The sequence below is a fragment of the Emiliania huxleyi genome (genome assembly GCF_000372725.1).
Source record: "Emiliania huxleyi CCMP1516 unplaced genomic scaffold EMIHUscaffold_285, whole genome shotgun sequence".
Lineage (NCBI taxonomy): Eukaryota > Haptophyta > Isochrysidales > Noelaerhabdaceae > Emiliania > Emiliania huxleyi.
The window spans coordinates 76,366-136,612 of NW_005199892.1; the positions used below are offsets into that span (position 1 = coordinate 76,366).

Here is a 60,247-nt window from a genome sequence, read left to right on the forward strand (position 1 = left end):
GTCCACCGTGCTGCGAGCCTGTCGCTGTCCCTTGTCAGGAGCAGGAGAACTAGGAGAGCGCAACCAGTAGGAGGCCCGCGCTTGCCCCCGTGCCGCCGGGTGCAACCTGTCCTATACGAGAGAGGAATCCCTGGGACCCTGTCGTGAGGGTGAACCCTGCCCAGCCCCCCTCCGTGTCGCGATGCGCTCCCCGCTCCCGTTCCCCTGTGTCCCTGATCGTCCTTACAAGATCCTGCTCGTGCAGGTGGGGACCCTGTCCTTCTCCCACCCCTCGTTTGGCGTGTACGTTGTATTTATTCGAGGTGGATATCCTTTGGCCGCGTTGGGTAGCGAGGATTGGTGTAACCCGAGCCACGGAGGCGTGTTTTCTGACGGCCGACCGTCAGTGCACGGAGTTGCCCCTTCTCCGACTGCCCCGGCTAGTTCACGGGTTTCGCGGGAGTGACCCCATGCGTCAAACCCGAGACCTAGCGCGGGTGGGTTGGAGGGGCCTCGGAAAGGCGCGCAAGCACGCCCTACGTCTTCCCCTCCTCCCCATCGGGCCGCATGAGCGGCCACGCCTCGCAGATTCGTTTCCGCGCCTGGGTCAGGCGCGCGGGGCATCCCCCGGGTCGCTCGACCAGCGATCCGAAGAGTGGCCGCTATGCGAAGGAAAGAGTGGGGCCCTCGACGCCTCAGTCCGGCCCTCCGAGGGGGGAAGGGAATTGCGGGGTCCCCTCGGGCGCCTCAGTTCGGCCCTCCCGAGGGGGGGAGGGGAGCAAGGGGGTGGGGGGATCGGGGCGGGGGGGGAGGGGTCTCGGTTTAATGGGTCTAATGCTTGCCTTTCGGGGAGGGGCCTCAGTACAAGCGAGGCAAGCTCAGCTCGACGTCTTCCCCTCCTCCCTCGAGGCAGCGAGTAGGCAGCGAGAGGAGGTCTCGAGCGCCTATATGAAGGTATGTGAGATGGTGATGGGAATGGGTGGTCGGTCGGGCGGGCGGGCGGGCGGGCGGGCGGGCGGGCGGGCGGGCGGGCGGGCGGGCAAGCGGGGAGAGGCGGGCGGGCGGGGCGGAGCGGGCGGGCGGGGTGATCGGGGGAATCGTGTCCACAATCGGCAGCGGCGGAGCAGCAGCAGCAGCAGCAGCTGCTGTAGCAGCAGGCAGCAGCCTGCCGCAGATTCCTGCCGTTGTCTGCGCCGCGATCCGCCGCCGCGCCGCCGCGCCGCCGCCTCCTGCGCTCGCCGTCGCCTCGTAGACGACTCCTCTCGCGCTCGAGGAGCCGCGCAGCGCGCCGCGGGTTGAGGTCAAAGTGTGCAGCAAAGTGGCGGTCATGAAATCATCAAAATTTGAGGTTGCTCGAGAGAGCCTGGAAACGGTCCCGAGCCGTAGCCCCGGTGTCGGCGCACCGCCTCTCGGCCGCGATGGGCCGGTTCCGCCGCGTAGTCGAGCAGCAGGAGCTCTGGCACAACTTTGTCGACAAACTGGTCGAGCCAAAAATTGGCGAGGAAGCGGCACCGGCGGCACGCCGGGACGAATCTGGACCGATTACATTGTTTGGCACCGCGGCGGCGAGCCGCCGCGAGCCCACAGGAGAGCTGGGCACCGCGGCACCAGACCGCGCCGCCAGCGAGGCGAGAGCTGCAGCCGACCGGCCGTGACATGGCAGTTGCAACGGCGGGATCACTCCCGTGTGTCCTTACTTCCACCCATAGGAATCCTACCGCGTTGGTGTCCAGTCCGAGCCTGACTGTTGTTCATCTTTCTACATACATACATACCTACGTGTGGTGGCGGCGTGCCTTCTATCCCTCCTTTGGGCTGTATGTTTTCTTTGTGGGTTGGTGGCGAGCGAGCTAATTCAGAGCATTCCAAATTTGGTCCATGCACATGGACCAGCAGTCAGGGGTTATTAGAGTGTGTATCGCGCGCCTTGCGGGGGGAGGCGCGGAAAAGAGGAACCTCTTAGCGCCATCGCCATGGTGCTGCAAGCAGCGCCGGGCGACGACGACTTACCGCCTCCCGGTCCCCCTCGGCACACCTCCGCTGCTCAATGTTTGACGACTCGAACCCGTGAAGCTTCCCCGTGCGCGGGTTACCCCGCACACGGGTCAGCCTGCCAGCCACGTACCCACGCAAGCGTGGCGAGAAAGAAACCCGCGAGCTCCCGCCGGACGCGCTCGACAAAGCAGGGCTGGCCCGAAGGCGCGCAGCAAACTCGCGGACGCACTCCCTGCGCCCAAACGAGTCGCGGGGATCGCGAAGGGGGAAAGGGTTGCCCCAGGGAGACGAAGCGCACTGCGCGCCCAGGTCAAACCCGGACCTGAGTCGCGGGTGGACGCAGCCCTGGCAGCCGCCGCATCGCATAACGCTCCGCCACTCGCCGCCGCCTCGCGGCCCCGCCCGCCGCAGCTCGCTCTGGTTCCCCACCCGCCGAAGGGCCTCCCGGAGGACAACCACGTCGGCGTCGTCCAGACTGACGCCAAGCACATCGCAGAGCTCCTCCTCGAGAGTGAGAAGGGGCTGGCGAGGAAGCGGGTGGCCAGCGCGGCGGCAGACGTCGCCTCGCAGCAGGTCGCCTGGCAGCTGCTCGCCTCGCAGCTGCTCGCCTCGCAGCTGCTCGCCTCGCAGCTGCTCGCCTCGCAGCTGCTCGCCTCGCAGCTGCTCGCCTCGCAGCTGCTCGCCTCGCAGCTGCTCGCCTCGCAGCTGCTCGCCTCGCGGCGCGCCCGGCGGTCGAGCTGAAGCAGCAGCGCCAGGAGGGGCCTCCAGGTGCTCGCCGCCCCATCGCGGCGGCCGGCCGGCCGAGCTCTGCTGAAGCGTGCCCGGGATGCCTTTTGCATCCAGGCGTCGTTCTGCGGAGCGCGGCCCACCGGCCGGTGGCGCGCATGCCGAGCCAGAGTCCTCGCGACCGGTGCCAGCGGCAGCGGTCGCGCGCGGCTGTAGCCGCGTAGGAGCCCTGGGTCGGCCACCGTGGCCACTGCCCAAGGCAGCGGCCACCATGCAGCGCCGGCGTCTGAAAGAAGAAACAAGAAAAAAAAAAGCGGGGGGCGGGGACACACGATTCCGGAAACGGTTGTGTCCTCGCTCCTCGCTCGCCCGGGCGGAGGGCATGGCCGCGGAGGAGGCGCGTACGTGCTGCCAGGCCTTCCGCAGACAGCCTCTTGGCCAGGCTGAGGGTCGGCTTTGTGTGGCGTGGCCCGTGCGCTGCGCTGCACAAAGCTGCGTAAACTGCGGGAGCATCCTGTGCTTCCTTTGGGAAGTGCGCAACTCCTGCAGCTGGTGGAGGGCCGTGCCGCCGCTCGTCTGCTCCGTGGACAGGGCGGGGAGGCGACGCCGCAGCGCAGCAGCGTCCGCTGCACGCCGGTGCAGCACTCTGCTGCCTGGTGGGCAGCATGCTGGTGCTGTGCGCGACGTTTTCGAGGCTGCAGTGGCGCTGCACCGCAAGCCACGGCGAGTGGCACGCAGCATGCGCGGCGCCGCGCTTGGCCCGGACAGCGCCAGAGAGTGCCCTCGATGGGCCAGCCTGCGCGGCGCGAGCGCCGCACAAGCTGACGCATCGTCTGCCATTCTCTGGTCGACGGCGGTCAATCTCACGATTGTCGATCAAAACCGGCGGGCTTTGTGACGCCGTTTACGCAATCGTTTTTGGCTTCGCTTTCTCTTTTGCTTGTTTTTGTTTTGTTTTTTCTTTTGCGAAGCGACGGAGGGGGGGGGCGGGCGGGCGCTAACTATGGGCAACTACATGTCGAAGGTTCGAGGACGACTACTCGCCGCCTGGGTCGTTTGGGGCGCGCGGCTCCGTCGAGGACCGGGCGCGCCCCTTACCCGGCGCGGCGTAGGTCCCACTCTGACGTATAGAGGGGAGGCACGGACAACGGCCCAATTCATCAATTCCACTCATCTTCTGGTGCCTAGCCCCGTGCAGCGGCGGTCCGGCAGGCTGCCCCCAAGGCCCCCTGGGCCGCTGCGGGTTTTGGAGTTATGCTTTGGCACAGCTTCGGCGATGGCGGCCCCTCTCTGGGGCTTGCATAGGCGGGGAGTCTCCCCCGCTGGTCTCCTCATTCCCTTTTTTCTTTTTCTTTTGAGAGCAGGACGCCGGGTTTGTCTTGTATGTGCATGTCGGGCCTGGGTGTGTGTGAGGGGCAGAGGGGCGGGAGCGTGCGGGGCAGGGGCCCAACGTCGGGAGGCTTGTCGGGGTCCGGAGAATTCGAGGGGGGAACGAGGAGGGGGGAATGGGCGTTGGCCTAAGCACAATATTCTCGAATATCTCCGAGAATATAGATGGTCCCGCGCACTTTCGTATTCGAGAATATTCTCGAGAATATAGATGCCCCGGCGCGGCTTTTTCTCAAGAATCTACGAGATTTCTTCAGCCCTTGACCTTGGTTGACCTCGAGTGTCAAGATATTCTTGAATATTCTCGACGTTACATCGCGGCGTCTATAACGGTCTTGACTACAGCTTCTCGAAGCAGCTCTTTTGCCCCCTCAACAGTAGGTTTTGGGTCGATGCAGACGGAAATCTTTAAGTTTTGGACGTTCCTGAGCGGTTTGGGAGCACAAACCTCTACTTTAGAGCGATTTTTGGCGTCCGCTGACCTCTCGCGTGGGGAAAATATTCTCAATATTCGAGAATATTCTCGAGAATATAGATGGTCTGGCGAGAATATAAGCAAAAGAATATAGATAGTACTTGGCGAGAAAAGCGTGCTTAGGCTAAAATGGGCGGTCGGCGTCGGGGTAGCAGCACCAGGGCGTACGGGGTAGCCGTCACTTTCCTGCCTCACAAGGGCGGGGCTGTCCCGGAAAGTGAGAGACGCCGGGCAGCGTGACGCATTACTGAACCCTCCCATACGTGTTTGGGGTTCCTCCTTTGCTGTCCCATCTCCTCATCTCTTTCCCGCCTGGGCGGGGCAGCGGGTGGGCGCGCGGTGAGGCGTGGCGTGTGAGTGTGTGCGACTGCGACGACGGACCGCTCGCAAGGGACCATTGGGTTTGTACTATTAGGTAGGTAGGTAGAAAGGTGAAGAACAGCCAGGCTCGGACTGGACACCAACGCGGTATGGGTGGACGCAAGACAGATGATGACGACACGCACGAGCGACACACAGACACAAACAAGCTCACAAGACACACAGCCAGCTGGCTGCCACACACCCTGAGTTGGCGTACACATAACTCAGGGCCACATTCCTCCTGTCGCCCCCCCCAGCACTCCAAACAACGAAGGCGCTCTCAAAAGAAAAACAACGCCCATTGCTGTTGTTGCGCGCAGGCACTCGAAGCTCTCCCGGAGGCGTAATGGAGCCGTCTGCTGCGAAGGGCCAGCAGCAGCAGCAGCAGCAGCAGCAGCAGCCCGCGTCGGCCGACGCCGATGCCGAGGCCCGCGGCGTTTTGGACAACGCCAAGGCGCGCATTCCGCACCCGTCTCTTGCCGTCAAAACCGCCGAAACACACACCCGGCAGGGAGCCTGCGCCGGAGCGGCGTGGCGCTGACGCCCGCGCGTGGCCTCTCGCTCCTCTTCCACCCACCTCTCCTCCTCCGGCGCCCCCAGGTTGCCGCCCTCGCCATCGGCCTCGACCAGGCGAGAGCTCTCCGCCCGTTCCCAAACCTCCCGCCTCCCCACACTCCCCGCCCCCTCCTCTCTCTCTCTCTCCAGGCGAGGGCCGGCCTCGGGAAAATCACCATGGAGCTCCAGTCGATCCAGGGCCAGGCGATTCCAACACACCCACACCCACACACACCCACACACACCCACACCCGCACAGCCAGTACGCGCGCCGGCCCTCCGAACCCTCTGCCTCCCTCGCCTGCATCGTCCCTGCACCATCCCTGCACCACCCCCCTCCAGCCCCCTCCTATCCCCCCCCACCCCCCCACCCCCGGCCCCCTCCTCCTCCCCCGCAGATGGCGCAGCTCGGGGCGATGATGTCGCGACAGGCGGCGCACAGCGAGCAGCTCGAGTCGCGCCTCGCTACTTAATAATCAATGACTGATAACTAATTAGGCGGCGCACAGCGAGCAGCTCGAGTCGCGCCTCGCTACTTAATAATCAATGACTGATAACTAATTAGGCGGCGCACAGCGAGCAGCTCGAGTCGCGCCTCGCTACTTAATAATCAATGACTGACAACTAATTAGGCGGCGCACAGCGAGCAGCTCGAGTCGCGCCTCGCTACTTAATAATCAATGACTGATAACTAATTAGGCGGCGCACAGCGAGCAGCTCGAGTCACGCCTCGCCCGCCTCGAGTCTGCTGCAGCGGCGCTTCAGTGGGCCGCCTCCTCGCCAGCTGTTCATTAGGTCTAGTCACCATTAAACATTCACGAACTAGGCGCCGCAGTGGGCCGCCTCATACTCGCAGCAGCAGCTGCCGTGGGGCGCGCCTCTCCCTCCCCACCCACATGCTGGAGGTAGGGGGGGTGTGGACGAGGCGAGCCAGCGTGTTGCTGTTAGGCGCGCTCGCCGCCGACAACCTCCATCAATCAGTCCGCTGAGGAGTCAAGGTGAGTGAGCTCGCTCCTCCTAGGCGGCTCCGCCGTCTACCTGCCGCAGCAGTCGCCGCGCTCTTTCCAGCCGCCGCAGTACTCTCCCCACCCGCAGACTGCGTACGTGATGCAGCCGCAGCCGCTGCAGCCGCAACCCCAGCTCCTCGTGCAGCAAGGAGGCGGGTCGCCAATGTCCACCCGCTGGTTGATTCCCAGTTCTCAATCAGAATGTGTTTCTTAGGAGGCGGGTCGCCGACCTTCCACCGCCCCCCCGCCGCCCCCCCGGCGCACGCTTCCTCGCTGCAGAAGCTACCACTCTACTGGTTGGATCAGTCAGCGACGGCTGCTAGTTCGTCGTAGGTCCCGGCGTTCTCGCCGCCGATGCAGTCGGGCGCCGTCTGCTGTGCCCACCAGCCGGCGATCATGACTTCAAAGTACGAGCTGCATGCCTCGTTGACTCATCAGGCGCCGTCTGCTGTGCCCACCAGCCGGCCAGCGCCCCCCCTACGGCGAGCAGCCGAGGCGGCGCGTACCACGGCGGCATCGTCCAGCCAATTAGTTATTAATTAGTTATCAAAGATTACTTAATTAATTAGGCGGCGCGTACAACGGCGGCATCGTCCAGCCTGTCGCTCTCCCGAGCTCCGCCAGCGCCGTTGTCCCCGGCATCATCGGCCAGCACGCCGAGCCGCGCGTGCAGGGCTCTTTGCCGCCTGATTAGTGAGCTGCTCCTTGAGAATTAATTAGGCCACCACGCGGAGCCGCGCGTGCAGGGTTCGCTGCCGCCGAACCGCGGGCCGTCCTCCAGCAAGCGAGAGCTAGCCGAGATCTAGCCGAGGTGTAGCCGAGGTGTAGCGAGATCTAGCGAGATCTAGCGAGATCTAGCCGCCTTCCAGCTAGCGACCCTCCCCCCGCCCACAGACAGCCCCTTCCTTACGGCGTCTCTTCCCACCTCCCGCCCGTGCACAGGGCTTCCCCCGCAAGCCGCAGCGGCAGCAGCGCGCAGCCCGCAGCAGCGCATATGCCAACCAAGCCGACGATGCCCGCCCAAACGACCCTCGTCGCGCCACTTCCGTCGTCGCCCGTCGCGGCGGCGCCGGGCGCCGCACAGCAGCAGCAGCAGCAGCAGCAGCAGCAGCAGCAGCAGCAGCCGCAATCGGCGGGGGTGCCGCAGCGGGCGGTGTTAGCGTCGTGCTTCCCTCTGAGCCGCTCGTCCGCCTTGTTCGTGTCGCCGTTGCTGAAGGCTGGAGGGGCGGAGGCAGCGGAGGGGCCAGCGGCGCCGCTGCTTGCGGAGGCGGGTGCGCCACTCGCGCCAGCCTCCGCCGCGTCCGAGCCGGCGCCGATGGAGATTTCGTCAACTGAGCCAGCGGCCCCGATGGAGGTGGTGCTTGTGCCGCCACGCGTTGCCGTCCCGGCAGTGACCGCTGGAGCCACAGCGGCAGCGGCGTCGGCGGCCGCCGCGGCGGCGGCGGCGGCAGCGGCAGCGGCAAAACCGGCGGCGGTGCCTCCAGCTCCGCCAAAGTGTGGCGTCCCAATAACCGCAGACGCTGGAGCCACAGCGGCAGCGGCGTCGGCGGCCGCCGCGGCGGCGGCGGCGGCAGCGGCAGCGGCAAAACCGGCGGCGGTGCCTCCAGCTCCGCCAAAGTGTGGCGTCCCAATAACCGCAGACGCTGGAGCCGCAGCGGCAGCGGCGGCGGCGGCGGCGGCGGCAGCGGCGGCGGCGGCGGTTCCGCCACAAAGTGGCGTCCCGATTGCAGACTCTGGAGCCGCGGCGGCGGCGGCGGCGGCGGCGGCGGCGGCGGCGGCGGCGGCGGCGGCGGCGACTGCGACGGTGCGTTCGAGCGTCGGCGTGCTGGCGTCGGCGACATGTCCTCCGCCTGAGACGCGTCCACGACACGTCCCTCAGGCGCGTTCGAGCCTCGACGTGCTGGCGTGCGCGGCGCGCGAGCCGCTCGCCGATTCCTTTAATTATCAGCGAACTAAGAGCGAGTTAAGAGCTAATTAAGAGTACATTAGGCGCGCGAGCCGCTCGCCGATTCATTTCAGAAGTGGCTGTGGAGAGGGGACATCAGACGTGGACTGTGTGTGTCTTTGTCTCTGACAGGCGGGCGAGCCGTCCCCGAAGCGGCAGACGCCAGGAGCGAGACGCGGCGGCAGCGGTGCCGCGGAGCCCGCGATCGGCGCCTCTTGATTGGGGCTGGCTGTGAACAGGAGCGACGCTTGCCAGCGACGACGAGGAGGGGATCTCCGCCGCGCCGACGCACAAGGCGTGCCGGACAGAGCGCGAGGTTGCGACGGCAGCTTGCTACGGCTGGGAGCAAGGCGCGCGCTTCCGCGGCGACGAGTCGTCGACGGGCGACGAGAGCAACGGCGACAGCGCGGCGGGTTGCTGAGCTCTGCTGCAGTCCGCTTGCGTGTGCGGGGCCGGCGGTTCCGTGGCCGCAGCGCCGCGGACTTTCTTTGACCCCGCACATAGGTCTTTTTCCCTTTTTCCCCCAGAGCACCAGAGAGTGGTGAGAACGCTGCGGCCTCGCGCTCGCTGCCATGAGAATCCTCCTTTGAGCATGCGTGGGGTGCTTTGTGGGTGGTTCGTGTTCTATGACCCCACAAATCTAGACTCAACAGTGGACGGGTGTGTCCCAGTATCCGTTTTCATGTACTAATATTTACTTATTTATAACCCGCCGAGCATAGCGCGAGTGCCCCTTTGCTTACACGCGCGGTAGCCGGTACACAGAGCTCGACAGAGCACAACCCCCCGCGCCCCGGCCGCCACAACAAGCGGGTGGCGCGCCCCATGGCGATCGAACGCTCAGTGAGAGAGGCGGAACCGCGGGGGCGGGGGTGGGGGCGGGGGGAGAGGAGTGCGGTTGCGGAAGAGCGCGAGGAGCAGGGGAGCGAGGCCGCCGTGGCAGGGCGGCGAGGCGCGCTCACTCCGCCTTGCGAACCTTTGAGACCACGTTGCCGTCCTTGACCCAGAACCAGTTGCGGTGGAGGAAAGTGTGGATGTCGAGGGCGAAGGAGGGGGTGGAGCGGTGCTTGTACAGGTTGGTGAAGCCCTCCCTCTCGAGCCCCTCGCGCATGCCTAAGGAGTGGCCACTCATGCATCACCCGTCGCGGCTACTCCTGCCCCCTCGCGGGCGCCTCGCGACCTTCACTCAGACTACCGTGTTGCCGCCCTGGCTAGACCGCGGCCGCATCTCGGCCGCATCTCGGCCGCATCTCGGCCGCATCTCGGCCGCATCTCGGCCGCATCTCGCCCTTGGTCGCAGCGATCAGGTGGTAGTGCGGGATCTTCGTGAAGAAGAGATGGTGCCTAAGCGACGACGGGTGACGGATCGCCCACTCTGTCCGGTGGCAGTGCGGCATCGGCGGGAAGACGCGGCGCATGACGTGCCCGTCGGTGATGTTGTGGTGGAAGTCGTCGATGCCGAAGCCGTACCTGTGCACAGCTAGAGGTGTGAAGAGACGCCGTTCACACCGCCCGAATCCTCGATGCCGAGGCCGCACGTCCGATCGATCGTCTCGAAGGCGCCGCGCACGTACGACCACGCGCCGTCGCGGAAGAGCAACATCTCGTCAAAGTGGTGCTGGAAGAAGGTGACTGTGAAGAGCCACCAGCCGTACCACATCCAAGGAAGGCAGTACGCGCGCACCTGAGCATTGCAGAGTGAAAGACCCGTCCATGGCGAACTCGCATCCGCGGCAGGCAGTACGCGCGCACCACGCAGTCGCCGTAGACCTGGTACCACAGGCACATGCTGGCGGCGGAGACGGCGGAGGAGGCGTAGCCGCGCAGGAAGTCGCCGAGAGACGCGTCTTTCCAGAGCCGGCCGTAGAGCGGGAGGAAGTGGCCCCCGTCGGGCTGGCCGACGTACAGGTAGAGGAACCTACCGCCGTCCAGCCAGCGGAGTGTGAGCCACGCGCTGCCAGTCGGGCTGGCCGGCGTGGAGGAAGAGGCGGCCAGTTGACGAGGGGGGTGGCGACGCGGATGGCGTAGTGGAAGGCGAGGTGCGGGATGCGCATGATCTTGTGCTGCTGCGACTCCGTGAACCACATGTGAGAGTAGTCCTCCTGCTCACAGCGGGGAGGGTGTGAAGAGACGCCGCCAACCACCGCCCGGGAGGCAGGAGCCGCGGCAGCAGGCGCTCCTTGATGTGGTTGTGGTAAGAGTGGTGCCTGTCAGGGCGAGGTAGGGGGAGATGGGGGCAGATAGGGGAGATAGGGGGAGATGGGGGGAGATGGGGGCAGATGGGGGAGAGAGGGGGAGTACCCGCGGGTCGGGCGGAGGGGGTACTGGGTGATGGGTCTAGCTCTCCCCTCCATACGACAAGGCCACTTCGAGTGTGCGCAGAGGTGGTCAATGCGAGGGGAGACGTCGGGACAGAGGGGGCTGGAGGCCGCTTTTGTCTGTCGGTTGCCTGTGGTGCGAGCGGCGCCACGGCGCGAAGGGCGTGCACAGCAGCACGGAATGCGAGACCTCGCCCATGATCTCGTTGACGGCGGAGGAGGGGGAGAAGGTCGTGTGGCCGCAGTCGTGCCCGACAACAAACATGCACCACATGAAGAAGCCTACCTCGCAGCGAGGCCTGCGTCAGCAAGGCGGAGCACGGGACCAGAGCCCCGGCCGAGAGGCGAGCCTGAGGCGAACTGCAGCGGCCAGAGGGCAGCGTACTGGACCAGCAGCGGGAGCGCGGCGAAGGCGGCGCTGCGGCAGAGCGCAAGGATGGCGGCCTGGGTGCCGAGGATGCACGATGCGTCGCGCACGAAGTAATACATCGACTTCGCGGTCGACTTCTCGAAGCAGCTGGCCGGGATCCACGCCTTGATCTGGGAGAGCGAGGGGTACTTCTGGTCGATGACGATGTCGGGGAACTTGGCGTCCTTGGGCCACTCTTGCTCGATCGAGAACTTGTCGTCCTGATGCCACTCCGGCGCGCGGCACATGGCTGCGGGCGAAGAGGCCTGCGGAGAGAGCGGGCGGCGCCGGTGAGGCGCGGGGCGGGCCTGGGCGTGAGGCGAGGGCGGAGTGTGCAGCTGTTACGGCAGGTGGCGTCGCGAGTGGGGCTGTGCATCGGCGACCGCCTCGCGATACAGGCGAAGCAGAGAGAATCGGGGAAAAAAGAATTCCCGCGGGAGAATTTTAGTAAAAAGAGAATTTTACAAAGAACTCCCTCGCACGACACTAGGCACGGGACTAGCGCGCACTAAAAAGAGAATTTTAAAAATAAACTCCCTCGCACGACACTAGGCACGGGACTACGACTAGCGCGCACTGGCACTGGAAAAAGAGAATTTTACAACCGGGGCTCTTCGAGACGGCAACACAAACCACCTGCACCATCATACAAAACAACAAAGATTATGGTATGGATGCTATATGTCTCCTCTAGAGTGTGTGCGCTTGCAACACAATCATCTCGTTCGCTCACCCCCTCGGAGGGGGTGAGCAGGCCTGCCCTTCCTTACGGCCGTGCTCTGCGCGTGCCTCACTCTGTGCGCGCCCTGAGCGGGCGCCCGCGCCGGCTCTGTGGATATGCCGGCCGGCCAGTCGCGGCGAGGCTGGGTGCACGTGTGAGGACCTCTCTACCTGGTGAGGACCTCTAGGAGGACCTGCCCGTGAGGGGACCTCTGCTTTGCTCTAGGACATGATTCACGGCGACAAAAGCCAATACGCCCCTGCGGAAGCAGGAGGGCATCACTCTCAGGAGGAGAGGTCCTCATCAGTCAGGTCCTCACGGAGAGGTCCTCACGGGACCCGCTGGTGACGCTGTGTTGCCCTTGAGCTAGTCCTTCCCCGGTCGCCTAGCCTCTGCGCTGTCTAGCGAACGCCTGTATGCCATGCGCGCGGACCACGCTTGCGTGGATGCGTGGCTGGCAGGCTGACTCGTGTGCGGGGTAACCCGCGCACGGGGAAGCTTCACGGGTTCGAGTCGGAGCGGCCGCACATTGCTCGGTACCCCCCCTGCACATCTAAAGTCATCGCTGCTGCTAGGGGGGGGGGGGTCTGACCCCCCCAGCAGCAGAGCGCTGCTGCTGGGGGTGGGGTCCCGACCCCCCCAGCAGCAGAGCGCTCCTGCTGGGGGGGGGGGGGGTCGGCCATGACTTTAGATGTGTGCAGGGGGGGTACCGAGCAGTGCTGTGCGGCCGCTCTCGTCAAACATTGAGCAGCGGAGGTGTGCCCAGGGGGACCGGGAGGCGGTAAGCCGTCGTCGCCCGGCGCTGCTTGCAGCACCATGGCGATGGCGCTAAGAGGTTCCTCTTTTCCGCGCCCCCCCCGCAAGGCGCGCGATACACACACACGCCCGGGCCGGTGCTTGCACTTTGAATGCCGTGGGGCTCCTGCCCATGTCCGGGCGTGGAGATGCGAGGGTCTTGCCCCACCACTTTGTGTGTAAAGAAAGAAAGAAAGAAAACACACAACCCAAGGGAGGGATGGGAGAACGGCACTTTGTGTGTGTGGAGTTTAGCTGGCGAACTTACCTTGACGGGGGCTCGGGGTACGGGTGGGATTCCCCCTCGGGGGGCGGCGCTTTCTTCTAGGCGCCCGCCTTGACCCAACATAGAGGGCGTTGTGTAGCCTAGCTTTTGGGTAATATGAACTTACCTTCTTTTTCACGGCGCGCGGTTTGGCGACCGCCTCGTGTTCTTCCCCTGTCCAAGGCCACGGCTAGCCTTAGAGAACCCCGTTCCTCTCGCGCTCGCCCCGCCGCATCGCACCTCCGGTGCCGCCGCAAGCTACACGCCTGGACGCCCGCGACGCCTATTGCTCGCGGCTCGCCGTGCCCGCACCGCTCCCGCCGAGCGATGCGCCTCGCTCGCCTGTTCCCCCCTCAGCCTAACACCGCCTGCACCCTCCCGCCCGCAGGTGGCCACTGCCATCGCGGAGCCGCGAGACGCGTCCGCTGCTGCCCATTCGCCACCCTTGTCCCGCACGAGCCAGCGCCGGACCGCCCTTCTGCCGGCCAAAGCCCGCTCGCTCGCTCGCGAGTCGCCGCCCGGCTCCAGTCCGAGCGCCGTGGACGACCGAGGGTGTCGGCAGCCTATCACGTTGTCGTTGCGACGCTCACGCCGCGGCGTGCTGCCCGTAGGCGCAGCTCTACTCTCTCAGGCTCGACCCTTCCAACCCCAAGCCCGAAACAGACGCCGCGTGCCCCTGGCACTGATCTCGACCTGCTTGTGCGTAGGCTGTCGCGCATGAAGCAAAGTGTAATCTTCTCCCTGCTTGCGGGCGCTGCCGCAGCACGACCCAACTTTTTTGCCGCGCAGCAGCTGGCAGCTGGCGAGCTGGAGGATGAGCTTGAAACGGCGCTGCTTTCAATGCAGGACTTGAGCCTCTTTCAAGGCGTCCACGGCTTGTGGCCAAAACCGGAAGACTTTCCAGACCTGCTGCCATGGTTTTCCATCAACCTCCGGTTCCTGCGCATGGCCTACACGGCGACGTTTGCGCTGAGGTCCGATGCGCCATTTGACTCGTCGACGCTCGCCTTTCTCCGCAAGGTCATGCACCGCTGCTTCGCGGTGCACATGACGCTTGGTCCGGTGAGCTACTATCGCCTCCTCGGCTCGGTGGACGATCGTAGGCTCAACAAGATTGCGTGGGCCCGTTATGATCTCGTCAACGTAGCTTTGCACAACATGCAGACAGACTCGTTTGTGTCCCCGCCTGGCCTCGATGCCTACTGTGGCGCCATCTCGATCGAACACGACCAGCTGATTGCTCGCGCTGCGGCGCTGGGCGTCACGCCCTCGCCATTGACGCCAAATGCCTCGTTTGTGGCCTTGTGCGCCGAGGGCGGCTTCGTCAGCCAACTCGTGGTCCTGGACTGGGTGCGCCTGCGTGTGCCTTTCATTCTCCGGCCGTTCCTACACTGTGTTGAGGTTCTCCCAACCGTGTGCGCAGGAGCAGCACCGCCAAGGGTACTTGGGAGCCTACTTTCAGGCAGACCCCACGATTCGGGACGCGCTCATCACGCATCACTTCCTCCACTGGGATTCCCTTCTCGTGGCCCAGGGCGACGCTGATCGGGGCACCCTCCTGCTCGAGGTGGTCCGACTCTTTCGTGATTCCTTCCTCCCGCTGCAGCGCATCTCACCCATGTGGAATGACCTCGTTGTGCGCGCGGCTTGCGACGAGGCCCCTGGAACATGCGATAGTGACTCCGACAAGGAAGATCCACGTCCACCTCAGATTCCCTGCCCGGTCGGGTGTGTGGTGGGAAGCCAGCCGTTGATGGGCGAAGAGCGCGCGCTTCTCTTTGCCGCAGCGCCACCGATCTGCCCAAAGGGTTGCGTGGCATGAACGCGCATGAGCGCCCTCCTCCCGCCCTGAAACGGGAGCTGGGGCTTGCCCCTCTCTCCTTCAGCATCGCCTTCCGCAGCGCGGGCGGCATCGACGACGTCCGCGTACGCCGGCGCGGCCTGGAACGAGACGCTGGCAAGGCGGAAGCTCAACCCCGCCGCAGTGGGAGGCGCGATCCCCTGGGCGCAGACGCGCCGCCCGCCGTACATGTAGGAGACGTTATCAGTACTGCTATGTATACGTACCGTCCGGCCCTATATGCACCCGTGTGTCCTGCCTATGCATTGGCAGGGTTAGACGTCGCGCGAATGCATAGTCCATAGCGTTTCTTATGCAATATGTACGATGTTTTCGCCTTATGTCTCAGCAAACAGTGCAGCGCTGCCAATGTCGCATTGGCGCTATGAGCTATGCATTACGTATCCGTATTATGCATCACTCAGCGGCGCCTGCAATTGGGAGTGCTACAGTATGAGCTACGCATTACGTATCCTTTCCCTCAAGCGCCGAAAGCCCGCCGGAGAGGGCTATGTACTACGCATTACGTATCCGTTGCGTATTATGCATCACTCAGCCGAGCCTGCACGTGGGAGGGCTAGCCGAGCTCGTCTTACTGCGAGGGGCGGTCGAACGCCTCCGCGAGGACCTCGAGGCGGCCAACCGGAGAGATCAAGCGAGGAGAGATCAAGCGAGGACTCTGGGCACAAGCCACGGCTCGATTGTCTGTACCTGCCACCTGTTCCCCAGCATGAGGATCGCGGCGCAGGGCGCGAGGTGGGCGTAGAGCCATATGTGTTGCATGCCCACGAGGAAGCACTCGTCGACGACGATGGCCTCCTCGTGGGCATAGTCGGCGCGGGTGACTCGGCGAGGGCGCGCACCGCCGACTCGTGCGTGCAGGCGTACCGCCTGCTTGACCTTCTCGCCTTGCTGAGCTTCTGCTCGGTCTCCGCCTTCAGATCGCGAGTGGGCGCCACCCACAGCCACGCCTTGGTGGGGCAGTGGCCGCCCGCGTGGTGTTGACGACTGGTCAGCTCGAGTTGCCGTTTTGGATTTCCCGCAGGACGGTGGTCTTGCCAGCCCCCGGTGGCCCCTCGACCACAGAGAACCTGTCCGCGTGCACGTCCGTGTCCAGCAGGAGGCCTCGGGTGGGCTTCTTTCCTTTCAGCAGGTGCTTCATTTTGGTGCCAAAGGCGCCCGTCGTCGAGCGCTCGCCGAAGGCTTCGGCTGAGGACGTCGGCGGCCTTTCCAGGTTGCCGGCTTGCCGCCCGTGCCCTGTTGCACGTCGGCGGTGCCCTCGAGCACCTGCGTCAACATGCCAAACAGGGCCTTCGACCTCTGCCTGCCTGTAACTGCCTGCTTGGTTGCTCGCAGTAGGGCCCATGCCCCACGACCATGTTCGGGTAGAACGCCTCGGTGTTGCCGAAAGCGACAAAAGCGCCCTTCCGACCGTCCGTGCTCCCCGCTGCTGGTGTGTGTGTGTGTGTGTGTGTGTGTGTGTGTGTGTGTGTGTGTGTGTGTGTGTCCCCGAGTAGGCCGACGGGGCGCGGCTCGTGAGACGACTCCCGGCCGCGAAGGCACGGCTGGCATCCGTGGCGTGGGGCTCGCCTTCGAAAAGTCGGGCATGGCTCTCCCCGCAACTCTATCGCTAACACGCGCGCACCACCGAGACTGTGGTGGGCGCGCTGCGGTCGCACGTCTACCTCCGTCATAGTGCCACGACGTGCGGCCTAGAATTAGCACACGCGCCTCTGCTTGCATACACTCACACATTGGATTGTCATCGCCTGTGAGTGCGAGATTAGGGCTAGCCGCAGGCAGCTAGCCTCTGAGGAGGGCGTCCATAGACACCTCACTAGACCCCACACACGGTCTCGCCCGTGCCTCGCCGGCCGGAGAGATTGCTGGAGGTAGAGCAAGCCTGCTCTAGCCTCGCATGTCACTTCCTGTCGTCTGTTGTGTCGTTGTGCCCTTGTTTGTACTCTTGGCACCGTGGAGTGCTGGGGGGGGCGACAGGGAGGATATGGCCTTGAGTTATGTGTAAGCCGACTCAGGGTGTGTGGCAGCCCGCTGGCTGTGTGTCTTGTGAGCTTGTTTGTGTCTGTGTGTCGCTCGTGCGTGCCGTCATCATCTGTCCAGCGTCCACCCATACCGCGTTGGTGTCCAGTCCGAGCCTGGCTGTTCTTCACCTTTCTACCTACCTACCTACTGTGTGTGTGCACCAAGAAGAGAGTGAGAGAACTCTCTCTCACACACCGCTGCTGGTGAGGGGGCAGACAACCTTGACATCGCCAGAAAAGCGCCTGCCGCCCGTGCCAATGTTGAACGCGTCCACGTCGGGTTGTTTGTTGTAACTATGACCGAGGTGGTTCGTAGGCTCCATTCGCACAGCCGTAAAAAGAAAGGGAGCATTGGGTTTGTACTATTTACAACGAAGGTCGTGTGTGCCTTCGCTTGTTCCTATTAACAACGAAGTCTAGCTCAAAAAGAAACCGCACCTGCTGCGACAAAGGCTGGAACAAGGCGGCGCGAGCATCGGGAGGCGGAGCGAATATGCGTTCCACCGACCGCATTGGCGCGGGCCCGTACGCGCGGCTGGCGGAGACGCCGCGGCGCAAGGCGGGCGCTCTCTCCTACGCCAACACGAAGAACTTGCCCGAGGCTGAGATCCACAGGTGAGCTGCACACACCAAGCCGACGCCGCCTGGCAGAGGAGAGAGGACCCTGGGCAGCCAGCACAGCCACCGAGACCCCACGCAGCACCCGCGCAGCGCAGCGCGCGCCAGTGGCAGCAGCAGCCTCGGCCGCGCCGCCGCCGCCGCCGCCGCCGCCGCCGGCCGCTCACCTCGCGGCACCGCTCTCCGGCATTTAGGCGCGCGGCGCAGCTGATCCAGGACCGGTTCGTGCACGCGGACGCGGTGATGCGCTGCTTCGGCCCCGCCATCCTCTGCCGCTCCGGCGGCGACCCGTCCGACTTTGGCGACGTCAACTTCCCGGAGCTCAACACGCAGTCCAAGTTTCTGGTGCGCAGCGCACACACACAGCGCTCGCTCCGGCTGAGACTGCCTCGCCCCCCGCCCTCCTCCCGCACCCCCACCCCCCTCCCGCACCCCCACCCCCCACCCCCCCCCCTCCCGGCCCCCGCCGCAGGTCCTCGCCGACACCTCCACGCCGCAGCAAGTCTCCCGCTTCGTCGAAAAGTTCTGGGGCCTCGAGAAGCCCGAGATCATCATCTCGGTCACCGGCTCCGCACTCGACTTTGAGCTGCACCCGATCCTGCAGCGCGCCTTCGACAAGGGCCTCACCGCCGCCGCCTCCGCCGCTAACGCGTGGGTGATCACTGGCGGCACGGACACCGGCGTCATGAAGCTGGTCGCCTCCTCCCTCTCCTCCTCCGGCGTCTCAATGCCCATCCTCGGCTGCTCGCCCTTCGGCGCGCCGTTCTGAATCAACTGACACGCGACGAGCGGTGCGTTGAGAACGATAGGCTTCTCGCCCTTCGGGGCGATCAACGAGAGGGAGAAGCTCGAGCGCGTCTACGGCGGAGCGTCCACCATGGTCTCGACCAAGGCGACCAAGGACGGCGCGCCGCTGAACGCGCACCACACGCACTTTTTGCTCGTCGACTCGGGCAAGCACGGCGTCAAGGCGTGCAGAGACACTTCCTAGACACTTCCTAGACACTTTTTGCTCGTCGACTCGGGCAAGCACGGCGTCAAGGCGTGCAGCGACAGAGACCATCCTGCGGGTGTAGCTCTCCACTTAATCGCCATTCCTTCGGAGGCGTGGGGGCGGGAGGGAGACCGGCCTGTGAGTCCCTTGAGCTCTCCGCTGAATCGCCACTCCTCCTGGGCCAAGGCGTGGGGGACAGAGATCAACCTGCGCGTCGCCTTCGAGTCCTTCTACCTCGAGCGAAAGTCGGTGCCGATGGTGCTGCTGGTGGTGCAGGGAGGGCCTGGCACGCTGGCCACCGTCCTCGAGACCGCAAAGAAGGGGTCGCCGATCGTGGTTGTGGCGGACTCTGGCGGCGCCGCAACCGCAATCAAGCAGTACATCGAGGGCGACGGCGAGGGGTCGCTCTCCAACTGGACCTCGCCGCACGGCAAGGTTTGGGGGCCCCCCCCCCCCCCCCCAGCTAGTTCTCTCCGGCTCATGACCCAGCAGCCCTTGAGCCCACTCGTTCCCCAACGGACCTCGCCATATCTCCCCACACCTCCCCCACACCTCCCCCACCCCTCCCCAAAGGTGGAAGACCTCGCCGTCAAGTTCGGGACGGAGAAGCCTCTCGGACAGCTACGAGAGATCCGAAAGCGAGCTCCCATATCTCGCCACATCTCCCCACATCTCCCCACATCTCCCCACATCTCGGACAGCTAAGAGAGATCCGAAAGCGAGCTCCCATATCTCCCCACATCTCCCCACATCTCGGACAGCTACGAGAGATCCGAAAGCGAGCTCCCATATCTCGCCACATCTCCCCACACCTCCCCACATCTCGGACAGCTAAGAGAGATCCGAAAGCGAGCGGCGCAGAGGCGGAGGGGCGGAGGGGCGGAGGAGGCGTTTGCCAGTGTGCGTTGTGTGTTTGGCGCATAGGTGCAACGAGGAGAGCGGCGGCAAGCTCATCACCCTCTTCCAGGTCAATATTAGTTAGTTACTCATCAAAATTAATCTCGAGATTAGTCAATGTTGATGAGCTCATCGCCCTCTTCCAGGTCAACATTAGTTAGTTACTCATCAAAATTAATCTCGAGATTAGTCAATGTTGATGAGCTCATCGCCCTCTTCCAGGTCAACATTAGTTAGTTACTCATCAAATAATCTCGAGATCAGTCAATGTTGATGAGCTCATCGCCCTCTTCCAGGTCAACATTAGTTAGTTACTCATCAAAATTAATCTCGAGATCAGTCAATGTTGATGAGCTCATCGCCCTCTTCCAGGTCAACATTAGTTAGTTACTCATCAAAATTAATCTCGAGATTAGTCAATGTTGATGAGCTCATCGCCCTCTTCCAGGTGAACAACGATGGGGTGCTCGAGGCGACCGAGGACATGTCCAACGTCCTCCTGCAGGCGAGAGGGGGGGAGAGGGGGAGAGGGGGGGGGGAGAGGGGGTGATGGCGGCCAAGCGGCGAGTGTCAGACTCGTCCCCGCTGTTCCCCCGCAGGCGATCGTGCGGCTGTGGGTGGCGGGAGGAGGCGACTCGGCCGGCCGCATCACGCCGCCGGACCGACCCGGCACGCCCTCGAGCCTCGCCCAGCCAGCCTTGGCGCTGCAGGAGTCGAACGCATCACTGTCGAGCCAGTCCATGGCTTCGCCCGAGTCGTCAGCGCTCGGGATAGCGCCCGAGTCGTCAACGCTCGGGACAGCGGCGGACCCGCTGCAGCATGCGCAGCGGCGGCGGCGGATGCGCGCGATCCAGCTCGCGGTAAAGTGGAACCGGCCTCTCGTGGTGGAGGAGATCTTCAGCGAAGCAGCACCGCCCGAAGGGGGCAGGGCAGTCGTGAGTCAGCGGACTCGGACACGCGTAGGCGATCTTCAAGGAGCAGCACAACCCGAAGGGCGAGTTCACAAAGTCGCACCAGCTGGCGCTGCAGCACGCGCGCGAGTTGGCCTCCTCGAGACCTCGCGAGCTCACGCGAGATTGGACGAGATCAGGCGCTGCAGTACGCGCTCGAGCTGCGCCGCTACGACGTGATCCGGCTGCTCATGGGCTACCAGGGGTTCTCGCTGCAGTTCGTCAACTTGTGCAAGCTCTACTTGGTGCACGAGCGACGGGCCCGACAGCGACCCATCAATAGTAGTGAATGAATTGGTTGACGAGTTAGGTGCCGAACGACGGGTTCCTCGACAGCGACGAGAAGCTGCAGAAGGAGCTTCTCACCAACCAGGGCCGGATCCGAGACACGACGCACTCGCGCCGCCCTACCTTCCCTCCAAAGTACCGAATCCGGTGTGGGTTCAGTCCCGTGGGTGGTATGGGACTAGGCACTCGCCTCGCCGCTCGTACGAGTGCTTCCAGGCCTTCAAACTGGAGCACTCTCCCATCGCCGTAGTTGGTGCTCACTAATGCCGTCCGAGGTGTGTCCAGGACGTGATTGGCATCTGGCTCAAGAACATCGACAAGGCGGAGGGGCGGCCCGGCGTGCTCTCGCTCTCCGCCTTCGCCGAGACCGCGCCGCACTTCGCGCACCTCTTCACGTGGTCTGTTTTTCTGGGCGAGTACTCGATTGCAGACCTCTTTTGGCGCGAGTGCGACGACCCCGCACGCGTCGCTCTGCTGGGCTCGCACCAGTGCCTGCTGATTGGGAACAAGATGGCGCGAGCTATGGAGAGATCTGGGGAGATCTGGGGAGACACCAGTGCCTGCTGATTGGGAACAAGATGGCGCGAGCTATGGAGAGATCTGGGGAGATCTGGGGAGACACCAGTGCCTGCTGATTGGGAACAAGATGGCGACACTTCCTAGACACTCCCTAGAAACTTCCTAGACAGTACCTAGACAGTACCTGCTGATGCATCCCCTAGGTGACCTCGAAGTCCAGGCTCGAGGAGCAAGCGGAGCGGTACGCGCAGATGGTGCGGTGGACGGCATTGTGCAATGAATACGCAATGACGACGGAGCTGTGAATGGATCAGGTACGAGCAGGTGGCTGTCGACGTCATCAACGCCGCAGACTCCCAGACGGACGCCTTTGCGGTGCTGGAGCACAAGGCGGGCCATCTCCCCCCATCTCCCCCCATCTCTCCCCACACCTCCCCACACCTCCCCACACCTCCCCACACCTCCCCACACCTCCCCATATGTCCCCACACCTCGCCTGCTGGACCACACGGAGATCCGCCCCTCGCTGCTCGCCTTGGTGAACCAGCTGGTTAACGAGGCGTGGGCACTGAACAGGAGGGTCGCTTCTCGCTGCTCGACTTGGCGCTGCAGCTGGAGATGAAGCGCTTCCTCGCGCACCGGCACTGCCAGGCGTTGCTCGGCCTGTAGCAGCAGCAACAACAACAATGCTAGCGTCAGTAGTAATGGTGACACGGACCGGCACTGCCAGGCGCTGCTCGATCGGATGATCTCCCCACATCTCCTCATATGTCCCCACATCTCCCCAAGGCGCTGCTCGACCGGATGTGGAACGGGAGGCACGCCGGCTCGTCAGTCGAGCTTCCAGAGAACATCTCGATGACGGCGCTGCTGTGGCGGGCCACGATGCCGCTGACGAACCCGCACTACACAGCAAAGGCGCGCTCGCTCTACCAGAAGAAGACGCAGGACGAGGCGTCGAAGAAGGCGAACGCGTGCCTCGAGGGCGGAGATATGGGGAGATGAGGGGACATATGGGGAGATATGGGGAGATGTGCCTCGAGGGCGGAGATGTGGGGAGATGTGGGGAGATGTGGGGAGATGTGGGGAGATGTGGGGAGAGTCCGTGCGCGAGGGGCTCGTCAGTGGATGGAGTCGTTAGGCGCGTGCTGGGAGATGTGGGGAGATATGGGGAGATATGGGGGGGTTTGAGTGAGGTGGTGGAGTCATTAGGCGCGGGCCGGGCTCAAGGTGGATCGGGTGCTTAATGAATAACTATTACTAATGGTTGATTAATCATTAATTAGGCGCGGGCAGGGCTCAAGGTGGAGCGGATGCTTGCGATCGCAAAGGACGCGATGCGAGCCGCGCGCGTCGAGGCGATATAGTTTTATCCGAGATAGCCGAGATACAGCCGAGATATAGCCGAGATATAGCCGAGATATAGCCGAGATATAGCCGAGATGCGAGCCGCGCGCGTCGAGGCGATATAGTTTTATGCGAGATAGCCGAGATACAGCCGAGATATAGCCGAGATATAGCCGAGATATAGCCGAGATATAGCCGAAATGCGAGCCGCGCGCGTCGCGGCGGCGAGCGCCCGATTGGCGCGGCGGCGACCGTCCACAGTTGGACCTGTGCCTGTACCTGTGGTGTGGCTTGAGGCCCGGATCCGGCACACAGGCGACGCACGCGATGGCCGCGGAGCACGCCGACTTGAACGAGTCGTCGGTGGTGCGGCGGAAGAGGTTCACAGACTATGCCGAAAAGCAGCGGAACCACTTCACTAAGTTCAAGGCGCGCGCACGCGGCGGCGTCGGCGCGAAGCTGGCCCAGGCGGCCGAGGCGGCAAAGAAGGGCTGAATTAGTGATTCGTTATTGATCATTAGTAATAATTAACAGGCGGCCGACTCGGCGAAGAAGGGCTTCTACCAGGCCCCGCCGGTCGTCCTCGCGCTCAGTTGCTGATTAGCTCGTCATTCGCCAGGAGTAGTGTTAACAGGTCCCGTCCGTGATCTTTGTGCTCCGATTCTTCATGCACTGCCTCTTCCTCGTCCTCTACACGTCCTCTCGCATGCCGGCATCTCCCGGCTGTGAATGGCGTCTCTTCACACTTCGCGGCTGTGAACAGGTACGTCCTCTCCTACGTCGACATCTCCAAGATCCCCGAGTCGTACCCCGCGCTCTCCGACGCTGAGAAGGCTCTTCCGCTGCCTCTGGCCACCACCACCACCTCATTCACAGCTAAGAACTCGTTAATGAGTGAAGGTGTTCCACCTCTGGTCTCCCCATATCTCCCCACATCTCCCCACATCTCCCCACATCTCCCCACATCTCCCCATAATTCGAAGGTGTTCCACCTCTGGTCGCTCTCCATCGTGCTCGACGATGTCGCCAGTGCGATCGACGCCGACCAGACCGAGGCCACGCCGCCGATCGAGACTTGGGCCCCGACTCATTGACTTGGCTCAGTGGAGGCGGGCCAGCTCTTCTAGGCCACGCCGCCCATCAAGATCCTCCGCAACGTGCTGATGGTCGTCGGAGTCTGTGCGCGCCTCGAGACCGCCACCAGGCACGCGCCGGTGCTGTGCAGGACATGTCCGGGACGTGTCCAGGACGCCTCTGTGGCATGTCCCTCAGGCACGCGCCGGTGCTGTACTCGATGTACCAGATCCTCCTTTCGTTCAACGTGGTCTTCATCGCCTTCGCGCTGATCGAGTGCCGCTCGCCCCCGAAGCCTCTAGCTGTGAGGTGCGTCTCTTCACGCCGTCTCTTTGAGCAGGTACCGCTTATAAAACTTTGATTTCTTTTTCTATTATTATTTATTATTATTAAACAGCCGTCTCTTTGAGCAGGTACCGCTCGTACTCGAAGCCGATCGGGGTGCTGTACATCGTCATCCAACGAATGATGCAGGACCTGGTCATCTTCATGGAGGTGTGTTCCTCGAAATCTAAATTAGCTAATTGTCTGAATGCACTCATTCATAAGTCATCTTCATGGAGGTGTTCCTCTACATCGTCGTCGGCTTCATGCTCGCCTTCTACGGCCTCTACTCGGGCGCGACGCCGAACGAAGGCGCAGCCGCCGACGCCGACGCCGCCGCCGATGCCTTCGCCCCCGCCGACCTCGCGGACAGCTACGGCGGCACGTACGGCGGCGAGCAGCTGCAGCGGGGTGCGAGGCGGGCGCTGCGCACCGGCGCCTCGCACCCCGCTGCAGAAGGGGTGGAGGACCAGGTCAGCGAGCTGTGGGAGGCGGCCCTTCCCCCCATATCTCCCCAGATCTCCCCATATCTCGCCAGGTCAGCGAGCTGTGGGAGGCGGCGTTCTCGCAGGAGACCGCCGAGAAGCTGGACGCGCACCTCGAGCCAACCTCGGCGCCGAGGAAGGGGAAGAGGACGCTCAACTAGTGATAGTGGCTAGTCATCGGCGAGTGTCACCACTCCAGGCGCTGATGAAGCCGATGTGGGCGGTGTACGGCGCTTTCGAGCTGGAGGAGCTGGGGAACGCGCCGATTGGCGTGGCGCGCTGAGACGGGGAGACTTGCGTCCTCTTCTCGCCAGCTCACACAACAGTGAGTTGTTCGTTGCCACGTCGTCAGGCGCCGCTGATGTGGATCTACGTCCTCCTCTCGTCGGTGGTGCTCGTCAATCTGCTGGTGGCCATGTTCTCCGACACGTACACAAAGGTGGTGGAGCAGGCCGAAAAGGAGTTTCGCTACCAGCGCTACCAGCGCATGTATTCTGCGCAGAATGTGTGGGACCCGATCCCGCCCCCCTTCTCGCTGCCGATCAACGCGCTCAAGCTCTTCCGCGCCGCGATGCGCGTCCTGCTCGCCCCCTTCCGCACGGGCGCGGCGGCTACGGCTCGTGGGGCAGCCATCGCCGACCCGCTGCACCGTGGCGCCGACGGAGGCAGCAGCTGATGAGCTCTAGCCGACGGTCGACTAGGCGTCAATCGTCGACCCGTCGCGGTTCTCGGCTGGAGGCACGGGCAACGCCGCCGACCTAGCGGGCGGGCGCAGCAAGCCGACTCCTCCTCCCCCAACCCCTCCTCCACAAGGGTTCGCGGTTGGTTGAACTAGGCGGGCGCAGCAAGCCCCCGGCGCAGTCGAAGCGGTTGCAGCTCAAGTACCTCGAGCATGTCGAGGCGGAGGAGGCGCAGACGGTCGAGTACAAGACGACCGAGGTGCAGGGAGCGATGAACCAGATCCACGCCACGCAAGGCGCGCAGTTCATCCTGCTTCGCGACCTGATCAAGGACGTCACCGAGTCGGCCGCCGGTTAGTGTGGGTGTAGTCGTTACGAAGGGGTGCTCATGACTGAATAGGACGTCAAGGAGTCGGTCCAGAGTCTCAAGCGGGAGGTCGACGAGATCAAGCGGGCGCAGCCCGCCCCGGTCGACGAGATCAAGCGGGCGCAGCCCGCCCCGAAGCCCCCCCCCTCGCTGCGCCAGCCCGTCGCCTACGCCGCCTCCGCCACCGCCGCCGCCGCCAGCACAGTCGCCACGGCGGCCCGCGGCGGCGGCGGTTCTCGAGACCAGCTACCCGCCCCCGCCAGCCCGTACGCCGCTCCTCCGCGCAACGCAAAGAAGCTCATGCCCGGCGTCAAGGCCTTTCGCGATCGCATGTCCCCGCGGCCGCGTAGGGGCGGGGAGGAGCAGCAGCCGCCGCCGCCGCAGCCGCCGCCGCCGCAGCAGCCGCCGCCGCCGCCACCAGCGCAGCCGCCGCCGCAGGGGCCAACGGTGCCTCGCACCTGAGCGCCCTCGGATGTGGCACGACATCATTGCCGGCGGCCAACGCAGGGCTGAGGTCGCCGCGTGGAAGGAACTCCTGTGGAAGGGGGCTTCTTGACCGTTGCTAACGCGGGAGTTACGGAGGAGGCTGCGGCCAGGGGCAAGTCCGAGCTCGCCGACCCGACGGCCTCGCGATGGGCGGCCGCGGCGAGGATGGCAACCCCCAGCCATCACCCATCTCGCGTCTACCTGCACCTATTTCTGTTGTTCGGGGTTGCGCTTCTAGCATGTACGATGTAGGGGTTGCGCTTGTGGAGTTTCGCCCTCAAGTCTTCAGAGATGTGATCTTCGAAGATTGTATGATTATCGCTTCCTCGTCCAGACTCTTATCTCGTCCATGTCTGGTTCTGTTGAAACTATTTATGATAAAACTTTAGAGTTTAGTAACGTTGAGGCTCGCGTCCAACGGAGCTCCGTGTTGCTCCCAGCGGAGTCCCCCGCGCTTCCTGCGGCCATGGCCGATGATACTAGTATGAGAGGTCATCTGCCTACCGCGAGCGCGACTCAACTCGCCGACGTCGTCCGATGATTGTGCCTCAAAGTCAGCCTCCGGAGGCTATCGTGGGGTCGAGCCGGCAGTAGCCGTGACATGTGGTTCCACCACCCCTCGTAGGCTTTGCCTCTGACCGCCACCATTCCCAGGCTGCCTAATGGGATGGAAAGGAAGGCTGGGCGAGCGTATAGAAGCGTGCTCGACCTCGTCGTGGCATCTGTACGGCAGCGCTGGTAGGCGCGATGAGCGTCGTGCCAGCTGACCCAAGACGGGTCGCAGGCGTCGTACCGAGCGTGTCGAGACCGTGTCCTGATGTGATCTGCACGGGTGAGTCACGTCGGCGTCAAAGGAGCGACGTGCGACCTGTCAGAGCTTGATCTCCGATCTCAGCGGCGTCGAGTCGTCTCCGGCGCGCGACAAAGGTACGTCCCCAGGACGCGCAGAGGCAGCTGCGATCCAGCCGAGTGGACGGGCGCACACCGCGCCACCTGCTGTGTGCAACCGTCCACTCGGGATCGCAGCTGCTACCTGCTGTGTGCAACCGTCCACTCGGCGGGATCGCAGCTGCCTCTGGAAGGCACGGAGATGTACCTTTCTGCGCAAATGGTCAAATCAAGGTTTGTAACGCGAGCTGTGCCACAGTGAAATGGAACTAGCCTGAGCCTCTGTGCGTCTCTCTTTTTTTTATACCGAAAGGAGGGCTACACGAGGCCCTCTACGCTGGGGTGCCGGCGCCCTACTGGGCATTTTAGGCGTTAGGTTAGGTAGGAAGGTGAAGAACAGCCCGGCTCGGTCTAGGGTAGCGAACGAAACTCAGCACCCCCCCCTCTGTCGCCTCGTCTTTTTGTGCCGAACAGCGAGATCTCGGCCCGCCGTTCTCCGCTCGCGCCGGCCGCCCATGCGCTCGCGGGGGCTGCCCGACGGGGCAGGCCTCGTGCTGATTGGACCCAGGTATACCGGCTAGTGTTGGAGCTCTCAGTGTGGGCGTGTTGTACTAGTGATGCTGCACTAGGCGGCCCGTTTTTAGCAAAAAGCAGATACCACATCGCGTGTGGTCATCGAAAAACCGCATGTTCGCCCGTCTGTGGGACCTCTTTGTACGGCTCCAAAAATCGCTCCTTAACGACGACTACGCGGGGACCGGCGGTCGATCTGCGCCTTCTCAGCGGTGGAGGGGATGTGGGCAGTACGTGCGGACCGCCGGCGCGTGGTACTGCGATGGTTTGACGAGTGCGACTCCCAGCGTCGACTTTGCGACCCCACGGAGCCTCTGCTGCTCCGGGCGCGGGAGGGGGGTCGAACTTCCAGAGTCGCGGTGCTCCTCAAATACCGCTCAAACGCCCACGATGTTGTGGAGGGGACATATGCTGATGATCCTGGCCCGATTGGTTCGCTCAGAAAGCTTCTGTGGGTGGTCGTTAAGGCTCGCTCCCCACACAACAGCCCGGAGTTTGGGTACCCTAGATCGGACTGGACAGAGGGACACCAACGCGGTATGGGTGGCCGCGGGACAGATGATGACGACAGCGCACACGCACGAGCGACACACAGACACAAACAGGCTCACAAGACACACAGCCAGCTGGCTGCCACAAACCTGGTTTGTGGACCTCCCGCACCTTACCCTTACAGGCCACCATAAGGGACCCCGTTGTCCGTTTGACACCAGACTTTTTTTGAGTTGGAGGTGATAATTAAACGGATTGCACTGTCCCAAAGAACTGATTTGGCCAAAGTACAGGTTTCGATCCGGGCCACCGCAAATTTTGATCAGCAAATTTCGAGGGGCGGCCGCAAATTTTGAGGTAGATTTTGATTGTCAAAATGTGTCCGTCTTGGCACAGGATAGAGCATATAGGCGGCGAACACCCAGGTAGTGCGCAGGGACATCGCGCGACTCTGCCCGCTCGCTCGACCCTTTTGCCGCGAGAGGGCGCCGGCCGCGTGTAAGGAGGTGGCTGGCGCCCTGAGGCGGCAATTGGTGGCGTGGGGAGTGCGGAGAACGCTACTGGCGGCGCGACAGGGCCTCTCTCGGTTGCGTGTGCCGCCCATCGGCACGCGGGTGCGCAGACATCGCGACTCTGCCCGCTCGCTCGACCCTTTTGCCGCGAGAGGGCGCCGGCCGCGTGTAAGAGGTGGCTGGCGCCCTGAGGCGGCAATTGGTGGCGTGGGGAGTGCGGAGAACGCTACTGGCGGCGCGACAGGGCCTCTCTCGGTTGCGTGTGCCGCCCATCGGCACGCGGGTGCGCAGACATCGCGACTCTGCCCGCTCGCTCGACCCTTTTGCCGCGAGAGGGCGCCGGCCGCGTGTAAGAAGTGGCTGGCGGCCTGGCGCCCTGAGGCGGCATTTGGTGGGGTCAGCGTGCGGTGCTGAGTCTTACTCGTCGGCGCTGGGGCCAGATCCCAGCGCAGAACCCTGCAACGCTGGCATATACAGACACAACCAGACAACCCTGACCCAACCCTAACCCTAACCCTAACCCTAACCCTAACCCTCTAACCCTAATAACCCTAACCTAACCCACCCCCCAACTCCACACCGCAAATTTGAAAGATCTTGATGAAAATCAGGCCCGACTGCAAATTTCTTCAAAATTTTCGCAGGCGCTCCGCGCCTGCAGATTTTGAAATAAATTCGACAAAATTGGTACCTGGCCCAAGAACTGATTCATTCATTTCACCCTCACATAGTTACAATACCTCAAAGTTGAAAACCTCCAAAATAGGCCGTCAGGACTCTGTCAGGACTCCGTCAGGACTCTGTCAGGACTCTGTCAGGACTCCGCCAGGACAACCACTGTCCGCCCGCTGTGAATAGAGCCCTTAGCTAGAGAGTAGGGAGGGGTGTACAGTCGAGTTACTCCCGAGGGCAGGGACGGCCCTCCACTGAGGGAAAGGGCGCACGGGGACGGTATCGACCCAGCCACGCAGCTCTTTCCTCGTGTACAGCCAACGAGTTTGCTGGTCCACAGGCAGGCCAGGCCGTGAGCGTGGGCCGGTCAGGCCTGATCCTGCGGTGAGCACTGGAGGGCTATGCGGCTCGCTCCGTCAGCCGACTTGCGCTGTCGAGCGGTCGAGCGCTTCGGGTTGGACCCGCGGGAGGGTCCCTGCGCGGCTGACATGGCCAGCCAAGCCGTGTGCGCTGCCGTGGGTGCTGTCGTGGGTGCTGCTGTGGGCGCTGCCGTGGGCGCTGCCTCGGTCAGCAGTCGGTGGCAAATCGGGGGCGCGCGGGTCATGGACGTCGTGGCCGAGCTTTGCTGCCTTCTTGCACGTTGCCGGCTGTAACGTTGCCTGCACAATGGCCGCGCCTCTTGCTTGTGCGCTTTTCATGGTCGAGCCGAGTGGCGCGAGAGGCAGGGTGATTTCTTTTGTCTGTAAGGACTCTAAGTTTCTGTCAGGACTCTCAAGTTTCTGTCAGGACTCTCAAGTTTGCTTGTCAGGACTCTCAAGTTTACGTCAGGACTGCCCCATCAGGACGATTCCGCAGAGGGCGGCACGGGTCGAAAGGGGGGCTGGGCGTCTATCATTCACTGCTGGGGGGGAGGGGAGGGTTGCAGTGAAGGAAGCTGGAAGGTGGAAGTCTCGTCAAAGGCACTTGTGAGTACTGTGAAGACTGTGCGTCGTCAGGACTCCGCCAGGACTCTGTCAGGACTCTGTCAGGACTCTGTCAGGACTCTGTCAGGACTCTGTCAGGACTGTCAGGACAGGTGCGGGAGGTCCACAAACCAGGTTCTAGGGTACGATACTTCCGGGCAGGTGTGCGGGGAGCGAACCTTAACGGCCGCCCAGAAGCTTTCTGCGCGAACCAATCGGGCCAGGATCATCAGCATATGTCCCCTCCACAACATCGGGGGCGTTTGAGCGGTATTTGAGGAGCACCGCGACTCTGAAGTTCGGCCGGGTCGTGGTCTGCAGACCCCCCCCCCCCGGAGCAGCAGAGGCTCCGTGGGGTCGAAAAGTCGACGCTGGGAGTCGCACTCGTCAAGCCATCGCAGCACCACGCGGTCCGCACGTACCGACCACATCCCCTCCACCGCTGAGATCCTCCTCTCCCCCCCCACACATCCTGAGCGAACTTCCCTAGTCACCCGCGGCCGGACTCCATCCGGCACGCGTCGCTGGGCGCTCAGAGCCGCGTCCCCTGCTCGCCACCCCGACGCCCAAGTGCGCCCGAGCGAACGACAGGCGGCACGCGAAGACTGGTTGCAATCCCGCCGACCGCGAGGCCGCGGGATGATGCGTGCGTGGTCTTGTAGTGGGTCTCGGAAGCTCTCCTCTCGGGCTAGGAGCCAGCCCCTCTCCCTTGCCCCCGGAACACTGTGTCCGAGTCGAGGCGTGTGCTTGCTGGTCGACGGCCGCGCGCGGTTGGCATTGTGACGAGGGTTGCGCGCGGCCGCGGCGCGCCCGCCATGGTTCGGCGCGGCGCGCCTACCAGCGGCAGTTGTCGAGGCACGGGAACGCTTACCCGGGGTCATCCTCTGAGCCTGGTCGTCGGCGCCGCGATGCCACGGCGGCGCATTCGACGTTGTCGGCGCGCTGCCCCGCGTTGAGCCCCGCCGCTCGTAGCGACGGCCGCAGGTTGGCCCGGTGCAGCGCGCCCTGGCCGCAGACTGAAGAACGGCCACGAGGGGTGTGTATGTGCGGTGCGGGGTGTGAGGGGGCAGCGTCTTTGTGTGTGCGCGCGCGCGCCGCTTCCAAAGAGCGGGGCCCGTAGTGGGACCTACGCCGCGCCGGGAAAGTGGCGCGCCCCGTACGGAGAGTTGTTTTTCATGGCCTCCCACCGCATCGGCGCCCGCCTCTCGGGCCTCTCGCCGGAGCAGCTGCTCGTAATCATCAAGGAGCAGGGTCCCTCACGCTCGCAGCTGTGCGCCATCATCGAGGCGCAGGCGGGCGCGAGCGACGCCGCGCTGCGCGTGGCGGAGGAGCACGCCGCACGGCTCGTGGAGCAGCCCGAGTGGGTGCTCTCCGAGGTCCTCCTCTCGCCGGACCTCGCCCCGCACATCCTCGCCCAGCTGCCGATCAAGGCGCACGCCGTCAAGGGGACGTGCCGCGCGTGGCGCCGCGGCTGGAAGGAGACGCTGAAGAGGCGTGAGAAGCCGCGCTTGGTCGTGTTCGGCGGCCGCGATGAGTTTGTCAACGACTGCTCGCTTGAGCGGTACGACCTGTCATCAAATGAGTGGGGGGAGGAGGCTGTGGCGCCGATGCTGACGGCACGCGCCGATGCCGGCATGGCGGTGCTCGACGGCAAGCTGTACGCTGTTGGCGGGCATGGTCACGACGACTGGCTCAGCTCGGTGGAGCGGTACGATCCGGCGGCGAACGCGTGGGAGGCGGTGGCGCCGATGGCGACGGCGCGGGAGGGTCGTGCCGTGGCGGTGCTCGACGGCAAGTTGTATGATGTGGGCGGGGACGGCGACGGCGGCGGCACCCTCAGCTCAGTGGAGCGGTACGACCCGGCGACGAACGCGTGGGAGGCGGTGGCACCGATGGCAACAGGGCGGTATGATCACGCCGTCGCGGTGCTCGACGGCAAGCTGTACGCTGTGGGCGGCCACAACAACCGTGGCTGCCTCAGCTCGGTCGAGCGGTACGACCCGGCGCTGAATGCGTGGGAGGCGGTGGCGCCGATGGCGGTCGAGCGGATTGCTCACGCCGTGGCGGCGCTCGACGGCAAGCTGTACGCTGTGGGAGGCCACAACTCCGACCTCCTCAGCTCGGTGGAGCGGTACGAACCGGCGACGAACGCGTGGGAGGCGGTGGCGCCGATGGCGGCGTATCGCTCAATCCTCGGAGCTGCGGCGCTCGATGGCAAGCTGTACGCTGTGGGCGGCTTGAACGACGACGACGAGTACCTCAGCTCGGTGGAGCGGTACGACCCCGCGACGAACGCATGGGAGGCGGTGGCGCCGTTGACGACCGCACGATCTGTTCATGGCATCACCGTGGCGTAGGGTTCTCTGGAGGGAGAGGAAGAAAGGACTTTCCTTTCCTTCGCCAGTGTGCCGGAGGGAGCCAGAGGGAGCCGTTGACCACCGCACGATCGTGCTGTTGTGATTTCTTGGTGCAATACTAGACACTAGCTGCATGCCAGCCTGATCGCGTCACGTATGCACAAAGACGGCTCAATCCGGACGCCAACACGCTGTGAATTGCGCCGGCGGGAGGATGTATGAATCGCAGAGCCCAGTGGAGAAGTTTACCTTACCTTACCTTACCTGCCCAGTCGGAGAGTGCCGGCTGATGCGGCACGGGCTGCGCGTGGTGCACCATGCACGCGTGCACGTAGCACAGCGGGCTTAGCAGGTGGGTGCGCCACGCCAGCTCGACGGCGAAGCTCGCCGGCGCGCCCTCGCCGCGCCCTCGGCGAGCAGGGCCGCGTACTCGCGCACGACGGTCTGCAGCTCGGCGTCGGTGGCCGTTTCGAGCAGCGGCAGCGCCCGCTCGAAGAAGGCGAACTGCGCGCGTGGTTCTTACGAACTTCTCCCATCCCTCCCTTGGGTCCTCTGTTTCTTTCTTTTTTTCTCCCATCCCTCGTTTGGTGTGTCTGTTTTCTTTCTTTCTTTGCATCCCGAGGGTTACTGACTGCTGAGAGGGTTATTTTTCAGACGAAGGCGGGAAAAAGTCTTTTGCGCCTTTGGATCCCTGCCGCTCCCATTCACACCTTCCGGAAAACCTCCGTGTGCTGGGCAGTGGGTGGACGGACGCACGACCGACTCCAAGGTAGCGACATGCTGCTGCCGCTGTACAATTCGCCAAAGACGAAGGTGCGAATGAGTGACCCGACGTCGGAGCGGATACGCTTGATCGATGGCACGCTGCCGCTCTACAACGCTACGAGGGCCACCTCTCCTTGGCCCGGCTGCTTGAAGCTCCTGTGCTTTGGCTCTCTCGCGTTGGTGCGCCTCCCTTTGCCAACCACGTCCACCCTGCGTCACTCGCCGTACATGTTGCCCATCGCAGCCCCGGTGCAATGTGGGACTGATAGGGACTGATTCTCGCCCCCTTGCCCCCCCCCCCCTCCCCCTCACCTCCACATTCAAAAACCGCCACCACCCCATGCGTGCGGTTGCATTGCAAGGGCCACCCCTCGCCTTGCCTACACGGTGTAGGGGGGGCATTGACATGGCGTTCACCCCTCCTACCCACCAACGACGCGACGTAGGTAATTCTGTTTGGGTACGTGAGCGGTGGCACCGTGCCCTCGGCGTCTATACCCTCTCGGCTAAACTCGCCTTGGAGACAACGCGTCGTCGGAGCAGCAGGTGCGACCCATACCCCGCAGCCGCTGCGCTTGTGAGCGTCGGCCGCACCCGGACCACCTCGCGCTCCTCCTCGACAGCCTCCCATCCCACTTATGCTGCACGCCGCCTTGCGCCTTCCACCCGACACCGTCACGCCCAGGCGCCGGCTCGGGCCAACCGAGCATACCGAGCCCTGCGGCGGAAGACGCGCTGCACCCTCCCAAGGGAGTGGCAGCGAGGGCGCCGGCAAAGGCCCCTCGCCCCCCAGCACGCTCTGCGCGTCTCTCGTTGGTCGCTGACAACAAACTGCCCGTTTGCTTTAGGCACCGATGCGGAATCTGGAGGCTGCGGCCTCCGCGCCGACCGCAGGGCAGCGCAACCGCACGATGAGAGCGAGGCGCACATCGACGACTCCATCCAGGACAAGAATCTGTCGTGCTCCCTCTGGGCCGCGGCGGGCGAGTGCACGCGGAATCCAAAGTGCGCTCCCGGCTCACCCCTCGACTCGACCGCGCCCCTGCGGGCTCACCCGCCGCCTTTTGGTGCAGGTACATGAAGGACCAGTGCGCGAGGTCGTGCGCGAAATACATGGCGGAGCTTCGCGCGATGCCCGATTCATGATAGACGGCCGCCCGAGGCTAGGACAGACTGACGCCCTCAGGCGCATACCGTTCTCGGTCTGTTCGGTGGCTGTGCAGAGAGGCGTTCTCTCTCACACCACTCCGCCTCCTCCAACTCTCAGGGTTATGCAGCGCGCGGGCCCGCTCAGTTGGTTTTATCTCTTCTCTTGTTTGTTACGCCACGGTAAAGAATCGGCTCGTGTCAAAGCGGGGTTGGCATGGACTCCACACGTCGTCGTCGACACCGAGTCTCGTTCGCGCGCGCCCGGACTCGGCGACGTCGGCGCGCGGTGGGCCGCGCGGTGCCCCGCGCGCTGGCCTGCGAACCCCCCACCCATGGCCTCTGACTCCCATGGGCGCCGTGCCCCGTCCGCCGCGCGTCCCGTACAGCACGCGTGCTGCTGTCAGCTCCCCGCTACTCTGAGTTACCTATATTGTATATACCGCTTCACCGCCAAAACCGGGGGGTGGCGCGCGCGCGCGCAGACGTGGCCACGTCGCACGTGTGCCCGCGGCGCCGCAGCGGGGGGCGGGGGCCGTTGTTTTACTTAACTTGACGCGACATCTGATCAACACAACCCTGCGGCGGTCGGAGCCACCTCCGTCTATTTGCAAAAGTTGTAAGCGGCGACGCCGGCCAGCGTTACGGCGCAGCCGACGGCGCTCGACGCGGAGACGCGGTTGCCGAAGATGAGGAGGGAGACGAGGATCGAGAGGACGACCTGTGTCCACCGCTGCGCGTGTGAAGAGGCGTTGCAAAGGAGGAGAGAGGCACGGGGCGGGGGAGAGGGGACGCGGAGGGCGGGCGGCCTTGACGTTGCCCAGGACCTGCAGCATCACCGCGGAGGTGTGCTTGGTCACGAGGAAGTTGGCGAGGTTGAGGAAGAAGGAGACGAGGCCGGAGAGCAGGACCAGGCCCCACAGGCGGGGGGCGCCCGGCCCCGACAGCTGCGGGTCGTAGTAGGCCTGGTACTCTACCAGCGACGAGTACAGGCCGAGCGGCAGCAGCGACTCGCGCGACATGTGGTACAGGAGCAGCATCGCGTCGAGGCGCTCCTCGGGCGCAGTCAGCAGCCGCCCCTGCAGGATCGACTTGACCCCTCGGAGCAGGGTGGAGGCGACGACCGCGGTGAAGCCGAGCATATGAAAGTTGAGCTCGCCGACTGTGCACATCATCACGCCGCCGCACATCGGCACGATCGCCGAATACTGCGCGAGGGAGTATCGCTTGCCGACCATCGCGCCCATCAGCAGCATCGTGAAGAACGGCGACGCCGCAGACACCATCTGCGCGAACGACACGTAGATGTACCGCAGCGCGATGTTGCCGAGCGCGACCGAAGCGCAGAAGGCGAGGGCGAGCGTGCGGACCTTGGCCACGGTGCCGACTGGCGTTGGCCGCGGGTCTGCGGGAGGCAGGATGGTGACCAGGCAGACGGCGGAGAGGAGCCAGCAGCAGAGCATGTGCACCGCAGTCAGCACCACCGGGTAAGAGAAGCCGTGGTGCTTGAGGATCCAGCCGTTGAGGTTGCCGATGGCGATGTTGAGCAAGAACCAAGAGACGACACTCGCGGCCGTGGTCCTCAGGTCACCGCTCATGCCGTGACGCTGGCACGGTGAGTAGGTGGGGGCGGCACCCGGAGAGAGAGTGTGCGTGTGTGTGTGTGTGTAGCCGCGCAACGAGAGCGGAAGAAACACGGGCCGTGGCGAAGAGTGGCTCGGACTGGCACAGAATAGAGAATTCGCCGACTGGTCGGCGCCGGCAGCTTGGAGTGCTGGCCCCGCCTTGGCGCGATGGAGGCCCCCGCCGTGGTGATCGACAACGGCACCGGCTACTGCAAGATGGGCTACGCCGGCAACTGCGAGCCAAACTTTATTATTCCGTCGGTCATCGCGACCAAGGAGCCGAAGCAGGCGCGCAAGGACTGGCACGGCGTCGAGGACATGGACTTCTGGATCGGCGACGAGGCTCTCTCGCGCGCGGGTGAGTACACCGTCAACTACCCCATCCGCCACGGCATCGTCGAGAACTGGGACGCGATGGAGCGGTACTGGCAGCGCTGCATGTTCAAGTACCTGCGGTGCGACCCCGAGGAGCACAACTTCCTGCTCACCGAGCCGCCGATGAACACGCCCGAGAACCGCGAGCTCACCGCGGAGATCATGTTCGAGACGTACAACGTGAAGGGCCTCTACATCGCCGTTCAGGCGCGCTCGCCCTCGCCGCGCCGTGCCGAGGAAGTGTCTCGGAAGTGTCTCGGAAGTGTCTAGGCGGTGCTCGCGCTCGCCGCGTCGTGGACGTCGAAGCAGGTGGTCGCCCGCACGCTCACCGGCACAGTCGTCGACGCGGGCGACGGAGTGACGCATGTGATCCCCGTCTCGGACGGGTCCGTCAGCGGCCGTGCGTCATCCTCGACTTCGGAGGCGTCCCTTCTTGAGTCCTGGTCTGTTGGGCAGGTATGTCATCGGGTCGTGCATCAAGCACATCCCCCTCGCCGGCCGCGACATCACGAACTTCATCCAGCTGCTGATGCGCGAGCGGGAGAGCGGCATGCCGGCGTGTCCGCGACGCGTCCACGACACGTCCAAGACACGCCCGTGTAGGCGCGAGCGGGAGAGCGGCATGCCGGCCGACGAAGCGATGGAGATTGCGCGTCGTGTCAAGGAGCCAATGCTTGCACCTGCCCGGCCATGGCCAGGACACAGTCCACGGCATGTCCGAGACATGTCGCATAGGAGCAATACTGCTACGTCTGCCCGGACATGGCCAAGGAGCGCCAGAAGTTTGACGAGGCTCTGCTGGGTGAGTGTCGCGGCGCAGGCTCACCGAGGGCGAGTGAGACGTAGGAGTTCAAGAAGTATGACGAGGACCCGAGGCGGTGGGTGCGCGAGACCGCCGGCAACACGAAGAAGGGCATCGCATGGAAGGCAGCACTCCTCCAGACTGCTATCAAGAAGCGTACGACCACCCTGCAGCACAAGGAGCCCGGGGGGAGAGGAGGGCGTGGCCCACGAGAGCGCGGCCCCCGGTTTAGTTTGAGAGTGACACAGACAGGTCGACGTGGCGGACACTTCCCTGTTACATCCTCGACACTGCCTGACACTTCCTAGACACTTCCTAGACACTTCCTAGACACTTCCTAAGACACTTCCTAGGACACTTCCTAAGACACTCCCTAAGACACTTCCTAGACACTTCCTAGACACTTCCAAAGACACTTCCTAAGACACTTCCTAAGACACTTCCTAAGACACTTCCTAAGACACTTCCTAAGACACTTCCTAGGACACTTCCTAAGACACTCCCTAAGACACTCCCTAGACACTTCCTAGACACTTCCTAAGACACTTCCTAAGACACTTCTAAGACACTTCCTAGGTGGACGTTGCGTACGAGCGGTTCCTCGGCCCGGAGATCTTCTTCAACCCAGAGATCTGCAACCCGGACTACACCACGCCGCTGCCGAACGTGATCGACGCGACCATCCAGGCCTCGCCGATCGACTGCCGGCGGGGGCTGTACAAGAATGTCGTCCTATCGGGCGGGCGCGACGACACTCAAGACCCCTTGGGGCGGACATGCCCACGACACGTCCGGGACATGTCCGGGACATGTCCGCAGGTCGACGATGTTCAAGGACTTTGGGCGGCGGCTGCAGCGCGACATCAAGCGGCGCGAGATAGCGGAGATCTAGCCGAGATCTAGCCGAGATCTAGCTGCAGCGCGGCATCAAGACCGGTGGGCTGAGGCTGTGTACCTCGGCTCTATCTAGGCTCTATCTCGGCTCTATCTCGGCTCTATCTCGGCTCTATCTCGGCTCTATCTCGGCTATATCTCGCTAGGTGCGTTGACGAGCGGTCGAGAAAAGCGGAGCAGCTGTCTAACGGCCGCATCAAGCCCACGCCGACCGACGTGAACGTCATCTCGCACCACATGCAGCGCTTCGCCGTCTGGTCCGAGATTTGGGGAGATACGGGGAGATACGGGGAGATAATGGGAGATATGCAGCGCTTCGCCGTCTGGGCTGGCGCCCCCCCCACCCACCGAAGCCAGGCGCCGTTCACAGCGGCAGCCGCGTGAGCAGGTTTGGCGGCTCGATGCTCGCCTCGACGCCCGAGTTCCACAACGTGGTGCACACGCGGCAGCAGTACGAGGAGTATGGGCCTTCGATCTGCCGGCGAGATGCGATCGAGATCCAGCCTCAGCAGGGCTCCCCCCCCCCCCCCCCTTGCGCGCGCACCCACCCCGCCCCGCCCGCGCGCCCACCCCGCCCCGCCCCGCCCCCCGCCCCCGGCAGGCACAACCCTGTCTTCTCGGCCATCACGATGTAGCGCCCCCGCGGCCACGGAGATGGCGGAGGCGCAGAGTCCTGGAAGAAAGGCGCGCAGACAGGGGGGCGTAGCTGTCGCCGTGCCACCACGCCGATTGGAGCAAGTACAGGGTTGCGACGCGTTTTCACGTTCGGGCGCCCCTCTGCCGGCGCCTCTTCTTTTGATGTACAAGAGTGTTTGTTGTTCATTCCTTTCGACTTTTGTGTTTGAACGCGTTCGCAAAAGAAGCGTGTTACTCTGTGTGGGATTTGCAGTCCTCTCGATGCAGTCAGCAGCCTCGCGTTGGTATACGTAAAGCCGTACGTCAGAGTACACGCACGACGCAGTGTTTGAATGCCGTGGGGCTCCTGCCCGTGTCCCGGGCGTGGAGATGCGAGGGGCGCCCCCCCCTTGCCCCACCACTTTGTGTGTGTGGAGACGTTTACCTTACGTTACCTTACACGCAGTGCATGGTGGGGTTTTGGTCACTCTCACTGGCGCGAAGTCGCGCACCCCGCGCGCGGTGAACACAGACACCAACACGGGTGTGACCGACGCCCCCGCCGCCTCCTGTACACACCATACGGCGAGGCATTGGCCCCCCAGACAGGCTCTTTGAGAACCTGCTCTGCTCCCCCTTCGCTCACTGCCTCAGCCCCCATGTCTCGACCTTCTTGGGCAGCAGCTGGTTCGACAGGTCCTCTCCGTGGCCTAGGCAGCCGTATTCGCCCTCGCCCCAGGCAAAGAGAGCGCCGTTGGCGGTGATGGTGAGGCTGTGGTCGGCTCCAGCCGACACAGCGACGACGCGCCGCCCAGCGAAGGCCTCGATCTTCTTCGGCAGCAGCTGGTTCTGCTGGTCGCCGTGGCCCAGCCTGCCGCCGGTTCCTGCGCCCCAGCTCCAAACGGCGCCGTCGGCGGTGAGGGCGAGGCTGTGCTTGCTTCCACCCGAAACAGCGACGACGCGCCGCCCCGCCAAGGTCTCGATCTTCTTCGGCAGCAGCTGCATCTGCCAGTCGCCGTGGCCCAGCTGGCCAGAGTACGTAGCCCATGCCCCAGCTCCAGACGCTGCCGTCGGCGGTGAGGGCGAGGCTGTGCGCGACTCCAGCCGAGACAGCGACGACGCGCCGCCCAGCCAAGGCCTCGATCTTCTTCGGTAGCGGCTGGTCCTGCTCGTCGCCGTGGCCAAGCTTGCCGTATTCTCCGTCGCCCCAGCTCCAGGCGGCGCCGTCGGCGGTGAGGGCGAGGTTGTGGCCACCTCCAGCCGACACGCTCACGGCGCGCTCGTCACCCAGCGTTGACGGAAGGCGGGTCGGCGTGTTGAGCCACGTCACGCCCTCGCCGTGGCCGATAAGGCCTGGAAATTCCTCCTCCTCGTCCTCCTGCTCCTCCTCGCCCTCCGTTGCCGCTGACCCACACGACGAGAGCCGCCCCTCTCCCTCGCCGTCGATGAAGACGCTGTGATAGCTGGGTGTGCTTCTTGTACATCTTAGCGCTAAGCCCCGCCCGGCCCTGGATGTGCGGTTACTGACACTGCACTCCAAGAGTGCTCCAAGACCAAGTGCAGAAAAGAAAACGGATGTGGTTTATTGCGAGAAAAGGAGAGAGAGAAAAAAAGGAGAGAGAACGACGAGAGACGAGAGTGGGAAGAGCGCGAGGTGGCATGAAGGTCGCTGCGAGAATTGACGAGAAACTGCGAAGAGAGATAGGAAGAGGTAGACGCCCGAGGGTGGGCGAGGGCTAGCACCACCACACTCCTCGCCGCTAGAAGGGGCTAGAAGGGCGACCTCGTTCCGGCGCAGTAGACGGCCCCGATGGCGGCGATCACGTTCGGGTGCTCTCGGTCCTAATGCCATGCATTCGTCACTCAGCAGTGACCGGGGAACAACGAGCCGAGTGGCAGCTGGGCTGGTCGGTGACTCTCCCCCTTGCCGTCGGCGTGGGGTAGCCGCCAGCCGCTCTCGGACAATCTCGGGCAATCTCGGGCCACCTCGTCATTGACGTGGTAGTTGACGACCACGTCAGCATCCCACGCCTCGTCCTCCCCCATCGGCCCGGTGCAGAGCTGGAGCAGCGAGCAGAGTCCGGACTGCCTCGCGCCCAGCTGGAAGGTGCACTCCTCCGCCTGTTCACACCCACGCGCAGTGTGAAACCCTGCCTCGCCCCATGCAGCTGGAAGGCGCAGCCACGCGCCTCTATGATATCCACCGCGGTGTGGAAGCCGTCCGAGCCTGTAGTCAGACATGCATTGCACGTTGAGAACGACTTGACGGTTAGGGCTGCCGGGCAGAGGCCGTCGCTGCCCAGAGATGTACACGCGTGCAGCAGCTGGGTGAGCATCGCAGCAGTCACCTGCCACCATCGGCCTCCCTCAAGCCATGCAACGCCACAGCGAACAGGCTATCGCGGCCGCCCATCGTGTCATCGGCTCCAGCTGCAGTGTCGAACTACTCAGCGTTGCATTTGTCACCTCGAGATTCTGCTCTCGGATCTCGTCCCACACCTCTGCCACCGTCTCGGGCTCCTCGCCTGCTCACAGTCGCAACCCTTGAGCGGCGCCTCTCCGCACCTCCGCCACCGTCGCGGCCTCCTCGCCCAATCTCGACCAATCTCGACAAGCGGCGATCTCGGCCGGATCTCGGGTGCTGTATCTCGGCGGCATCTCGGCTATCTCTCGCCCAGCCGCTCGACCAACAGCTCGCCGAGCGTCTTCTCTCGCCGGTCCGGCCTCCGTTTCCTCCTCCCCCCCTCCTCTCCCTCGGTCCCCTCGGGGTGGTCGAGCGCGTCGATCACCTGCATACACGCTGCGGCTATGAGTAGCGCCGCTCGCACCTCACAGCGCGCCGGTGGCCGCCTAACCGCGTCAAAGGCGGCCTGCACCTCCAGGAAGGAGGCGGGCGAGGCTGCCTCCCCCTCCTCGTCCAGGAAGCCTGAAGCAACAGATGTGAGTCGGCTCTCCCCTCCTCCAGGAACCGTGAGAGAGAGAGAGAGACGCAAGGCACAGCCGCGGGGTCTATCCACGTCTCGGCTCATCCCGGCTCCATCCCTCACCCGTCTGCTCGTCTCGCACCACTGCTCTGTTGACCGCGCCTAACAAATGGCCATCGGCAGGTATAGTCATGAGCAACCGGTCGCCGGCGGGCTGCTGCTCTGTTGGAAGCGCCTGTCGCCACGGCCCGGTTTGCCTTTCGGGCGGCGCCTGCTCACCAAGCAACGTGGTCAATGATCAAGCAATGGTGGCCCGTCTGCTGAACATAGCCCCACTCCCCCCCCGGCCCTTCAAAGCGGCCGGCAGGGGTTGTCTCGGGAGCATTGTGTCGGAGGTGTCTCGGAAGTGTCTCGGAGTGTCTGAGAGGTGTCTCGGAAGAAGGGCCGCGCCTCCGCCGATGACGTCCGGGTGCGTCTCCTTGGCGAGGCGGTAATAGGCGAGCTTCACCTGAGCGGCGGGCAGGGCGGGGTCACGCAACAGTCTATCTTCCGCGCCGCGGTCTCTCGGGAAGGAGGGACTGGAGACTGGATCGCAGCGCTCATGACGCGTGCGTGGCAGCGAGGAGAAGGAGAGAGCCAACGGTCTGGCCGCGCCTGCTTGCGTGTCGCGCCCGGCTCCAGGCCCAGCATAAAGTAGGCGTTGTTCAGTCGCACCCGCGCCTCCGTCGCCGCCGAGCAGAGCCGTCTCCGCGATGACGGCAGCGACAGCGGCGGTGGCATTTTCTGTCGCGAAGCGCTGGCCGCGGGAACGGAGAAGGCTGCGGTGCGGAAAAGAGCGTGCGCGGCCCGCGCCCGGCAGAGCGGCAGCAGAAGCGGCTGCGTGCTGCTGGCGCTGGGGCTGCGCAACACGCGTCCACCCATACCGCGTCGTCAGATCGGCCACTGGCACCGGGCACTCTCTGGACGGCCGGGAACCAGGTTCGTTGTGAAGAGCTGGGGCGCGCCACCCAAGAGAGAGAGAGAGAGAGAGAGAGAGAGAGAGAGAGAAAACCGCCAATGGCCGTTATCCGTTAGTGCGGACGTCGCCGCGGCTCGCCTCTGCCGCGGCGGCTGCTGCGCGCACGCGGCGGCGCCGCTCTCTCGCGAGACGGCTGGCGACGCGGCTCGCCGCCGACGTACGGTGCGCTCGTCCGACGGTCCGCAGCGTGGCGTGCGCGGCGCTGCGCGCCGATCTGCGAGCGCTTCTGCGCCTGCACTGCCTGTCTCTGTTGCTGCTGGTGGTGGTGGTGCTGCTGCTGCTGGTGCAGATGCTGCTGCTGGCGCGGCGCGGCTCTGCGACTGGGCTCGACGCGCGCGTCGCGAGCGTCTGACGCGGCGGGCGGCGTCGGGCAGGTGCGCTTCTCTCTCGGGTGGTGGTGGTGGTGCTGCTGCTGCTGCTGGTGGTGCAGATGCTCCTGCTGGTGCGGCGCGCCTCTCCGACTCGACTCGGTGCGCGCGTCGCGGCTATCTGACGCGGCGGGCGGCGTCGCGGGCGGCAGCGGTGGCGGCTCGCGGGTGGAGGTGGAGGCTGGTAGCTGGAGGCTGTGCTGGTGGACCTTTGACTAACTCTCACCCGCCGCCGCTCCGACGGTGAAGCGGCGGGGATCGTCAGCGGATCGACGACTAGTTCGTGCTCGGACTGCCTCGCAGTCACCCCGTCGTGCGACAGGCTGTCTAAGCCTGGCGCCGACCCGGTGTTTTGACACCCAACACTCTTCCTTAAGCTCCTGAGGGGCGCGTGGTTGTAACCACGTAGTAGGACTACAGCCCACCACAGACACCCTCCCCCACTCCTCACGTGTGTTCACACCCTCACCCTCTCCTCTCTCCTCTCTCTCTCTCTCTCTCTCTCCTCTCTCTCCTCTTGTCTGTGCTGTCTGCCTGACTCAGGCACTCAATCTGCCGATGCGTGATTGTGTGTGGGCTGCTCCGAGGGGGCCCTCTGTGCGATCCGACGGGTAGGGGGGCTGTGCCCGGGCGGTGTCCGGTGTGGAGTCCCCTTCAGATCCCGCCTGGGATGTTGGGTGTGAGGTCGTGGAAGCTGTGATCCCAAGGGGGGGAGCTGATCCCACTCAATAACCAACTCTCAGGGGCAGTAGGTGGGCGAGCTTCAGGCACGCTCATCTCGATCGTCAAGACGTCGCTACGCGCGGTCTTCCGCGGGGGGAGCTGCGTCGACGGGTGCGGGACCGCGGCGCAGCCAGTGCCGCGGCGAGGCCTCCGGCTGTTTGCGGCGGGCGGCTTGCTGCTCGCGGCGATGGCGAAAAACTCGTCTCGCCACACGCCAAGGGCTTATGCTCTGGCGAGACGTGAGGCGCATGCGCCCAGGAGGCAGCACCATCCATGGGGGTGGGGTCCGGCCCGAACAGGTCGAAGCCGGTCCCGCCATCGCCGCCGGCGCCGTCGCCCTCGTCCGCCTCGGAGGCGGAGGTCGTCGAGCGGGGCGTCTCGCCCGTCGCGAACCTGCCGCCGAACACGGCGTCGGCCGGCGCCGAGGCGCCGGCAGCCGTGATCAGGTCGGCGACCTTCCGGTCCCTGCAGGCCGCATCAATTTTGCCGCCCCGGGACGGCTCGTAGAGCTCGTTGGCGAGCCAGTCCCGGGCGACCGTGGTCGCCACGGAGCCCAGAGGGACCGTGGCGTACACCAGGTCGCCGAACCCGCTGCCCCCCTCGGGAGGCAGCGAGTAGGCGACCTGAATATTGGACCCCGCTGGGTTGCGCGCCGCCTGCGTCGCAGCCTCCAGGCCGTCCATGACGAACTCGACGTTCTCGCGCAGCTGCGCGTGCGGGTAGTCCGCACGCTCAGCCTCGCTCGCAGCCGCCGCCGCAGCCTTCTCCGCCTTGTTCGCCTTCTGCCGGGCCTTTTTGGCCCTGCGAGCCGCGGCCAGAGCATCCTTCTGCTCCTCCGTCAGCTCCTCCTTCCGCGGCGCGGTGCGCTCGACGAACGAGCGCTCCGCCGCCTGCACCGGCTCGCGGTCGCCCGCGGCCTTCTCGTGCTTCAGGTCGAAGGTCGCCGTCCCGTAGCCAGGGACCTCATACCTGAGCTGCGACACACCTGCAAGCCTTGCGGCAATGAGGCAGTCTTGCATGTGCGCGCGATCGCTGCTATTCCAGGGCCGTCCGCGGCGCATCCCCGCACCCCGGCGGCCCGACGGTGGCCGGCGCTTGCGCGCCAGCCCCGTCCGCCGCCGGATCCGCGGCCGCGGTCCCTGTCATAGCTACGCGCGCCATGGGGCGACGTGCCCCGCGCCGTCCCGAGCAATGGGCCATTGAAATCGTCACGTGCTTCTATCTCCTATTTTTTGTACAGCGGTCAGACACAGATCACAGTCAGGGGCATGTGCTCTCTAATGGATCACACAGAGTCCGCGTCTCTAGACTCGGATACTCAGTTCTCAAGCGCCGCCTCGCGCAGCAGCCCGCGCCCCACGCTCAGCAGCCCGCGCCCCACGTCCAGCGCTCTCGTCGCCGAAGCGCTCGCCGCGCTCTTGGCCAACTGCGCGGCGGCGCACCTGCCCCCCCCCTCCCCGCCCGCCGCGCCTCCTTCGGCGGCAGCGCCCAGCCCTGCGGCCGGCGTGGGGCTCGGCGCAGACCCGCCCGGCTCGCCGCTGCTCTCTGCTGCCGCCGCCGCCGCCGCTGCTGCCGCGGCCTGCTCCGCAAGCTCCTCGTCCTCGACGACGACGCCGAGCAGCTCGCTCACCTGGTCAGGTGAGGGGGGGGGGGAAGGGGGGGGGGGGGGGGGGGGCTCAAAAAAAGGGGTTGGAAAAAAAAGGCCCTTGCCCATGCCTCGGCAAAATCTCGGGTTGGGGGTTTTTCGCCTCGGGCCCTTTTAAAACTCGGGTACCCTCGGGTCCCCTCGTTGCGGTCAAACTCGACGCGCAGAGCGAGCGCGCGGCCCGCCTCGCGCGTGCTCAGCCTAATTCATCAATCCACACCGAATCAGCAAATCAACGGATTGACGCGGCCCGCCTCGCGCGTGCTCAGCCGGCTCGACCCCTCGCCTCCCCCTGCGGACAGCGCCAGGGACGTGTCATGGGCGTGTCACGGAAGTGTGGCGCTGCTCCGCCCCCTCGCCACGCCAACCTCCTCCCTCGCCATCGAGCGCCATCTGGGAGAGGAGCAGCCCCGCCGCCTCCTGGACCGAGCTAGCGTTGAGCAGGAACGCCAGCTGGGTCACGCGGCCGAAGTCGTTGCGCACCTGTTCACAGCCAGCGCTGTGAAGGGAGGCCAGCAGCGCCACCAGAGGGGGATCGCTCGCCGGCGCGGAAGAGACGGCCGAGAGAGCGTCCGAGAGGCGTCGGACCTGCTCCGAGAAGAGATTATATTATATTATATTATATTATATTATAGGCGTCGGACCTGCTCCGAGAAGAGCATCGTAATTAATTAGCTGTTAATTAACTCTTAATTAAGAGTCGGACCTGCTCCGAGAAGAGCATCGCGCCGAGCTCGTCGAACCTGCAAGGAAGGTTCCGAGAAGGCTCCGGGCAAGGGCCCGGGCGATGCTGTTGAGCTCGTCGCACCGCTTCGCGAAAGCGCCCGCCTCGAGCCGCGCGCCCAGCGCCGCCCCCACGGCATGCACGAGCAGCTCCAGCGCCTGATGAAAGAGAATTGGGAGCGCGTCTTCCACACCCAGCCCCCCACGGCATGCACGAGCAGCTCGATCGCGGGCGTAGGGATCTGCAGCTATCTCGGGTCATCTCGGGTCATCTCGGGTCATCTCGGGTCATCTCGGGTCAGCTCGGGTCAGCTCGCGCCTCCGGGCGTAGGGATCTGCAGCTATCTCGGGTCACCTCGGGTCATCTCGGGTCATCTCGGGTCATCTCGGGTGAGCTCGCGCCTCCGGGCGCAGGGAGCTGCGCAGCGCTGCGAAGGAGACCGCGAGCGGCTGGAGCACCCCCCTCTCGAAGACAGCCCTCGCCGTCGCCTCCGCCGCCTCGCCTGCCCGAAGCAGCCGGTAGTCCGCCGGGTCGAACTCGAGCAGCAGCCACGCCGCGGGCAGGAGCGAGCCGCCGAGAGAGCGCATCGCGTCCGCCGCAGCCTCGTCGAACCTGACCGCGAGGACCATCTCGCGTGATCTCGAAGTGAAGCGACGGAACCTCGGCAAGGCTCACTCGCTCTCGGGTCATCGCGTCGGGGCCTCGAGGCGAGAGCCTCCAGCCGGCCAACCGACCAGCGCGCGCGAGGCGAGGAAGTGTCTCGGAAGTGTCTCGGAAGTGTCTAGGCCTCGAGGCGAGAGCGTCCAGACGGCCGACCGACCAGCGCGCACGAGGCGCCGCGTGCCCGTCGCCCAATCCGTTGGTGACGACGTCGCGAAGCCTGCGCGCGTAGCTGCCGGCGCACGAGAGCGAGTTTGCCACCGCGAGGAAGGAGTCGTTGTCAGCGGCCGCCGCACCGGCGTTGCGCATGCGCAGCCGCAAGGTGGCGAGGGGACCTCGCTCCAGTGCCTCGCACAAGCGCGGCACGAGGGGCGCGGCGGCGACGTCGGGGAGGGCGGTGCGGGTGGCGCGGGTGAAGGCGCGGAGGGCGGCGAAGAAGGATCCGTCGACGAGAGCGAGGACCAGCCCTTCTTCTTCGAGCTCATCGCCCGAGCAGGCGATGCCGACTGCTCTGCCCAAGTACACACCCTCCCCGCCCCGAAGCGCCTCCGCCACGCCCCTCGCGCACTCGCGCAGCCTCCTCCTGCCTGCACCCAGCAGCCGACCCCCCTCGCCGTACAGGGCGCCCTCGTCGCCCTCGCCGCTGCCGCCCGCTCCGCCGCTGCCGCCCGCTCCGCCGCTGCCGCCCGCTCCGCCGCTGCCGCCCGCTCCGCCGCTGCCGCCGCCGCCGCCGCCACTCCCATCACCCACGCCCTCCCCGCCGCCCTCGCCGCCGCCGCCGCCCTCCCCGCCGCCGCTGCCCTCTGCGCCGCCGCCCGCTGCGTCGTGTTCAGCAGCGCCCATGGCGGCCGGTGCAGCTGCTGGTGCAGCAGCTGGCTCAGCGGCTTGCGGGGGCGGTAGCAGGGGCGCGAGGTTGTGGTCGCAGAAGCCCGTGAACATCTGGACCACCTCGAGCAGTTGCGACGCTTCCTCGAGACGCAGCTCGAGAGCGAGCAGCGACGCGTCACGCGCCCCTCCGCCTACACGGGACATGTCCACGACATCTCCGGGACATGTCCACGCGAGCAGCGACGCGTCACGCGCCCCTCCGCCTCCGCCGCCGCCCTCCTCGCACGTGGCGGCGGCCTCGTCGATGCCGTCGCTCAGTCGCAAGCCGAGCTCGAGCAGCTCGACCAGCTGGTTGCACGCCTTAAGTAACTCTTAATTGACTCTTAATTAGTTAACGAACTCTTAATTGGCTCGACCAGCTGGCTGCACGCCTCCGCCTCGAGCTGCGCGTGGGCGGCGCCGACGAAGGAGCTCGGCAGCGTCGCAACCTAATTAACAGCTAATTAAGAGCTAATTAACAGCTAATTAGCCGACGAAGGAGCTCGGCAGCGTCGCAACCTCGCCCTGCGAGGTCGGAAGCTCCTCGCCAAGCTCCTCCGCAACGAGAGCGACCGCCTCGAGGTACGCCTTGACGATCCCGACGGCAGGCAGCCCCTGCACCTGCACGGACGTGTCGAGGAAGTGTCTAGGAAATGTCTGGGAAGTGTGACGGCAGGCAGCCCCTGCACCTCCTCCCGCTCGACCTCGGCGAGGGAAGGCGCTGCTCCGCTCCGCCGGCCGCCCAGCCCAGCGGTGCGCGCAGCGAGCACCTCCTCGAGCTGGCCAGAGGTGCGCACCTCGCCAGGACGGAGTGACATGTCAGAGCCGCTCGTCAGTGGCGGAATCTGCGAGAGGCAGCAGAGGTGCGCACCCCGTCCGAGATGACCACCTTCTCGATCTGCTCGCGGTACTTGTCCAGGCAGAGGGAGCGGAGCGACTCCCACTCCCGCCCACCGCCCTCGCCTCCACCACCGCCGCCGCCTCCTCCTCCTCCTCCTCCTCCCGCCGCCGCCGGCCGGAGGAGAAAGTCGGCGTACAGAAGCCGCAGCTCGTGCCTGTTTGCGCGCTTTACGACCGGGTGGAGCTGGCCGCGGAGCTGGCCTAGCAGCCAGAAACTCTTCTCCTCATCTATCAACAGCCGACAGACGGGGCGGAGCTGGGGCGGAGGATGGTTGGCCCTCGAGTGCGTCCAGCATCTCGCCAAAGGGAGGCAGCTCGCCCAGCTCAGCCTCCGCCGCCGCCGCCAGCAGCCGCCTCGCCCGCCGCAGCGCCGCGTCCGCCGCGAGCAAGTCGCCGCTCTCGTGCAGCGCGAGGTGGAAGGCGCCGACCTCTCCGTGCAGCCGCCCCTCCGCCCACCCGACCACCTCGGCCTCGAGGCCGGCGCAGACCGCTGCCGCGTCGGCGCCGCCGGCTCGCCAGGCCTCTCGGAACGCCTGCCACCGCTGGAGCGTCCCAATGGCAGCGTCGCCGACATCTTCCGCGCCGCCCGGCTCCACGGTGGCGGCCATCGTCGCTCGCAGCGCAGCCGCATCGAGGTCGATGCCGCTCGGCGCGGCCTCTGCGCTCTCCGGCGGTGCGGGCGGCGGGCGCTCGTCCTCCTCCTCATACATTGTGGCAGAATCTCACAACGACACCCGGTCGCGCGATGGCAGACCACGACCAAACCAGCGTCGGGCTGTCGCCAGGCGCTGAAGTGTCGCGAGAAAGAATTTAAACAAAACAACTCTCTCTCACAGCAGACAGGCTCGACACAGGTGCGAACTGGCGCGTGCTAGTACTATCACCGGCACACCACCGGAGCCGCCTAAGCGACTCCGTTAAGAACGGCAATGCACTTAGCTCCGTGCACAATGCCGCTGTCCCCGCACGCTAGCTCGTTCACCGTCTGCCACGCCACGGCGGTGTGGAGAACGACAGACAAGCGCTGCATCTGCAGCCCGTGCCAGTTTCTTGGTGGTCCATGTGACCTCATCGAGGTGCTGAGCGTGCGAAAGTTTGTTACTCAGCTGGCGCGAGAAAGAAAGAAAGAATCTTACAACAAAACTCCCTCGCACAGAGAAGAGAAAGAAAGAAAATTCTGGTGGGTGCGTTGTAGTATGTGGAAAATTCTTTCTCGGGAGGAAAAATCTTTTCTCGCGCGAAAAAAGATACTCTTTTGTTGCCGTCCCAAACTGTCACTCCCCTTTCTCCCGGCCGGGGTGGGGCGCGCGCGGGGGCGGCGGGTGTGCGGGATGTCTGTGGGCCCGAGAGCGATGTGTGTGTGTCCTCCTTGCGTTTGTTTTCATAACATCGAAGTATGTATGTATGTAGTAAGGTGAAGAACAGTCAGGCTCGGACTGGACACCAACGCGGTATGGGTGGACGCAAGCTAAGCTCAAAAAAAGAATTTTGTGTGTGCTGTGTTGAGGCGGCGCTGTAGCATGCGACCACTCTCGCTGGTGCTAGCGACGCTCGCTGGCGGTGCGCTGGCGCAGAACGCCACCACTGCGGCGACTAGCGCCATCACCAACGCCTCCGCGCCGGCGGCGGTCGAGGATATTGCCGAGGAGGGTGGCAAGCGCTTTGGCCTCGACATTATTCGGCCTGCGCCCACAAAGGAGGACCTGGAGGCCGACGCCAGCGCCGATCGACTCGCCGCACTCGACGCGGAGGCAGTCGAGCCCGAAAGGCCGGCCGCCGTCTCCAACGCGTCCATGGCCAAGCTGGCAGCTGGCGCCGCCGCCGCCAAGTCGGCAGGGCCGCCGGGCACGACAGCGGCAGACGCGGCTCGCGCCATCCAGTCGGCAGAGAGGTACTGCGCCGCGGCTGCGATGACTCTCTGCGCGGACGGCGCGGCTCCCGCGGCGAACAGCTCCGGCGCGGGTGGCGGAGGCGTCGCCTCCCCTGCTCCTCTTGCGACGGTGAGGGAGAGCCTCGGCTGCTTGCTCCGCCTCGCCGCCTCTGGCTCTGCCGACGCCAACGGCGCCGCGCCCGCAGCGCCTCTGCTCGGCGACGCCATCCCGCCGACGTGCGGCCGTGCGCTCTCCACGCTGCACGCGGTGCTGCTGCACCAGCCGCTGCTCGACCCGCGCCTCGCCGCAGCCTGCGAGGGGCCGATCCGCGGCGGCGTCTGCCGCGACGAGGACGGCGGCGCGGCGGACGGCCTCGGCTTGATGCGCTGCCTCCGCTCTCCCGCCGTGCGCGCGCGCCTGCCGGCCTTCTGCCGCGGGGGCGGCGACCTCCCGGACCCGCCCCTCTCTTCACCGCCGCGAGCTGTGAGCAGGCCGACTGCCGCGACGCGGTGACGCGGAGGATGCTCGAGGAGGCGCGGAACCTGACGCTGGACGTGCAGCTGCACCGCGCCTGCTCGGCGGAGCTGGCGGCGCCGCCCTGCTCCCTCGTCGCCGCGGGCGGAGGCAGCGCGCCGCGAGGAGGTGTGCAGCGGTCTCGCCGCCCTCTGACTGACGCGTTGCTAGTGAGCCGTGCCCTAGGCGCGCGGCGCGCCTGCCTGCAGCGGTCGCAGTACCGGTACCTCGCCGGGAGGCCGGAGGAGGCGCGGGCGGAGGGAGAGAAGGTGGGCGCGGCCCCGCCGCAGCGGCCGATGGGCAAGGAGTGCGCGCACTACCTCTCCCTCTCCGAGATCGAGCGCGCGGACGACGTTCGCTTCCACGCGCCGCTGCTGCAGGCCTGTGCTACTCGCTCCCCACCCCTACTTCCGCCCCTGCCCCTCCCCCTGACCGCTCCCACGCGCCGCTGCTGCAGGCGTGCGCGGCGGAGCGAGCCTCGCTCTGCGCCGACTTCCCCGCGGGGGCGTCGCAGGTCCTGTCTTGTCTCCTCCGCCACCGCACGCACCGCGACACGTCGCCCCGCTGCGCCGCGAGGCTTGCTCGATCGCCAGCAGCGCCGCACCGCCGACCTGTACTCGATCACCTGGCGGAGCCATGGACTAGGCTGCTCGAGCACCAGCAGCGCCGCATGGCGGACTTCCGGCTCGACCCGACTCTCACCGCAGCGTGCGCCGACGACATCGTCGCCCTCTGCCCGGACGCGCCGCTCGGCAAGGGGGCGGTCATTGCGTGCCTCATCCGGAAGGAGGCGGAGGTGGCCGCCAAGCCGTGCGCACACGAGGTGCACCAGCTCGCGGCGGCGGCGACGAGCGACGTGCGGCTCAACGCGCCCCTGTACGAGGCGTGCGCGCCGCACGTGCTGCCGGGCGGCGTGTGCGGCTCCGTCCCGCCGGGCCAAGGCCGCGTGCTCGAGTGCCTCAAGTCGCAGGCGCGGCTGCCCAACGGCACCGCGGTGCTCGGCGCGGGCTGCGCCGCCGAGGTGGCGTCGCTCGCGCGGACCCAGGCCCGGGACGTGCACTACAACGCGCCCATCGTCGCCGCGTGCGCTGCGGAGCTACACGACGCCGCCCTCTGCGGCGGCGTCTCCTCGCACGGCGAGGGAGAGGTGCTGCACTGCCTCGAGGAGAAGCGGCTCGAGCCGGCGATGAGCGGCGCGTGCGAGGCGTCACTCAGCAGCTCGCGAGTGACGAGCCCTCGCTGGTTCGTGCGCAGGCGATGAGCGGCGCCTGCGAGGCGGCCGTGACAAAGGACTTTGTACAGCGCGCTGCGTCGGTCGACACGCTCGTGGCGCTGCGCACGGTCTGCGCGGCGGATCTGGCGCTGCTGTGCGGCGATGTGCTGCGGCTTAACTCCGAGGCGCCGCCGCGGCGGGCTTGCGGGCACGGGACTTTCCATGACTTTTCTCGGGGAGTTCCTGCAATAGGCGCTCATCGCGACGGGCCTCTCGCGCGAGCAGGTCACTCCAAAGTAGCGTCGCAGCCTAAAGACACAGCGCATGGCTTGCCGTTTGGGGTGTGGGCATTGTGTGATCTCACGGCAGCGAAGCAAGACGTGGCGCCGAGGGCGCAGCACCATGGACTGTCAAGGTTTAGGCAGCACGGGGGTGGCAACACAGCACGGTTTGGCAGATGGAGTGCACACGGTGTGACGATACGCCACGGCGCGACGCAACAAGCGGTGGATGGAGTGGTAGCAAGGCTTGGAGCGCCCGCCGTGGAGAGATGCCGTCTTTAGTAGCGCCACATTGGAAGCCTAGCTCAAGCCAAACTGCTGAGTGGGCCGTCTCTGACTTGTTCATTCACCACGGGCTTCTCCCGGGACAGGTCGCCGCGGCGACACGCCAGATCAACGCGGCGGCGGGCGCGCAGGCGTCGGGGCGCGCGAGCGGCGGCACCGGCGCCTCAGACGTATCTCCGCTCTCCGATTCGACCGACGCCAGCCTCCCCGAGATCACCCGAGGTTCGCCGAGATTAGGCGCCGCTCTCCAACTCGACTGCCGTCGTGGTCGGCGCCCAAGTAGCCCCTCGCCTCACCTGCCTTCGCCGCAACATGTCCGCGATCGGCCCGCCGCTCTGCCAGGGGCGCGGCTCGTGTCGAGGGCATGTCCGAGACATGTCCGAGACACGTCCCATAGGCTCGCCGCTCTGCAAGGAGCGGGTGCACGGCTACGCGCTCGCCGTGAGCGAGAACGCGCTCGCAAACGCGCCCCTCGCCGCCGCTTGCTCCGCCGACATCTCGAAGCATTGCGCGGCGGTGCAGCCGGGCGGCGGGGCGGGTCCTCGACTGTGGCCATCGCTTCTTCACGCGCCTAGCTGTGAGCAGGTGCAGCCGGGCGGCGGGCGGGTCCTCGACTGCCTGGAGCGGGTGGCGCGCACGCGGGCGCACCTGGCGCCGCAGTGCGCCGAGCAAGTCCTCTCCCAGATGGCTGCGGAGCTCGCCGACCCCTCCACCTCCTTTGGTTTGCGCCGCGACTGTTCTGTGGAGGCTTCCCTCTTTCCGCGGCTCGGCGATGCCTCTTCCGAGACCTCTCCCGGACCGTTCTTGGACCCTTCCTGTAGGTGTCCCTCTTCTGCAAGGCAGCAGCGAAGGGGCGCGGGTTGCACTCTTGGCCCGCGCCGCTGTCGAACGCTTCGGCGGGCAACGCCTCGGACACGTCTCGTGGCGCGCTTTGCTCACTCATCCATTTCGGCTATACCTCGGTATGCACTTTGGCTACATCTCGGCTGCACCTCGGCTACGTCGTGGGCGTGTAGGCACGCTCGACTGTTTGCGCTCCCACTCCCGTGCGCTTGGTTTCCGGCCTGCTTGCGCCGCGAGGGTGGCTGTCCCTTCCGCGGTGCCTCTTCCCGGACCCGTCCCGGGCCTCTCCCGGACCGGCCGGGAGCATTCCTTCAGGTGGCCTCTCTCACGCGGACAGAGATGTCGGACTCGCGGCTGATGCTGCTGGGAGGGCAGCTGTCGCACTGCCGCGAGGAGGCGGCCCACACGAACGGGACCGCGTGTCCAGGACATGTCCGACACATGTCCGAGACACGTCCGAGACACATCCGAGTAGGCGGCCCAGCTCTGCCCAAACGAGACGGCCGCCTCCAAGTCGCTGCCGGTGGCCAAGCGCTACACTCGGCTCATGCAGTGCTAACCCTAACCCTAACCCTAACCCTAACCCTAACCCTAGGTGGCCAAGCGCTACACCGGGCTCATGCAGTGCTTGCAGGCCAAGCACGCGAAGCTTCCCGAGGGCGCTTGCCGGGTCAAGGTCCGCTCGTAATTGATTAAACCCTGACTAATGAATAACAGTTTAATTAAGCGTTCGCCGGGTCAAGGTCCGCTCTTCATTAAGTAATTAACTAACTAAATAATTAAAAAGCTTGCCGGGTCAAGGTCCGCTCTTCGCTGCGCGTGCTCGCCTACTTCCCGACCGCAAACTCGCCCCTCCTCGCCGAGTGCCGCGACCAGTTCACAGCCTACTGCGGCGCCCCCGACGGCGTCGACCTCATGGAGGAGGACGCGCCGCTGTGGAGAGTTGTTCACACCCGCAGCTGTGATCAGGCGTCGACCTCATGGAGGACGACGCATTGCTGCGCTGCCTGCGCGAGCACCGCGCCCTCTTCACGGGCGGCTGCCGCGCCAAGGTGATGTCCATCGAGCGTATGGCGCACAACGAGATGGACTTCAACGCGGAGGTGTCCGAGGCGTGCGCGGTCGAGCTGCGCACGCAGTGCCGCGGCGTCGACTCGCGGCAGCAGCTCTCGTGCCTCGAGCGGATGGGAGAGGTGCGCGCGGCGAAGCTGGCGCCGACTTGCAGCAGGGTGCTGCAGGGCTTCAAGGAGCGCGCCGCCCAGTCGGTCGAGCTGATGGGCAAGGTCTCCTCCGTTTGCCGCGAGGACTACGAGCTCCTCTGCGCGAGCGCTTCAGCGCTGCAGCACCCCGGCGCGTCGATACAGTGCCTCAAGGACTCGCGAGGGCAGCTGCGCTCCAAGGACTGCAAGGCGGCCGTCCTCGGCCTGATGGCGGGCGCGTCGCGCGACTCGCGGCTCGACGCGCCATGCTGCAGAGCAGCCCCTGCCCGGACCCTCGTCGGAGCCTCCGCGCGCAACCCCTCTAGGCTCGACGCGATGCTGCAGAGCCAGTGCGGCCGCGACCTCTTCGAGTGCACGCGCGCAGGCGTGCGGCCGGGAAGTGTCTAGGAAGCGTCTAGGAAGTGTCTAGGAAGTGTCTAGTGCACGCGTGCGGACGGGCCAGGGCGGGATGCCTCACTGTGAAGTCTTCAGTGCCGGTGCGCGTGCTGGTCAGGAGTGCTGCCGGGCGAGGGGCGGCTGCTAAAGTGCCTCAAGGAGAAGCTCTCCCAGCCGCAGCCCTCACCGTTAGCAGAAGAGTTCGATGAGTCTTGACATTGGCCACTGCTATACAGGAGAAGCTCTCCAAGCTGCAGCCCTCCTGCGCGGCGCAGCTGCGCAAGACGGCGCACGCTTTGGGGAGGCTCGCCGTCGCCAGACTGGCCCGAGACGACGCGAGGTTGCTCGAGATCAGGTGCACGCCGAGGCGGAGGACGTGCGCGTCAACTTCGAGGTCTCGAAGGCGTGCGAGGCGGAGCTGCACCACTACTGCGCCTCGGTCAAGCCGGAGGGCGCGCTGGGCTGCCTCGAGCTGCACTTGGGCGGGTCCGACTTTTGGCGTGTCGTGTCCGCGGAATGTCCATGACATGTCCGAGGCATGTCCGACAGGCGGGTCCGACTTTGGCGCGCCGTGCGCAACCGCGGTGCGCGCGACGATGAGGCTGGCGCTGCAGGACTATCGGCTCCACCCGCAGGTCAAGGCGGCGTGCGAGCCGACCTTGCCGCGGGTCTGCCCCACCGTCCTGCCCGGCGAGGGTGCGGTGAGCAGCGTCTCTTCACGCCACGTGGTGTGGGCAGGTCTGCCCGACCGTCCCGCCGGGCGAGGGTGCGGTGCTCCGCTGCTTGCTCGACGGCGAGGGGTCGGGGAACCTCACCGACAAGGCGAGAGCTGTAGCCGAGAGATTGCCGACCTATGAGAGTGAGAATTGCGCCAGAAGGCGTGCGCGCAAGCGCGAACCGGCAATCCATTCAGCAGTCGGCCAACAAATGAATACTCCATCGCCGACAAGGCGTGCGCGCGCGCGATCCGGCAAGCGGCGCGCTCCGCCTTTGTCAGCTACACGCCGCGGCACGCCATCACCGACTTGTGCGACGACGACATCGGCCGCCTCTGCGCCGCGCCCGACGCCGCCCGCCGCGCCGCCGCGTTGCGCGGCGCGCCTGGCCCGCTCGAGGAGAGCAGCCTCGACCTCAACGGCGACTCGGAGCTCGTGGGAGAGGAGCTGCGGCGGCGTGGCGATGTGAGTCTGGACAGCGACGTCACCCCTCCAGCTGTGAACAGGCGCGGAGCTGTGGCCGTGCCTGTCGCACAAGGCGCACGCGGAGCCAACGTCCTTCCGCTCGTCGGCGTGCGCCTCGCTGGTGGAGCGGCTCTCGCTAGACCCAAAGGTGAGCCTCGAGGAGGCGGAGGAGAGGGCCAAGGAGCTGTCCGAGACGCTGAGCAAGTCCTCGCGCAAGCAGCGCGCTCTTCTCAAGAAGGTGTTTGGGATACACCCGAGATACATGCACGAGATATACCCGAGACATGAATCTAGCGCGCCCCCTCAAGAAGGCGCCGCGGGGAACAGGCGTTTATGTGCAGGGCATGCCCTCGACACGTCCATGACACGTCCCGTAGGTGCGCGCGGCCAAGGCCGAGACCTCCGCCTCCAGGTCGGAGGGCGACGCCGAGCGAGACCGCGCGCTGGCCGAGATGCGGGCGGTGCAGTCGGAGATCGGCGTCAAGACGACCGAGCTCTCCGCGCTGCGAGAGAAGCTCGCCTACGCCGAGGCGATGCGCGAGGAGGCGGAGCGGCTGCAGGCCGAGGCGCAGGCGCGCCTCTCCTCCGGCGTCGTGATCAACCGCGGCGTCGCGCTGCCGATGCTCGCTTGCGGCGTCGGCCTCGCCGCCCGCGTGCTGTACTCTCGCGCGACCGACCCGGCCCTGAAGGGCTACACGGTCGTGCAGGTGCCAAAGGACGGGTGAGGGAAGGGGTGGGTATTCGCGCGCGGCCTTGGATGCGGCGAGAGAACGTGCGTCCTCTGTTGAGGCGCGGGGCCGGGGGCTGGTCGAGGGCGATTTCATCGTTCGCGTTCGGCCGATTGAGATCTTTCGGATGGTTGGACCCCAGATTTTTGCGATGTGGGGTGGTCGCATGCGCTGTCCTGCCACACTAGTGTGATCCCTGGAGTGTGGACGATTTCGAATTTGCGTTAAAGTAGCTTCAGCGGGATACATACATGGGTTGTTGCACGAGTATACTAATTACTTTATTTTATAGGCCAAGGTAGGTAGGTAGAAAGGTGAAGAACAGCCAGGCTCGGACTGGACACCAACGCGGTATGGGTGGACGCGAGACAGATGATGACGACACGCACGAACGACACACAGACACAAACAAGCTCACAAGACACACAGCCAGCTGGCTGCCACACACCCTGTGTGTTGGCGTACACATTCTAGGGTACCGAGGCTCCACCCCCCCCTCGGCGCTTTGTGTTTTTCGCGGCAAAGCTGCGGATCGAGGCGAGCCGATCTCCGCTCGCGCCGGCCGCCCATGCGCTCGCGGGGCTGCCCGACGGGGCGGGCCTCGTGCTGACGGACCCAGCCGAGGTGCCCGACCAGAGTCGGAGTGGCGCCGACGCGCTGCGCGCGACCACCAGCCAGCTTTTCATCGGGGCCGAGGACGGTGTGTCGAGAGAGTCGACAGTCAAAGTAGCAGCCGCATTTTTTCCCTCTTTTTGAGCGCCGCTGCTGCACACCCAGCCCACCAGTGATACGAGACGCACCAGATCTACCCCGTCGCGAGCTTGACCGCAACCCCGGTGACCGCCCACAGGTGGCTGATCGCGGCGCCACTCATCGCTGCTTTCGCGCGCCTGGCTCTCAGAGGGCTCCTGCGGCTCTCCCTCGTCGCGTGACCGCCGCCGACAGCATCTGCTCGGTCGTGCCCGCCGGCGCGGAGCTGCGCGACGTCGAATTGTTCGGCGGCTCGACCGCCGGCGCGCCCATCCTCGCCTCCTGCGCGCCTCACACTCAGTTTTCACCTCGCGCGCGGCCGACAAAGTAGGCACACGACCACCTCCCTCTCAGTCACCCCCCCGACGATGCACAGCTCGTTCGTTCTCGCCGAGAAGACGCTCGGAGCGCCCAACTTTGCCTCGTGCGGCCATCAAACAGGCGCGTTGCCTCCCATCTCCGCACTTCCCATCTACCCCCACACTGCCACTGCCGGGGACGCGCAGATGCGACTCCCGGGCCCGCTCACCTCACCCGAGCCCCGCCGACCAGGCACGGCCCGACGAGAACCCGCCGGGAAGGAGCTGGCCGAGCCATCGCCGGCCTCCCTGCCGGCTCATGGGCGCTCAAAAGGTCGCTCACCCGCCCGTCGCTTGCCGCCCCTCTCCCAGCCCTTGCCGGCGCTTTTGCACGAACCTAGGGCTCAGTTCCGTCTCCCCCCCCCCCTCCTGTAGGCAGGCCGTCCCGCGCTGGCGGGAAGAGGCGCGCCGAGCCATCGGTGACGTCCTGGCGAGCTCATGTCCCCCCAAAAGGTCGCACCGGCCCGTGGCTCCGCCGTCGGCTCCGCCGCGAGCGGCGACGGTGAGGCCGCCGGGGCTCGCCTATACCGGCTAGTGTGGAGCTCTCAGTGTGGTTGCGTGTTGTACTAGTGATGCTGCACTAGGCGGCCCGTTTTTAGCAAAAAGCAGATACCACATCGCGTGTGGTCGTCGAAAAACCGCATCTTCGCCCGTCTGGGACCTCTTCGTACGGCTCCAAAAACCGCTCCTTAACGACGGCTACGCGGCCCGGCGGTCGATCTGCGCCTTCTCAGTGGTGGAGGGGATGTGGGCGGTACGTGCGGACCGCGTGGTGTTGCGACGGTTTGACGAGTGCGACTCCCAGCGTCGACTTTTCAACCCCACGGAGCCTCTGCTGCTCCGGGCGCGGGAGGGGGGTCTGCAGCCACCCGGCCGAACTTCAGAGTGGCGGTGGTCCTCAAATACCGCTCAAACGCCCACGATGTTGTGGAGGGGACATATGCTGATGATCCCGGCCCGATTGGGTCGCTCAGAAAGCTTCTGGGCGGTCGCTAAGGTTCGCTCCCCGCACACGGGCCCCGGAATAAGATACATCATAGAACCAGGGACCACTAGGATCTCGCGCAGACGACACAGGGCGTGCTGCGCCCCGCGCGACCCCTGGCACAGAGGAGGCTGAGCCGCCGAACTTAGGATGCCTGCAAAGGCTGGCGAAAGCCGGCGACCCACGCCCACAACTCATATCCACTACAAGAGGACAGGAGGGGGAGACGGGGGGGAGACAGGAGCCCTAGGTTCGTGCAAAAGCGCCGGCAAGGGCTGGGAGAGGGGCGGCAAGCGACGGGCGGGTGAGCGACCTTTTGAGCGCCCATGAGCCGGCAGGGAGGCCGGCGATGGCTCGGCCAGCTCCTTCCCGGCGGGTTCTCGTCGGGCCGTGCCTGGTCGGCGGGGCTCGGGTGGGTTAGGGTTAGGTTATAGGGTTAGGGTTAGGGTTAGGGTTAGGGTTAGGGTTAGGGTTAGGGTTAGGGTTAGGGTTAGGGTTAGGGTTAGGGTTAGGGTTAGGGTTAGGGTTAGGGTTAGGGTTAGGGTTAGGGTTAGGGTTAGGGTTAGGGTTAGGGTTAGGGTTAGGGTTAGGGTTAGGGTTAGGGTTAGGGTTAGGGTTAGGGTTAGGGTTAGGGTTAGGGTTAGGGTTAGGGTTAGGGTTAGGGTTAGGGTTAGGGTTAGGGTTAGGGTTAGGGTTAGGGTTAGGGTTAGGGTTAGGGTTAGGGTTAGGGTTAGGGTTAGGGTTAGGGTTAGGGTTAGGGTTAGGGTTAGGGTTAGGGTTAGGGTTAGGGTTAGGGTTAGGGTTAGGGTTAGGGTTAGGGTTAGGGTTAGGGTTAGGGTTAGGGTTAGGGTTAGGGTTAGGGTTAGGGTTAGGGTTAGGGTTAGGGTTAGGGTTAGGGTTAGGGTTAGGGTTAGGGTTAGGGTTAGGGTTAGGGTTAGGGTTAGGGTTAGGGTTAGGGTTAGGGTTAGGGTTAGGGTTAGGGTTAGGGTTAGGGTTAGGGTTAGGGTTAGGGTTAGGGTTAGGGTTAGGGTTAGGGTTAGGGTTAGGGTTAGGGTTAGGGTTAGGGTTAGGGTTAGGGTTAGGGTTAGGGTTAGGGTTAGGGTTAGGGTTAGGGTTAGGGTTAGGGTTAGGGTTAGGGTTAGGGTTAGGGTTAGGGTTAGGGTTAGGGTTAGGGTTAGGGTTAGGGTTAGGGTTAGGGTTAGGGTTAGGGTTAGGGTTAGGGTTAGGGTTAGGGTTAGGGTTAGGGTTAGGGTTAGGGTTAGGGTTAGGGTTAGGGTTAGGGT

General features: G+C 65.0%; 10 protein-coding genes across 10 annotated transcripts in view; 7 read left to right on the forward strand and 3 right to left on the reverse strand.

Moving 5' to 3' along the window:
• The window catches only part of EMIHUDRAFT_239270 (hypothetical protein), a gene marked incomplete at both ends in the record, with an annotated part of 1,850 nt that extends 1,797 nt beyond the window's left edge, over positions 1 to 53 (forward strand). Inside the window, one exon of the mRNA XM_005776070.1 lies at positions 39 to 53. Coding sequence (XP_005776127.1) covers positions 39 to 53 — 15 coding nt within the window. The remainder of the gene's footprint in view (positions 1 to 38) is intronic.
• A 5,184-nt stretch (positions 54 to 5,237) lies between these two features.
• Positions 5,238 to 9,084, forward strand: EMIHUDRAFT_444014 (hypothetical protein). Its single transcript, XM_005776071.1, has 15 exons — positions 5,238 to 5,381; positions 5,528 to 5,557; positions 5,633 to 5,686; positions 5,881 to 5,949; positions 6,218 to 6,238; positions 6,309 to 6,354; positions 6,431 to 6,641; positions 6,704 to 6,747; positions 6,823 to 6,853; positions 6,928 to 6,987; positions 7,059 to 7,136; positions 7,210 to 7,273; positions 7,432 to 8,293; positions 8,369 to 8,401; positions 8,567 to 9,084. Exons 7-15 carry the CDS (start codon positions 6,590 to 6,592, stop codon positions 8,651 to 8,653), a joined length of 1,311 nt encoding a protein of 436 aa, XP_005776128.1. The 5' UTR covers positions 5,238 to 5,381; positions 5,528 to 5,557; positions 5,633 to 5,686; positions 5,881 to 5,949; positions 6,218 to 6,238; positions 6,309 to 6,354; positions 6,431 to 6,589; the 3' UTR covers positions 8,654 to 9,084.
• Positions 9,085 to 9,769: 685 nt separating this feature from the next.
• EMIHUDRAFT_457922 (hypothetical protein) lies at positions 9,770 to 11,809 on the reverse strand (the record flags this gene model as incomplete). The annotated part of the gene is made up of 8 exons (XM_005776072.1): positions 9,770 to 9,778; positions 9,851 to 9,904; positions 9,973 to 10,118; positions 10,187 to 10,352; positions 10,427 to 10,536; positions 10,943 to 11,051; positions 11,138 to 11,427; positions 11,696 to 11,809. Coding segments are annotated over 8 exons (996 nt in total), but the record flags the coding sequence as incomplete, so codon positions are not given.
• A 5,550-nt stretch (positions 11,810 to 17,359) lies between these two features.
• On the forward strand, positions 17,360 to 22,095 carry EMIHUDRAFT_457924 (hypothetical protein; the record flags this gene model as incomplete). The annotated part of the gene is made up of 17 exons (XM_005776073.1): positions 17,360 to 17,439; positions 17,637 to 17,787; positions 17,915 to 18,182; positions 18,252 to 18,412; positions 18,623 to 18,871; positions 19,010 to 19,074; positions 19,361 to 19,403; positions 19,782 to 19,838; positions 19,933 to 20,268; positions 20,424 to 20,528; positions 20,594 to 20,676; positions 20,754 to 20,787; positions 20,857 to 21,084; positions 21,294 to 21,331; positions 21,405 to 21,480; positions 21,667 to 21,741; positions 21,880 to 22,095. The coding sequence occupies exons 2-17, from the start codon at positions 17,686 to 17,688 to the stop codon at positions 22,093 to 22,095; spliced, it is 2,136 nt and encodes a 711-aa protein (XP_005776130.1). The 5' UTR covers positions 17,360 to 17,439; positions 17,637 to 17,685.
• Positions 22,096 to 27,256: 5,161 nt separating this feature from the next.
• Positions 27,257 to 28,000, forward strand: EMIHUDRAFT_239280 (hypothetical protein; the record flags this gene model as incomplete). Its single annotated transcript, XM_005776074.1, has 4 exons — positions 27,257 to 27,309; positions 27,386 to 27,526; positions 27,757 to 27,813; positions 27,991 to 28,000. 4 exons carry the CDS (start codon positions 27,257 to 27,259, stop codon positions 27,998 to 28,000), a joined length of 261 nt encoding a protein of 86 aa, XP_005776131.1.
• Positions 28,001 to 31,127: 3,127 nt separating this feature from the next.
• On the forward strand, positions 31,128 to 34,220 carry EMIHUDRAFT_239282 (hypothetical protein; the record flags this gene model as incomplete). The annotated part of the gene is made up of 7 exons (XM_005776075.1): positions 31,128 to 31,463; positions 32,730 to 32,856; positions 32,932 to 32,979; positions 33,079 to 33,254; positions 33,521 to 33,545; positions 33,923 to 34,079; positions 34,148 to 34,220. The coding sequence occupies 7 exons, from the start codon at positions 31,128 to 31,130 to the stop codon at positions 34,218 to 34,220; spliced, it is 942 nt and encodes a 313-aa protein (XP_005776132.1).
• Positions 34,221 to 34,824: 604 nt separating this feature from the next.
• Positions 34,825 to 35,818, reverse strand: EMIHUDRAFT_74327 (hypothetical protein; the record flags this gene model as incomplete). Its single annotated transcript, XM_005776076.1, has 2 exons — positions 34,825 to 34,953; positions 35,036 to 35,818. 2 exons carry the CDS (start codon positions 35,816 to 35,818, stop codon positions 34,825 to 34,827), a joined length of 912 nt encoding a protein of 303 aa, XP_005776133.1.
• Positions 35,819 to 36,013: 195 nt separating this feature from the next.
• On the forward strand, positions 36,014 to 38,764 carry ARP3 (actin-related protein 3; the record flags this gene model as incomplete). The annotated part of the gene is made up of 11 exons (XM_005776077.1): positions 36,014 to 36,421; positions 36,491 to 36,606; positions 36,677 to 36,778; positions 36,824 to 36,878; positions 36,956 to 36,991; positions 37,067 to 37,147; positions 37,599 to 37,765; positions 37,842 to 37,892; positions 38,063 to 38,173; positions 38,305 to 38,397; positions 38,518 to 38,764. 11 exons carry the CDS (start codon positions 36,014 to 36,016, stop codon positions 38,549 to 38,551), a joined length of 1,254 nt encoding a protein of 417 aa, XP_005776134.1. The 3' UTR covers positions 38,552 to 38,764.
• A 4,873-nt stretch (positions 38,765 to 43,637) lies between these two features.
• Positions 43,638 to 44,725, reverse strand: EMIHUDRAFT_239286 (hypothetical protein; the record flags this gene model as incomplete). Its single annotated transcript, XM_005776078.1, has 3 exons — positions 43,638 to 43,663; positions 43,833 to 44,557; positions 44,634 to 44,725. 3 exons carry the CDS (start codon positions 44,723 to 44,725, stop codon positions 43,638 to 43,640), a joined length of 843 nt encoding a protein of 280 aa, XP_005776135.1.
• Positions 44,726 to 49,880: 5,155 nt separating this feature from the next.
• Positions 49,881 to 54,843, forward strand: EMIHUDRAFT_457927 (hypothetical protein; the record flags this gene model as incomplete). The annotated part of the gene is made up of 14 exons (XM_005776079.1): positions 49,881 to 50,636; positions 50,723 to 50,873; positions 50,931 to 51,124; positions 51,202 to 51,320; positions 51,390 to 51,969; positions 51,999 to 52,121; positions 52,210 to 52,242; positions 52,761 to 52,802; positions 52,938 to 53,039; positions 53,109 to 53,264; positions 53,842 to 53,889; positions 53,962 to 54,042; positions 54,168 to 54,270; positions 54,336 to 54,843. Coding segments are annotated over 14 exons (2,994 nt in total), but the record flags the coding sequence as incomplete, so codon positions are not given.
• Positions 54,844 to 60,247: the final 5,404 nt, after the last annotated feature.

What these genes read in the sequence shown, in the direction of transcription:
- EMIHUDRAFT_444014 (XM_005776071.1), top strand. Translation starts at nt 6,590, where the DNA reads ATGCAGCCGCAGCCGCTGCAGCCGCAACCCCAGCTCCTCGTGCAGCAA. An exon ending in GCTCCTCGTGCAGCAAGGAG is followed by an intron (nt 6,642 to 6,703) that starts GCGGGTCGCCAA and finishes TGTGTTTCTTAG; the next exon opens with GAGGCGGGTCGCCGACCTTC. An exon ending in TCGACGTGCTGGCGTGCGCG is followed by an intron (nt 8,402 to 8,566) that starts GCGCGCGAGCCG and finishes TGTCTCTGACAG; the next exon opens with GCGGGCGAGCCGTCCCCGAA.